The 72,089-nt window shown below is 43.3% G+C and overlaps 3 protein-coding genes across 3 annotated transcripts; 2 read left to right on the top strand and 1 right to left on the bottom strand.

The window, feature by feature from the left end:
- Positions 1-12,236: 12,236 nt before the first annotated feature.
- LOC311005708 (SLIT and NTRK-like protein 3) lies at positions 12,237-23,999 on the bottom strand (the record flags this gene model as incomplete). Its single annotated transcript, XM_083998237.1, has 6 exons — positions 23,760-23,999; positions 23,325-23,576; positions 22,984-23,099; positions 21,776-22,705; positions 20,084-20,303; positions 12,237-13,457 (listed from the first exon to the last, which is right to left on the bottom strand). The coding sequence occupies exons 1-6, from the start codon at positions 23,973-23,975 to the stop codon at positions 12,237-12,239; spliced, it is 2,955 nt and encodes a 984-aa protein (XP_083854363.1). The 5' UTR covers positions 23,976-23,999.
- Positions 24,000-32,826: 8,827 nt separating this feature from the next.
- Positions 32,827-55,219, top strand: nrd1a (nardilysin a (N-arginine dibasic convertase)). Its single transcript, XM_083997516.1, has 32 exons — positions 32,827-32,876; positions 33,584-33,866; positions 34,487-34,739; positions 35,047-35,128; positions 36,358-36,511; positions 37,225-37,298; positions 37,478-37,573; positions 37,767-37,889; positions 38,945-39,002; positions 39,719-39,792; positions 40,234-40,303; positions 41,414-41,491; positions 42,485-42,605; positions 45,209-45,267; positions 45,516-45,570; positions 45,663-45,767; positions 46,256-46,379; positions 46,720-46,806; positions 48,405-48,524; positions 48,684-48,735; positions 49,017-49,167; positions 49,875-50,002; positions 50,174-50,336; positions 50,500-50,531; positions 50,808-50,946; positions 51,078-51,125; positions 51,240-51,292; positions 52,310-52,393; positions 52,634-52,724; positions 52,988-53,104; positions 54,132-54,221; positions 54,330-55,219. Exons 2-32 carry the CDS (start codon positions 33,643-33,645, stop codon positions 54,552-54,554), a joined length of 3,330 nt encoding a protein of 1,109 aa, XP_083853642.1. The 5' UTR covers positions 32,827-32,876; positions 33,584-33,642; the 3' UTR covers positions 54,555-55,219.
- A 6,842-nt stretch (positions 55,220-62,061) lies between these two features.
- Positions 62,062-71,120, top strand: LOC311005399 (protein FAM163A-like). Its single transcript, XM_083997794.1, has 4 exons — positions 62,062-62,125; positions 68,097-68,200; positions 69,981-70,095; positions 70,729-71,120. Exons 3-4 carry the CDS (start codon positions 70,003-70,005, stop codon positions 71,107-71,109), a joined length of 474 nt encoding a protein of 157 aa, XP_083853920.1. The 5' UTR covers positions 62,062-62,125; positions 68,097-68,200; positions 69,981-70,002; the 3' UTR covers positions 71,110-71,120.
- The last annotated feature ends 969 nt before the right edge of the window (positions 71,121-72,089 follow it).

Below are 72,089 nucleotides of genomic sequence, written 5' to 3'. Positions count from 1 at the left end.
CTAACCACTCTACGAAGACGCAGGGTAATCTTACTTATAATTGCAAATTCCCTGTCATGAGAAGTTTTGTCAAGCAAGGAAAATGCAGAATAGCGACCGGTGCAGCATTTGGTGGAGATCTGGTCGACTTAATATATTTTGAAATGATTTACTGCAGCATCTTCAACTGCTTCAGCCAACATCAGCAATGCCCCGATCTCCCATCGTCTCTCATCATTGTGGGAATGAGTGAAATTCATTTTGCCATCAACTGTCCACATGTGGCTGAAGTATAGGAGTGCAGTCTCTATAGCGGAGCAAACAGCAGGGGGAGAGACACAAGAAGAATGTCCTGCAGAGTGACGAAATGAAAGAGGAAAATAAAAATGAGGACAATCACAGTTGACTCCAAAAGAGCATTTTCAAACAGTTTTTACACCTTCGGAAAACTCCCACGGTGTCAGTCTAATTTGTCTTTTTCTCATCAAAACAACTGGTAGATCCGTCATATCCCGAAGTGCTCTGGAGTGCTGAGACAATTAGTCAGTAAATCTGTTGGTTGAAAAGAATAGAAATTCCTACCAATTGTGATAATTAATTATTTAACTCATTTATTGTGCAAAAATACCAGATGCTTGCTGCTTTCAGCTTTTGTTTTTTGTTTCATTGTTAATGGAAGAAAATAGCAAAAAAAAGTTTTTGAGGCTTTTGATAAAGCAAGCAGGAAGTCTGTAGACATCACTTTGGGCTTTGGAAAACATATGAATAGTTTATAACCTTAAATTGTGGTTCTGAAACTGCAGGACACAGGGTGTAACTGGATGAATCTGTTAAAGCAGAGAGTTGTAAGTGTCGTTCAGACAGGAAGACAACATGTCAAGGACAAGGTGAACATATCTTTTGACTGGTAAGACAAGAACAACAGCTGGCTGACATGTAATGGAGTGAAGAGAAAGCTTTGAGGCAGCAGAGAATAAACTCCACTCCGAGGGGCAACACATAAGAGACGCCATACCTCAGTTATGTGATTAGGAGCCTCAAACATGCCCTTGTTCAAGTTCATGCTCTGGTTGAGTCGGTGAGATCTGTGATTACAGTGGAACAGTCAAGTGCAGTTTGATACTACAGAAATAGAGATACGTTATCTGTTCACAGCGCAGTCAAACAAACTCAAGTTAAACTCAGACAAATGTGACTTTCTCATGAGAGAAGTCACCTTGTGTTTCCCCGGTTACATGTTTCAAATGTGAAGCAGGCGCAGCAACAGCAGCAGCAGCAGCCGTGGGATGTTTGATTTAGATTAAGCAGGAACTTAATATAACTCTGACATAGTGTAAAGAAAGTGAACAGTAAAGAGTGAGTGAGTGGGTGAGTGATTACATGCCATGTTATTTCCCTGTGAATCCCTTTGCTCAGGTACTGTCGCTGATCTAAATGCAGCGCAGATGCCACTATATAGAGCTCGTTACTGGATGTAAACAAACACACTGAGTGGCGACAGTGGAGAAAATGCCAAATGGCTTCAAAATCTTAAGAATTACAACTTAATTGATACTAATTTCCACAATATGAACGGCTGATAAATTCTAAACCATTACAGTGGGTTGAGAGGCGTGAATGACAGAAAACATTTAACATTCACCAGACTGAACAACGGCTGCATTGATCGAAAATTAATTAACCAAATAATCAATGCTGAAAATAATCATTCTGTTTGCAGCGCCAGGCCCGTAAATCATTAAGAAACCGAGAGAAGGGAAGGTTCAATATCAACATTTCAATATTCAGGTTCAGGATTAAATCAAATCATCAAATTGAATCAGTCACATATTTGCAAGAGAATTGGCAGGAAAGAGTTAGTTAGTAGCCTGAGGAGGAAAATCTGCCCAGACAGCAGCAGCAGCAGCAGCAGCAGCAGCAGCAGCGAGTCGCATAGCACCCAGCTCATGAACTGTGAACACTCCCAGCTTCTGGGTTGTGCTTGCTATTGTGGCCCCCGATCTCATTGTCCCACTATTGTTAATGATAATGTCAGCAGTGATGGGTGTGTGAGGCGTTTGTGTATGTGTGTGTATACACGCCTTGCTGTGTGTTTGCAGAGCGTGTGTTAGCTCTTGTGTGTGCACTGTGTCGGTGTGTATCAGAGCAGACTGTATCAGAGCAGTATGTGAGTGTGTGTGTGTGTGTGTGTGTGTGTGTGTGTGTGTGTATGACCAGAGGTGACCCAGTGGTGTCCCTGCTGGTCCGGAGCAGGGATAACACCCTCTGGAGGCGATGCTCATTAATCATCCCATTCAAACGCACCCAACGCAATCCATCCTCCCATCCCTTCCTCCTCCTGCTCCTCCTTCCCTCTCCTCCTCTTCCTCCTCCACTCCCCAGCACCAACGCATCGTAATGGGGTCACTGCTCCCATTTAACAGAGACAGACAGAGGAGAGAGAGAAAGGAAAAAGGGGAAGGGAGGAAGTGGTGGTGGTGGTGGTGGTGGTGGTGGGAGTGAAGTGAGATTAAATAAGAAGTAACGGAGGGGGAAGGACAGTGAGGGAGACAGAAATAATAAAACGAGGGGGAGGAAGATGGGGGAGAGGGGAAGGAAATAATTACAGAGGGAGGTGTTTGAAAGTAGAAGCGATTAAGAGACAGAGGGAGGGGTAATAGTGAGGGAGAGTAAGTAAAGAGGGTGGACAGGGGGTTAAAATAATGTGCTGAAAACCAGTAAAAGTCTTTCCCCCTGATTAATGTCGCACAAGAGAGAAGCAAAAACATTGTGTTCTTTGGAAATGTGGAGAAGAATCTTTGGAATATGCCGCTGTGGGGACCCAGCACTAATTATGTGACTGTGTGTGTGTGTGTCTGTGTGTGTGAATCATCCCAGTGCTGGAGGACAAGCATGTGTACATAACCAGCACACACAGAGATGCTGGTAGGGAAGCACATGGGGGCGCACATGCACACACACACACACACACCACGCCACACACACAGCTAGCAAAGCAACGCCAGGGGACCTTGGTAGAAGTAGGTTCCTCCTCCTGCTGCATTATTCTCTTTGGAATGTTGTTTTTATTTCCTGGTTCGAAACTGCGGTGCATCGCCCCCGGTTATGCACCACCACCACACACACACACACACACACACACACACACACTGGAGCGTTTCACTCATCCTCGTCCCATAACCACTTTTGAGAAAACAGCCTCTGACAGATGCCCCAAACAGAAAGAGAATCTGGAGGCCAAAAAAACATCTGAGCCTGACAAAGAATTTAAAAAAAGAAGAAAAAGGCGTCACTTTCTCTCAGTTCCCTCTTCGTGCCCTCAAAATAACAAGTTCACCCCGTTTCCTGGTGGACACTGGCCCCTGGAGATGTCTTACCCCCCCCCCCCAGGCACTTGGAGCAAAACTTCGACATTTTGGGAAACAAACGATAACTCTGATAGCGCTCTCATATCTGGGTGGCAAGAGATTAAGACAGTGGGAGGCAAAGATACCGCAGGAGGTGAAAGACAGCTAGAAGTGCATGGCTGCTGCTCTAAAAACAAGTTAGTTATTGTCGCCCGGCCTGCTGATATGCCTCTGTAATCACCGAGCAGTCGGAGCTGCAGAAGTGGCTGTGACACATGTGCTTACGGAGGCAGTTAAGGTGCTTTAAAAACCGTGTTGCTTATAAGGTCTGATGATTGCCGGTGGAAAATACAGTAGCACACCAGCGCATAGTCATAAGTTAGCCACAGTACCTGAGATATTTGCATCACTGTGACTTATCCTTACGTGAGGATGCTATCTTCAGAGACAAAGACACCCATGAATGTAAAAAAGCAAAACTTATAACTCCATGTTTTTAAAAAAAAGTTGTCTTCAATAATCCATTGATGGCTGAACATGCACAGATACAAAGAAAAAACAGAAATGGCCAGCAGCTATTCTCCATCCTTTCAATGGGGCCTGTTTGCCCACAGGTAAACAAATATAGGCAAAAAAATGGATGAAAAGTTGTGTTAAAAATACATCATTTCAGATGTAATCAGAGTTTTGAAATCTCTGGTTGAATCTTGAAAGAAACATACGAAATACGAACTGAAAAAAACACCCTCAGTACATTTCTCATTTTTATTGAAGCTATGTGTCGGACGGTTTCTTGGCTCTGGGCGGTGAGCAGCCAAGATTTGGAGAAAGAAAGCTGCAGTGTCTGGCCAAGAAAAAGTCTGGCACATGAAACAGGTGAACTGACATTTCTGCACTGTTTCTGTACAGATCAAACGAATGAGACGCAACATGATAATTATAATCACTGAGCTTTAGAGGTGTATAGGTAGAAGAGTCCCATCTTGTTGACGTTGAAGAGAGCCAGCGGTTTTTCCCTGTCTGCTAGCTACTGTCTGTAGCCTTGCATTAAACAAAACAGATACTGTACGTGAGTGGCGTCAATGTTCCTGTCTAGTAAAAGCATTTCCTCGTGCACACTGCTTCTTGCAGGTTGCTTTGAATCCACCCAACTCCGAGCAAAGAGGTCTGGGCATTTGGTGTCGACTCAGAAAGCCCCGTCTGCCAGAGAGGAGGAAGCTAATTTATATAAGAATGGGATGGAGATTAAGACCTCTGTGGGTATTATGGATTTAGGGAATTAAGCATAATGGATTTCATGTTGGGCTTTCTTTTACGAGTACCCCATTGGAGAGAGGTATGCAGTCTTGAGAGTTGATCTGATTCATTCCACGGCTGAGAACTGGCACGTGCACGTATACTTCCCGTCTCTCATTCAGCAAAAACACACACACATAACACAGACACGCACGGCTTTTCCTTATGCCCGCATTGATATAAACACAAGCTCGGTGGGATGAGCCATGCCTCCTAAACTGTCTGAAGTGAAATGCCTTTTGTCATCCCCAAGTGTATATTTATGAAGATTACACTTCTATTTCACACTGCTCTAGTTTTTTGAAACAGGGATGGGTGGGAATCATCAAAACCGCAAACAAATCAAACGCAGAAAACAGCGAGCGCCGTGTTATGAGAGACAAAGTAGAACCACCAGGAATAAAATCAGGCGTTTCTTTTTTTGTAAACAGCCCTTAAAATGGTCTCCCCCCAGACACATTTTGAACACTGACTGTTGAGAGCACGAACGAACGCAACACGGATGCAACACCTGAGTTTCGTGCTATCCAGTGCGACAACATCACACAAACCCAAGAAGGCTTTGAAAAATTACCATAGAAATGAATTAGCTGCATACTGCGGGTTCAGGTCGAGGATGGGTGTAAAATATAAATATCACTATTAAACATAAAATGTTACTATTAATTATGACTATAAAATTGCATTAAAATTGCAATGATACAGCGTGCACAGGCATACTGATGGTTCCGTCCCTGTTTTGCTTCATCTCTCTCTCTCTCACACACACACTTCTCTGTAGAGTGCTATAGATAAGGGAGAACATGTTCTGGATATTCTGTTCTTCCTGAAATATCTGTTTGGATTTTGTTTTCTTACCTTGCTTTATATTCTCTCCACCAGATACTCTTACTCAAGGCTAACTCGTGAGTCAGTTTTGATTTATTAAGCAATTGATCGGCAGGTTCTTTTTCTGGTTGTTTTAAGGTGTGCTGCCAAGGATTAAAGCAGTATTAATTGGGATCTTTGCTGGCCACTTGGGTGCACCGGAACAAGCTGTCCAACCTCACAATGTGAGCAAGGATTTTTTCTGAATTCCGGCAGACACAAAGTAATTTGAAGTGTTTCTAGCCACCTGATGAAGTGCAAGTCCAATATTCAGTCTAGGTCTTTTTTTTTCTTTCTTTCTTTCTTTTTGCTGTTCTGATCTCTTTAACTCCTGAAGGAAATGAGTGTGTCCTTAGCTGCTAAATGTTTCACTGTGTTCACAACCAGCTAGTTGCTAACTCGCTGTTGTGTGTTGCTGGGCAGAAAGCATGCTGGGTTTTCTAAGCTGGAAACAGTGGTAAGGTCAAAACACTAAAGCGGCAGAGCGTGAAGCTGAAATTGATGCTAAACGCTGCACTTCACAGGTTGTGTCATAATCCTGTCACCTTTCATAATACACATAGTAATGTGATTCATTGTCAATAAAAATATTGATTAGAACAACTTAAAAGATGCACAGTGCAAGCTACTTAACCGTTGTTGATAATCAATATTTACAGCCAATTCCCCTGTTCCAACGTTATGATTGATCAGTTGATTAAGAGTCACCAGGCTGGTTCATATCCATATGGTGCTATTGCACAGATGCATTTTTACAGTAATTTGTTTGCAGAATATAGTTGATGCATCTAGTAAGAGAAAGACACTTTGACATTAAAGCAACATCATGTAGTTTTTTTTTACCTTAAAATAATGTTTCTAAAACCATTGCAATGGCAGCACGATTCATCCTATTCACCTTTTTTCTACCATTTCAATGAGTTTAGAAACATTATAAGACCGAAAAACTACATGGTGTTGCTTTAAATAACTGACTCTGGTCACAGCAGCCAACTGTAACCAGAACATCCCAGAATGATGCCATCTCCCTTCCTTTCCTCCTACATTTCCTGTCTGCCTGTTTTTTTTTTAGGGTACTGTCAGAATAAAAGGTTGGAAATGTAGGCTTCAGCCAAGTTAAAGTTTCATCTTTATTTATTACAGGGGTTCCTGAATTATTCAGTCCTCATGTGCTGCACACCACCTGTGTAATCTCAACAGACAAGTGTCATCACCGTTTGGCTCCCACCAAAAAACTTTTCTGTAACTGATCAGGAAATCAGAACGTGTGAACTCTGCGTCATGGCTGGCTGGCTTTAGATATGTGATGCAATAACTCTGCTGATGAAAAAGTAAAGATAGGTCCCAGCATTCCCCTTTGTGCACAGCACCCATAAATCACTGTTACGCCCCTGCATCCAGACACATAAACACAATCACGCTCCCAGTTCCAGCGCGGCACTTGGAAGGAGAGAAGATATTCTGGGTTATCTCTGTGAACGGGTGCCTTCCCCTGGCTCCCACTCCACTCGCCTTCGCCCGCCAGATAAACATGTTGTTCCAAACACTGGTTCAACACACGGCGACGGGCGGAGATTAAGGCCGACTTAAGTTTATCATAAATGAAGTGCAAAGTCGACAGTTGTGTGGCCCACTGCCTCTCAATACTGAAACCACCAGCTGGGGTATTTAGGAGGTGATGGGAGCTGTGCAATAGCAGCCACCAGGCATTCCAGTGCTGAGGTAGGCTTTAATCCTCTGCTCCTGGCTGGCTCCTGACAGGGGAGGAAACAAGTGGAAACAGCAAAGAGACACGTTCACAAATCAGAATTTATGGAGCGATCAACACCGTCTTATGTTTCAGTGAGACACTGATCCGCCGGCTTTGTACTTTTTTTTGTTGTAGCTCTCAATCCGGCGAATAATCAGTATATAGTGAACATTAAAAAAAGTGGAAAATGGGATTTGGGAAAAAAAAAGAAACAGTGATGCCAATCATCAAATCAGATATTAAAATACTGTAACTAGGATTAATCTCTTTAGTTTTACTCTTTCATTACTTCTAGGGATGCACAATCAGCAGGTCATCTCCATTTCCACACAGATTTTCTCCTCCTCTCCTTCCATTAGTGGGGGAATATTCTGAATCTTGCAAGAAACCTGAGGTACTGTAGGCTACGCGGTGTCTTCTTGCAGCAGGAAACTCGACACCTTTCGGATGTGCAGGGACTTAAACGTGGGTGAAAATCCGTTGAAAGTGATCTACTTCTATCAAAAGGGTTGTTTCCCCCCCCCCCCCTGTGCAAATCTGGGAATCCATATTCTCCTTACTGTCTGTTTGTGATCTCATACACAGACACACACACTTTGAGAACTGCAGCACAAGGGCTGTAACAACTCATGTGATGTTTTCAACGTCAGCTGGGCCCGGTCCCTGCCATCTTAGTGTCTCCACACCCGCTTACTGAAATGACAGAATGACACAGTAACAGACACATATCAGCTTACTATAATAGCACCTACCCAACATGCCGAGTAATCCGCCATTTTAGCTTCACCACACTGTAAATAAGTATTGTCATGTTACACTTGGAGGCACGGAAATCTTCATCTTCTGACCGTAACTGTTTGGCAGACACGTAAATTGAGCTCCGAGTCTTTACAGAGATCATGTGGGTGGCGTTGAGCGCCCGAGAGCAGACACAAATCAAAAGGCGGCCAGAAATGTGTGGATTCACCACGGCAAAATACAGTATCCGTGTCTGTTTCACACATCTACTGAGTACTTTTTTCTTCCCTCTGTCTCACTGCTGACTGTAACTCTCTGCTCGCGCACAAATTAACAAGTCCTCCAGCTGCCTTAAGCCTGGAAACACCCGCTCGCTGATCTTTCTCCCCTTCTTTTCATCTCCTCCCATCCTCCCTCAAATCTCCCCCTGTCCTCTTTAGTCCCTCTTTCCCTCCCTACCTTCTCATCATCATCATCTTCTTCCTTCCAGCATCCTCCTTACCCTCCCCTCTCCACCTCTCTCTCTCTCTCTGTCTCTTCCTCTCTATGACTCTCACTCTCTCTGTAGGTATTTCCCTTGCTGATGTTGTCCATTGAGAGCCGGTGATTGTCTGTGGGTGAGAGCAGAGGAGAAGAGTGGAGCCGATTACTGCAATGCAGAGCAACCAAACAACATCACGGTGCTGCTGCAGCAGCAGCAGACGCTGTGTGTGTGTGTTTGCATGTGCGCTTGTATGTACAGTTTGTGTACATATCTAAGTGGACTTTGTTTACTCGTGCACTTGGTATTTGTATGTAGGCGAGGGTGCACACATTTGCAGAACTGATACTATGATGTAAATGTTTATGTGCCTGTACCCGCGGCGCGTTATGTGTGCATCTGTGAGCGATGACCAGCTCAACCACAACTATTTGTCATGCCCAAACACCAAAGCTTCTGCAGCTATGCACCATGACTTTTAAATAGATCTCTTTTCACTGACATCAAGCCAGGCCCAACTGTGCATTTTTAATACCCCGCATGTTTATGCAGAGAAGAATATGGTTTCATGCCTACACACACACACACACACACACAGAAATCTGCCTATCTTAAGGCTCAGGCTAAATCTATTATGCAAAATGACAGTGTTTTAATCAGGCTAATTGTCCAGCTCCTCACCATGTCTCTGCCATCTCTACTTAACCGATGCCACAGCCGCACTGTTTTTTTTTTTTTTAAAGGAATAAATGACACGGCAGTGGAGGAAGAGCGAGAGGCAATCTAAGCAACAGAGGCCCACAGGCGTTTGAAGTCTAAAGACTCTTTCATCCTCGACTCTGGGAAATGAATGATTTTTTTCACACAGTGACAGGACAGCTCTGACAGGACCCAAACACATGAACCATGGCAAAGCTGTCAGATAGTCAAACACACATACACGGACGCATACGCATGCATACAGGGAAACACAAGTGTGAGACACACACACACACACAGCTGGAGCGAGTCCAGAGTGCCAAAGTGTTGCGAAAAAAAAATCAGGCACTCTGCGCTCATGGGCGAGGGAGTGAGAAGTGAGCGTCAAAAGTGAGACAGAGAGAGGAAGAATGGGACGGAGAGAAAACGATGCTATAATTAGTCGTTTGTTGCTTTAACTGGCATTTAGTTTTAACTGGGCTCCTTTGTCTGTGGACACAATGGGGCTGATGTGGCATGAGTGAACTACACAGCTTAGAGGATTAAGGCTGGACTGAGGCTGTGGCGCCGCACTCACGCTCTCCGTCACGCGCAACAGACAAACACTCAACTAGCTGCACAAACACACAGCTGCATGCTCTTTCTTCAGCACACACACACACACACACACACACACACACACACACAGCACACCCCTACAAACAAAAGCACACCCACTGACACACACACACACAGTCCAGCATGTGCACACACAAACGCACCCACAGGGGGATTATCTGTGCAACAGAGTTCTGAACACTGAGAGTGAGGAGGCGTCTGAAGAACTGCACTCATCACCGAAGGATGGAGAGAGCACAGAAAGACACAAAACACACACACGCGCACACACACACACACACACTTCAATGTGAGCTACCTGTGTGTTGAGCAGCATATAGAACAGCAGCTCTACGTGTTCGTCCTGTGAGGCTGAGCTGACAGTCAGAGCAATGAGAGGCAAAGAGAGGGACGGGGAAATGAAGGGGGGAAGCGGGGGGGGAGAAAGAACAAAAATGGAAGGTGAGAAGGAACGAGGAGCCGAGAAAAAGAGAGGTCGCGTCGGACGGAGAGATGAAAGCGGAGGAGAAAGAGAAAAAGCATATGGAGAAAATCATTAAGCCAAGAAACTGAGCTGGGAAGAGATGGAGCAATTCACGACCTTGGCCCCCGAGGGGCCACCAGCCTTACAAGTCCTCATTTCACAAATAGAATGTATTGATTTTGTACCATTAATGTGGGAGATTTCATACTATTAGCTTCTATCTCCAGCCTTTAGTGTGCGAGGAACCCTGCAGGCACTCAGCGTTGCTCAACTCTCATCTGATCTCTCCAACATGCTGCGTGGACAGGCTTACAGGCTTAGCACACCTCGAGCTGTTTCTTTCATGCACCATTAAAACTACTGAGACAGAGGGAGAGTGAGTGTGCATTTATGGGGGTCAGGGCATGTGTATGTGTGTGTGTGTGTGTCACATAGTAGCTGCCATTGCAAACAGTTTTTTTTTACGTAGCACCCTTTATTGTATTTCGTGGGTCGGCGGTAAGAAGGCTGAACCAGATGCAGAATCATCCTATACATTAATATAACATGATCCCTTACAGGAGAGCTTCAACACGCAAAAACTAAGAATAAATATATTCACAACTGCCTCTACTATTGGTAGGAGATGAAAGCATAAAAAGGTACCTCCGTAAAAGATAATAATTGATAGTTGATAGAAGTGTCTGTCTTTTCTCTTTTTTTGACCAGATAAAAACAAACCAAAAAACAAACAAACCAAAAAAAAAAAAAATTCCTTCATGTCCTGGATTTTTGTCCTTTCTTTTGCCATTCAATTTTCCTCTGAGAAATACTTAAAAATCAATACAATAACCTCAGTGCCTTTGTCCAATGAAAGAAAACATGGAGCAGAGGTCCTCGCGGCCCCATTAAGTCTAGCTGATTAAGAAATCCAAAATGCATCCAATCCATTGCCACAGTGTCCTTCTGTATGTCGGCCTTTCTTTGTTTTCCCTTGCAATCATAAAAATAGTAACTTCTCTATGTTTTCCGTTGGAAAACCACTTTATACTTTCACACAGCACACCGCAACAACCTAGTCATGATAAGTCCTGCATCTAGCCCTGTAAAAATTCAACTGGATAAGCAAATTAAGTTAACTGGATGAGATGAAAATGAACTGAACTGCATACAAACAACTCCGATATTGACTGGGTATATTATTATTATTTTTGGCTCATCCAGGGAATGCAATTATTCGGCGGCTTTGATTGGTTTTAGTCTCAGTCGTCCATCAGCGTCCCATCCGTTGGTAGTCAAACCTCTTTGTTTAGATAAATAGATCTGTATTCATAGAAAAATAAGCATTGACCACGCTGCTGGCTGTTCATTGCTAAGGCACTTGGCTGTTTTCAGTAATTTCTCTCCCTCTCGCTTTGTCTCTGTCGCTTCTCCATCTTTGCGTGTCCACCCAAGCTCGCTCCGCACCTTCCGCCTGTCACAGTTTGTGACTCTGTGTTGGATGTTGCAAAGAGCTGGTGTGTTTCACCTCCACGCAGGTCTTTTTGAGAGTGATAATATGAACATTAACGCCCACCACCACCACCACCACCACCATGCTGTCTCCCGCTCATTGTGCCGCTGAGTAGAAACAAACAAAAAAAAACACCAGGAAAGAGCCTTGGTTCGTTACGATTGTGAGGTGTAATGGAGGGAGAAAAAAAAAATTACTGTAGTAGCTGCAGCTGAAGTTTTTGCCTCCAGGCAGAGATCTGGGATCAGCTAATCCTTGCCAAACCTATATGCCAGTAGTGGGGAAAATACAAAAAACTGACCTCAGCTCGTTATCCAGGAATAAACATAGTGTGTAGTGTAGTCCCACTCCCCCACAGGCTCCTCTCAAAGCCACGCCAGCCTCTGTACAGGAGTCATTGTTACTGGATGATTCATCACCAGAGAGGGAGATGATGAGGAGACGAGAGAAGAGGGGTAGCAGGAGGAGGAAGAGGAGGTGGGCGACGCGGAGGAGGAGGAGGAGAGTTAGAACTGGTAGGAGCGGTCCAGCACCTCCATGTAGTCCGGTGTGGTCCTCAGTCTGGCTCTCTGCTCCCCTGCCTGCGCCTGCTCGCTCTGACCGCCGCCGCCGCCGCTCCCGCCCGCCAACGTGGAGCTGACGGTGGTGACCAGCAGCGTCTGGTCGGCTCTGCTGTCCTGTTTGGGGTCTTGTGGGTGGGGGTAGCGGGGCGGCGGCCTCGCGTACCGGTCCGGCAGGTCTCTGAACTCCGGCGCCGGGAGTCTGAAGAGGCAGTCCACCAGCTCCACTTTGGGCGTGGGGCCCTGGCTGTCGATCACCGTGGGGCAGAGGATGCCGTTCCCGTGGAGACCGGCGAGCGGCCCCATGGCCCCCGTGACGGTGTTGATGGGCGACGCCGACACCTCCAGAGTCCACTCCCTCTCCTTCTCTGCAGCCGAGCAGTATCCTCCCTCGCCGTCATTGGAGGCCATGAACGTCGTCGTCTGTTGCTGCTGCTGCTGCCGTGGCGGCCGCTGCTTCACCGCAGCATCCTGCTCCTCCTTGTAGATGGGGTTGCTACACATGTGCGAGGCCGCGACGACGGGGTCGGGGCCCTTCGTCGCGGTTCCTTCCGGGGGCAGGATGGTGTCGTAGACGTGGTTGTGTTCGGGCGGAGGGAGCGGCGGCGGCGTCTCGGGGAGGCCGTGCTGCTGCTGATGGTGATGATGTTGGTGATGTTGTTGTTGTTGTTGGTGGTGGTGGTGGTGGTGGTGCGACTGCTCGGTGAAGATCCCGCACTCCATCTGGATGCCGGCCAAGTCGACCTCTCCCTGGCGACGGAACGGCAGCTTGTCCCTCCTCCTCAGGGCGTAGGCGATTAGCGCCGCTGCGGCGAAGAACGCCGAGACGAACAACAGCAGCAGGCTGAGCACTAACACCGTCAGAGAGATGGAATCCTTCCCCGGGGGGATCAGCGGCCCCAGCCCGGGGTCGGGGTAGCCGGCCGACGCGCCTCCTCCGTCGTCCGCGGCCGTGGAGGTGGCCGTCTGCTCCTCGCGCTCCTCCTGGGGCTCCAGCTCGGGGCACAGCAGCTCCATGGAGAGGGAGCGCAGGTCCACGCCTTTGGTCTTCTCCGGGGTGTGACAGACCACCTCTCCCACCACCACCACCGCGCTCAGACCCTCCAGCCAACGCTTGAGCGGCGCCGCCTCGCAGTTGCATTCCCACGGGTTCTGCTGCAGGTCCACCTGGAGAAATACACAACACCACAGCGCGTTGTCATTGTGCAATAGTAGACTAATTACTGGTCTGCCATGCAATGCAAATCCATGAATCACAACAACAACGGGGGAAAAAAAAAAAAGATCCTTTTGCTGACAACCTTGTGATATATATTAGTTACTTGGTAAATGTCTTGTGTCTTGAAGAATAAGGCAATAGCCAACACTCTAATAAGATGACAACAAGAAAAATGATATTTTCTCTGCTACCTTTGCCTCTCACTAGTGGAATATGCGGGAAATGAGTTTTTCGGCATTTGCATAATAGAATACAGCTCTCCTCCATGGCAAGTGTCTCTAAATGATTTTTTTTTTTTTTTTTTTTGAAAGATGCGCGGGTTGGATAGCCCTGATTAATGTAAATAATGTCATTATAGGGTCATCATAACATTGAAATGCTTACATTTACTGAATGGCTGCGCACGAGCATGATATATTCTAAATAATAGAAAACGATCTGAGCAGGGACCAATTCAACTTGTTCCACCCACACAAGCTCTCTTAAAAAAAAAGCTGTTCACACATGTACTACAGCAGGTTATGGGACTATTTCAGTTTACAATAAAGACCACTCAGAGTTTACATAAGTGGTTATTCACAAAACTCATCGGCAGGTTTTGTTTTTTTTCCTGTGCGACGACGAGCATGTGAGAATATCACAGCACTTTGTTGTTAACAATAGACGGGATGTGATGCAACTCTCCCCTGCGCTATAATCCAATAGGTATTTGCGTAAATCCATTTCTCTCATTGCCAGCTATTGATTGCGTGTCCTAAAACAAACTCAAATATTCACTTTGCCACACTTTGAAATGCCTAAATCAGATTATGCACAAAGGGAATCATTTACATCACTGTCATTTCGTCTGCACAACTGATCTCCTCCGTATCTTTAGCAATGACTTTGGCAGCGAGGGCTGATATCCTCTCTGTCACACTTCCAAGGAGCTTCGCACAAATGTTGTCATGCTAATTTGGTTAGACCATCTCCCTGGCTTGCAGAAATAGATGGATGCTTTTTGAGATGATTCAGCATTGCTGTTATGGGAGCCATGGTATGGCCTCTTCCCCATGCCTCACGCCGTAGAACAGGATGCTCCTTCACTTTATTGAACTTAGCCCACTGTGGGGCCATTGTGTGGCTTTGATAATGACATAAGTGCGACTGGAGGCGGAGTAGAAACAACACTCATCCGCAGTTTTAAGTTAACACTTCCACTATATTAAAGGTCCACTGGAAAAAGTGCTGCTTCGCAAGTTTCTGTACTGTTGTCAACATCTGTGATGTAGCATGACTGAACATTAAAAAAACAACACCACATACTGGAATAAACACTGTTCATAACTTCCACAACTATAATCTCACATCTGCTTGAAATTCTTGAAGCGTTTTATTCCCAGGTTTGCCTTAGCTGTTTTCTTTTCTGTTTGCTTTCATGCAGATCCCAAGAGGTCTCCCCCCCCATCTCTTTTGCAAGCATCTGTCCAACATGTCCAACACAGTTTACAATTTACACGCCTGGTCACCTAGTGTGTGGTTTGCTGTCAGCTTGTCAGTCAAAGCCGCAGTGCGAGTTGAAATTACAGACCTTCCGTTACCCAGACAGGTGCTGGAGCTGTAGTGGCAATTCAACTGCACAAAATCGGTGTAGTTCTGTCATAATGAGGCTTTTAGTAAACTTAGTTCACTTACAAAGTCAAATATAGCAAGTTAACAGCAACATGAGGCAAAAGCAGCTACCAGCTCTCATTTAAATGTTATAGATTTGAATGCAACACTCACTGTTTTTGATGCTGCATATTCAGAAAAGCTTTTTTTTTGTCAGGAAATATATTTTCCTGACTTAAATAATGACTTCACTTTTGGATGAAGCTTCCACCCTTTAGCCACAGACGAGTAAATCTCCTCTTGTGGGTTTTTATTGTTATGACAGAGATCAAAGATCAGGCAATAATTGTCCAAAATTTTACTTGGGAGCTATAAAGAAAAATCTCATCAAGGGAGAAATTCAGGATGTTCTCAGCGAGCCATGTGTCTTATAATTGATCACTTTGCCCAAACAGCAATATCCTGTCAGTCATTAGGATTCCTCCAGTTAGTTCACGGAAATATAGTCAATATAAGCAGATTTTTTGGAGGTTCTGGTGCAGCAGGGCTTCTTTGCTGTAGTCTCTGGTGATGAGAAGCCCCTGAGTGACAGCTTGCCTAGCTTTCTACATACTGATGAACACGTTTCATTGTCTTTTGAATAATACACACAGAGCAGAAATGAAAAGGAGCGCATTTGAAGAAGAATCTGCAGTGTATGCAAAATGTTGTTTCTCTGGGAAATGTAGGAGAATAATACAGTGCATATACCACATCACATCACTTCCCTATAGTAGAGCGCCAATAGGATTGTGAAAGCCAGGCCACCCAAGATTTGAGCTGGGTCATTGTGACCTGTACTGGCGCCAAACAAGTCGAAAACAACAACGGGAAAGCCAAAGAAATATGGGAATAGGGAATTGCACCACACAGACACCCATAGTGATAATAACAGCCAAGTGCGTGACCATGGGTTAGGTTACGTCACCAAAATTCCAAGATAAATGAATGAATAATGAACTGAATGAATAAAGGAACTGTTCTCTCCTATTTCCCGTTTGGGGTAAAGTGCCAAAATATCTGGTAAACAGGATGAGCTCTGTAAGGCATGTCACTCTTTGTAATGTGGGAAGATATCTCGAGCCTACGCTGGTTACGGCGCCGTGTTGGAATAAAGAGACCCCCCATCTGACACCTGTGTCTCGACTCTCGACCATCTGATTCCTCTTTTGTTTCACCTCTTTCTGCCACAACAGAAACGTGTAGGGAAACGGTCTTTGCGGCCACAGTTTGAGAGACGTTATATACACACAAAGCCAGAGAAATGTGTCAAAGCAAATTCACTCCTGGATACTGTTACACTGTTGTGTAGTATATCACTGGTCTGTGATGCTGAGCGAACACCTGGAGGTTTTTCTTTCTTTCTTTCTTTTTTTTTTTTGAAGTGTTGTAATTTACTTTCATAGTGTACTCGTGCTCCTTTTGCCTGCCTCGTCAACTTCTCCCTCAGATAGCGATTTCCCATATTTCCTGGAGTGACTTCAACAACACCTTGAGAAGGGGCATGAACTTGTTCTGTCCTGCGGTTTGTGTTTCGTGTAGGTGGAGAGAGAGCGGTACTAGTAATAGCAAAGAGCAAAGAGCAAGAGTTTCTGGTCCACTGAGGCTACTGTCAGCGGAGAAATTGGCGTCTCTGCCTCTGATTGCTGAACATCAGTGCAACATGGTGAGTCCAGAAATGAGCCCTTGATCTCTTATTCGGAGGGAAAACAAACACCGACTTTAAAACGGTGCTGTATTAGATATCTGGATTTTCTGTGTTGGAAAGTATGTAGACATGACATAATCTGTGTTTGTGCCATGTTACCAACAGGGAAATCTAACACTACACAAAAACATGCACCCAGACATCGCGGTTTTGAATCATATTTTTACACAGTTGTGCTATTTTGGAAAATCACACATACATGCTGGAGGACATTTAAATGGAAACTATTTTTCATAGCTGCTATATAAAAGGCTGGTCAGTAATCCAATACCACAGTTCATTACCTCTCTGTATATGACTATAATGATGGTAAAATGCAATGCAACTTTCACATGTGTGAATGTGAATACTTTGCTGGATATTAGAACTGATATTGAATAAAATATTGCAGTAATAAGTCCAATACTAATTATGTCATATCATATCATCCACTCTCTATAGTTAATGAAGTAGTACTTCAATTCCTCTTCTCTTTCAGTGGAGAGAAAATCCTGCCTTTATTTTGAAAGAAAAAAGAGATAATCTAACAGTGCAGAGGCAGGAATTAAACTGGCTTCAGTATTTAATGCTTAATCACAAATACTGAAGATGGTCCACTTTCCATCCTGACATAAGACGTTGATTCATGTGTTTGCCAGAGGACTGGTCACAGTCCACACCAGCTCAAAGCTGAGCGCCATTACAGTTTTTCTTATCGAGCGATTTAGTTACAACCCCCCCTGTTTTTTGCAGCTCTGTGGAAATATCGAGTCAAATATTGGTCAATGTTGCATGAAAATGTAGCTTCTTCTCGCAGCATAAACACATCCTCCAGTTTATAATATGTTGAGATTGAAGAAAAAAAAGAAGATGATGATATCTATTAGGATGTAAAACAGCCAACTGAAAATAATGACCAGACTAGACCAGAGGTACGAGCTCTATTGCATTAGATTTGATTTGGGATGATGTTCAGATAATGACTGTGACAATGACAATGACAATTGACTGTCACTGTCTCCCATAAATCATTTTGTTTCAATTTTTATTGATTTGTTTTTTGCCTTGATTAAATAAACAAGATATCAGGTCAATAAATGAGCTTTACAGGTTCTGTAAGTTCATTCATTTTCAATCTTTACGCTATGCTACACTAACCAACTACTGACAAACGCAAAATAGTACAGTGTGGTACTGTGAACAGTACAGGAGTGTTGGTCCTCCTCGTATCCAACTGTCTGGAAGTGTGTGAGGGACCAGAGCTCTCACAAGGTGGATGAGATTTTTTCTTTTTTAATTCACACATGTATTGACAGCCCGATGGAATCAAACTACAGGGGTCGAAAGTCAAGAAAAACCTTAAAATCTGGTGGAGCTGTGCTGAGCATTAATGTAATGGTTTCCTGTCAAAACATTCCCTGGTGAACACTGTATTGTTTTCATCAATCTTTCCTGCGTGTGGATTTGTTTATCTACCTGACATCACTCGAGGTGAAATGTTCCTGTGGGCAAATCCTTCATTGCAGTTGGCAATAATATGCGAGTGCTGTGCATTTATTATTTTTTACTACATTTACAGAGAAAGACATATAGGATACTCGGCACCCACTCAGACGCTGATTCATCTAACTGAAGTTTATAATTATTTTACAGTTAATTCTCTAGTTAAGAAACTATAGACACTATATTTTAATTTCCTCTTAATGAGTCACCAATGTTAATGATTATTTTTAATTACAAAGACATCAAGGGCGGTAGTTTTTCAAAAATATCAGTTCATGTAAGTGGGCGAAACTGGATAATCCTGTCCTTGATGGCAACACCGAGTCTGAGCTATACATGCCGCTGCTTTATGATTATCAAAATGGAGTGCTTTTTGCAGCAGCTGTGAGCTTCATCCTGCTTCCATCTGTGTTACCCTTTGATTTTACTGCGTGAGCTTTGGCTCCAAAAACACATGCCAGCACCCAGAAAATCCCACTAACCAGGCTTCAAACAGGCCAGCAGTAAGTCAACAGGTGATATCATTGTCACATTATTTCCTGCAGTCCATGGGCAGCGCTAATGTGGCTTTGTCGGAGTAATAACAACCCGGTAAATGAATGAATTCAATTACTGTGCCACAGAATTTGAGCACTACAATGGCGATACCGCTGGGCTTTGTGAATATGGGCCTACAGTGCGCTTCCATTTGGTGAATGCTTTAATGCACTTGGACATCAGAGGCGTAGAATGGCACAAAAATATAATACACTTCTACATGGTTGCTACAGCTGCATAAACCAGCGTCGTCCTTCCCTTGAGCAAACATTTAGAAACAGCATGTGAACTGCAAGCCTCACCCACACTCCCTAAGATCAGGAATTTTTCATGGAGCAAAGTAAAAACGGTAACTCACAATGACATTCAGGGGTAATCCACACCCACCTTACCTCATTCTACTTTGGCTCTCCGAGAAAAGCCTGGTACACTAAATTTGCTGAAGTGAGTGGAGGCAGGATGAAAAAAAAAATTGTAATACCTTGGGCTCGGTCCTTATCGGCGCATTGTGTGCGGCCGCCAGCCACGCAGTGCTGCAGCCAAATGTGTGAGGCGAGGCCAAACAAAAAACAGTGAATTTAATACCTAACGTTTACACAGTCTATTTACTAAGAGGTGCGTTAATTATAAGCATACTCAAAAACTTGAGGGGTGCAGCTTTCTCCAGTTTAGCTGCTGATTTATTAAGACCACTTATGCAAATCAAGTCAATTGCAATTTTCCAATTAGAATACCTGAGGCACAGCCACGGTCCCACATGCCGCAGCGGAGCTCTCAGAACAACAGACGACGCAGATGATGGAGAAAACCGCAGCTGTGCCAGAGACCAGGAGATCAAGGGCTGCCCCAAGTTTTAAATGCAGGTTTGGCTCCATCCAAGATTTCTGCTCGTTTTTGTTTATTCCGTTAGGTGACAATATAATGTGTCCTGGTAATGACATTTGAAATAAATATACTCTGTATAATTACGCTCATTTTCGTTCCGTGAATCAACAGCAGTTATCCAATTCGGTAATCTCACATTTTTCACCCTGCCACTATTGCTCAACAAAATGCACGTTATGTGCCCTAAATTTGCTAAAAGCCTCATGCCAGGTATCTGACTCATTCACGCACACACACAGGTTAGGAGGAGCAGTCATTTTTTCGAGCATCCACCCGCACTGAAATCGCCTCGATTGTTCAGTAAAAACACAGCATTGGATTTTTTCCACCAACCTGCACCAGTCCCGTGAGATGCTCCAGCACCCCCTCCATAGGAAGGTGCAGAAGGTGGTTGTTTCTCAGGTTGAGTCGAGCCAGATTAACCCCCGAGAACACGCCGAGGGGGAGGCTCTGCAGGAGGTTGGCGTTGAGGAAGAGGAGCTGCAGGGATGGCATGGAGTCGAACGTCCCAGGATCTATCTCGCGGATCTCGTTGTATTCAAAATAAAGGTACCTATAAAACCAAGAAGAGCACGGTGTTACAGCGTTTATATGTCTGCAGACTGAAGACGGACTATTGATATGGGGATATAAATGGGGCATGGTTATGTTAGTGATGTCACCACTGTGTCTTCTAGTGCTTCTAGTGAAATGGGACAGTAAATACACATGAAACACAGCAGTGAGGTCCATCTTTGTCTCACCTTGCTGCAAAAACATCATTTTTATTCTTGATTAGGACACAGCATGAATCTTTAAATCAATTTATCTTGTAAGTATTCTGTAGGTAATTTACCTCTCCCACACCCCAGCATGATAATTACACCGCTGAATATTTATGTTAAAAAAAAAGTCATAACTGAAATTTGATTTAATCTGCACTTTCCCTGCTCACAGCTGATTAGCTGATCAGTATCAAATGGAATTGTGTAATTTCACACTGATGACTACTTCCACTTGCATTGGCTCTCCTGATCATCATGTTCAGTTTAAGGAACTTGGAATTTCTCTACTTTCCGTTTTCAATCACAGAAATCAGCACAGACTTTTCCTTGCATGCTAGTCGCCCAATCTACTTCCATTGCTGAATTAAGTAAGTAGTAGATGTGGCTTAAATGGACTTGCAGCGCTCACTCGCCCTATAACAAAGGCTAACGAGAGGTTAAGAGGAAAACTTCTCCAATGTCCAGAGAGGATCTTTATTATTGATTAATCGTCAAATTAATAGGTCTCTACATTTTCTCAACTTTACCTCGAAATACAGAGACAATGGAGCTGCAAATTAATGGCTGAATGATGCTGAATAGGAAAGCATTATGCCACAATCCCTTAGTCTTTATATAGCTTCACATCAAAACTGACCTGTTGTCTTAATCAAACTCCACCGTGTTTAATTCGCTGAATAAATACAATTGCTGACTTAAGATATTTGCTGTATGCATTATTTGCAGAGGAATTATATTTGTAAGCTTAATCTGACAATGATACATATGCATCATTCTGACGACTTTTTTTTTTTTTTTTTTCATAATAAGCCTTTCTCCAGGAAGCAAATTCCTGGCATCATCCAGACGTCTCGGTGCCTTATCAACACCTCTGTTTGTGAATACAAAAAAAAAAATGAACCAAACAAAAAAAAATCATTAATTTTCACATTGTCACTCATGCCAGACTCACACCTCAGCCGAAGAAAGCCATCAGGCAGCGTGACTAACAAATGACAACCCTGGAAGAGAATGGGCACCTTTCATTTCAATCAAACTCCGGCACAATAGTTGTCAGAATGTTCTGCTCTGTGCTACGCCAGTATTACAGTGAAATTAATTTTCACATACTTATAAACAAATGTCTAAATACCTAAGCTGACATGTGGGTTCAGTCTGTGGATTTGTTTGAAGTGCGGTGACAACAAAGTGCTTGAAATGCTGCGAGTGATCCAAAAGCTTCCAGCGAGAAAAAAGCAACAAAAAACAAAAAACATCCTACCTTAGATTCTGCAGCCCCAGGAACACATGTGGGCTGAGCCTCTCCAGGTTGTTCCCATTCAGGTAGAGACTCCTCAGGCTTGGCAGGCTGGAGAAGGCTCCCTCCTGCAGGTAGGAGATGCGGTTGTTCCCCAGGTGAAGCAGGTCGAGACTGGAGAAATTCCAGAAGTCTGTGCGGTAGATCCTCTGGATTAAATTTCCGCTCAGGTAGAGCTTGCGGCCGTTCAGGGGCCGAGGCGTGAGCTGGGACACGTTGACGAAGCCGCTCTCCTTGCAGTTGACGGTCAGGCCGAGGTCTGTGATGTGCAGGTTGCACGTGCAGCTCAGCGGACAGATGATGGGGATGGGGGGCCGCGTTTGGTAGCCGGCCACGGGGGGATTGGGGTTGGGCATCAGGCTGCGAGACGTGGGGGACGTTCTGGAGGGTCGGGGCCTTTTAGTCGGCCTCGGGTGCCTGTCTCTGTCTTTACGCTCCGCTGAGGAAGAGGACGATGACGTGGAGGACGTGTGAGTGTTCTGGCGGGAGCCGTGCACCATGGAGGAGGGCTTGGTCGGCCGGACTCGCCCGGGATGGGAGTTGGGTTTGGAGTTCGGGGGCAAATGCTGGGGCTGCGATCCCGCCGAAGGACCGCCCGCCTCTGCCTGCAGCTCTTTATCCGGCAGGTCAGCGCACAGCTCCTTCCGAGGGATTTCCCTCAGGTCTTTACCGTGAAGGTGGAAGGGATATTCACAGGTAACGTCCCCGACTACTGCTGTGTAAGGGATCTGACCCAGCCACTGCTGTAACTGCACTGCCTCGCAGCCACAGTTCCAGGGATTCTCCTCCAGCTGCAGCTCCATCAGGGAGCGACCGACGTACTCCAGGGTCCCAGCATATGCCAGGCTCTTCAGACGGTTTCCCCGCAGGTCCAGATGAGTCAGAGACACGGATCTGGTGCAGCAGGGAGGAGGAAAAGCAGGGGGATAGTGAGCTAGGTTAGATGAAAGGACAATGTGATAGTGAGAGAAAACATAGGTTCACACATTTCATTTCTGTGAAATCTGCTTTTTATCTGATGATTAATCCCCTCTTATGATATGAAATAATATGCCACAGAAACATTAATTCAACCTCAGTCCAGACCAGCTAATTGTGTCTGACGCTGATATTTCTACAGATCAGTCCCTGCATGATTCAAAAGCTTTGCAGTAAAATAATCTAAATGCAACCTGAATAGATGAGCAGGCAAGACAGGGATCAGGTTGTCATTGAGGATGAGAACCCGGAGCTTGTAGAGGAACCTCAGAGCACCGCTGTCTATTCGTTTGATCACGTTGTAGTCGGCCTGCAGGTAGGAAAAGAGAAAATGTGATGAACATATAATTGCTGCAGTTGAAAAACAGACTAAGCTGAAAGCTGTGGCGCACAGAGAGATTTCTTCCGCTCAGACCAGCTGCAAACCGCTACGACTAATTTTACAGCTAGTACCCGATGTAATATTGTGCAACAACCTTGTCAATGATCCCGTCAATCACGGGTAACCGACATGGATTATGGTCTGGAGCTCTACCTGGAGGTATTCCAGAGCCTCTAAGCCGGCGAAGGTGTCGTTTCTGAAGACCTCCAGCTTGTTCTCGTGGAGGTACAGGCGTCTCAGTTTGGCCAGCCCGTGGAAAGCTCCCACTCGGATGTCCTGGAGTGCATTGTTGCCAAGGTTTACCGACACCGCGTTGCCAAGGTGCTGGAACCCGTTACTATAGAGACGCCTCAGAGAGTTCCTCTGGAGGTTGAGTTTGAAAGGGCGGACCCACGACTGTGACACCTGGGTGATTAATTAGGGGTCTGATTAGTTATCATATTAATTACATGAATTAAACAGTAAGAAAAAAGCTGCGTTAGAGACAGGATATTAGCCGTGGAGATACGGTATGTTAATGAGCTAAATGACGGCGCAATAAAGCACTATGCAGTCCTACATATTAATGAGTGAGAGTGAGAGTGATACCTGGCTGACATTGGTGAAGCCCCGCCCATCGCAGTGCACGTGCAGCACGCCTTCTTTGACCTCGCACGTGCACGGCTCGAAGCACGGCTCGTCCACTTCCTCCTCGGAGTTGTCCACCAGAGGGGTGTGCGTGGAGGTGGGGGTGGGGGTGGGGGTGTGCGACGCCCAGGACAGACACACACACCCCAGGGCCACTGCCAGAGTGACCCACTGCATCCTCCTGCTTCTCCCTCTCAGCTCAGCAGCCTGGGGCTACAGCCCGACATCGGCCCTTCACCGCACTGCATGGCAAACGCCCGGCAACATTCATACAGTCACACACACACACACAGAAACACACACAGAAACACACACACACACACACAACCACGGTTAAAAGAGGGCAAACAGCCAGAACGGCAACAGCAAAAGTCAGTTCAGGATGAATCAGATTGATGATACATCACAAGCATACCAAAGCAGTCAGAATATAAAAGTTAAATCACACAGACCGGAGCGCCATGGGCAAAGAATTACATTACATTGGAATAATGATGTATAGGCCAACTGGGGGCCACTGTATCGCCGTGATATGATCTAAACTCTGGTAAACATACTAAAGCCGTACAGTATGTAGCATAGTAAAAAAAAACAAGGCCTTCGGATTTATGGTGGATCACAAAAACAGGAGATATTGATTGAAAAACGAAAAGCCAAACAATCTCTCTGCTGCGACAATGTTGTTTTTGAATTAAAAATTTAAATGGTGACATTGAAAATGCAAAACAAAGGCAAACACGTGGCTTAATTCACCTGTGAATCACGTTTTATCATTTCCTGAGTGGCTTTTTGGACAAGTGAGTGAGGTAGAGTGTGTGTGTGTGTGTGTGTTTGGGGGGGGGGGGGGGGGACTTGTGATGAATATATTCATCTGTATTCTCCAATGCCCGGTGAAGCTGAAATGTCACGCATGTGTTGTTTTAATGTATGCAATATGAATATGGGTAGATGCAAATCAGAGCCGTAATGCTTCTGGTCTAATGAACTGCTCCATTTAATAAGATGAATGGCAATCAGAGAACAGAAGGATGAGGCACAAAATACCCCCATATTATCAATCAGCAGAGTATGTTAGGTTATCAACAGCCATCAAGTCCTGTCATAGTCATTATTGTGATAATGACAGTGGAGTGAAAGCAACTCTGCAAATCAAAACTCTTCAAAAATGTTCAAAAGGGCTGATGTGATGCTGAGGCAGAGCAGCGACGAGCGGGAGCATGAACTGACGGTGGCAGGGATGATGATGACCATGAGGGTGGCACTGCAATAACAACAGAATTGAGAGTTGCAGCAGTCCGGGAAACAAAAACAAGAAAAGGAGAAGAACAGCTGAGATGTGAGTCTTGCATGGGGATATTTCCTCTCAAGACTTAATGAGATCTAAATTGGATAAAGCATCTCGATCTGCTCATACAGTGTTGAACACTGCCATGCGAAATGCAATAATGATCATGATGGTATGGTAGCTGTAATCATACAGCAATAATCTAGCATCAGCGAGTTAGACAAGGAGGCAGCAGTGAAAACATCACCGCCCGGGAAAGGAAGAGCAATCACAGAGATGATTATGACGAGAGGGGTGTGTGGGGGGGGTGAGATGAAGGGAGAGGTGCAAACGCGAGGAGGAGGAGGAAAGAGGGGAACGAGGCGAAAAGAAACAGAGTAAAGGAGAGACAGACAGATAAAGGAAGAGTAATGGGCAGAGAGTAGGTACAAAGGAAGAGGAAACGGGTGAGGTGGGAGAGAGAGAGGGAGAGAGAGGAGTGGGATTGCATAAGCAGTGAGAAGTCAGTCAAGGCTGCCACTCAGGATGAGAGCTCACAGTGAAACCGCTGAAATCTGATATTGATTACATCAAAGCCCTCCTCTCGCCCTGCACACAATGTACGCCTGCCTGAGAGAAACGGCGCTGGAGCCAACTTACATGCATCTGTGTCTGTGTGAGAGAGAAACAGAGGGAGAGAGTGCGTGTGCTGAAAACAATGTGAGAAAGGTCAAACCATATCCAAAAAGTAGGCTTTTATAGCCTGCCAAGTACAGAAACAGGTAGCTAGACACGTGTAGATGAGTGTGAGATTTCGTAACAAACCCGTGTTAACACTGCAATACTTGTTGGACAAGTCCTACTGTACTTAAAAAAAAAAGAAAACAGGAGCAGAGCATGTGTTACTGCCATGTGAGACGAGGAGGGAGAACTGTTTTGAACCATGTAGGCTTCACACGCAAGAACACAGGAGAATCTATGCCAAAGTGCTCGATAGTGTTTGACAAACTGGAATACAATATGAAACACGGCCCATTCGGGGTCCCAGCAGGTTTTCGTTTTTTCCATCCAAGAAATGCATTGTTTATTGCCGGGCCCCGACTCCCTTCCCTCCCTCCCCTCCCTCCCTCCCCGTATGGAGGGGGATCAATACCCAGTCCAGATAGACCACTGGGATCCCTCCTGTTAGATTCTGCTTTGGTGGACGGCCATCTCCCCCCCTTAAGAAGAAGAAACACAGTCAACACTCAAGCCTCTTTCTCCAATCAGCCAAGTGGACTAGTCAGCAGTCGGCATAGCTCTGCATCATTACGTTAACAAGAGAGGAAAGGACTTATGTGTTGAGTGGTGACAGCACAGCAGAATTTAAAACTCCATCCATCCATCTTTCCATCCGTCCATTTATCTATCCATCCATCTATCCATCTATCCACCCGTCTCTCTATCTTTTCCTGTCCATCTAAAAACAGGCCTGACACAGGTGTGGCTTCCCTCCCTGTCTTTCTTGAGTCTCTCTGACACTGAGTTTTTTTTTCTTCCTCCTCTCTCCTCTAGACCTGCACACTGACGCAAGCGGACCAAAGATGACGGTCACTGCTTTTTCTTCACCATATTATTCATGTCACATAATTCCTGTGTCTACCTCTCTGTCCTTTCTGTCCGTCAGAATACACACACACACACACATACACATATACATACACATTCACAAACACACACACACACACAGATACACATACACACACAAACACACACACACACACAGATACACATACACACACATACACACACATACACACACAGAGCCTCACCAAACCTCACACTGGCTTTTTACATGGGCCCCTGCTCCCCAGCACAGACCCGCACTATCAGGCAAGCAGCAGCATTACTGATCAAATGTATGGGGCTATCAGCCTGGATAGCCCACAGCCCTCCAAGAAAATCAATTAGCACCAAACATTACAGCTCACAAATTGCAATAGTTAGCAGAATTAAAGCATGACCAATTTAACAGCCTAGTCATTAACAGAACCTATTAAGACATTTACCAGGCTATGTATGAAAATCCTTGGCAGAGTAACGCAATCCAATTGCATTCCCCATTGTCTGTCTCTCCCCACCAGCCTCTCTGATCCACACAGCGACGCTTAGCAGAGCAGGGATGCGGGTAATACTCACTCAGTCCGCCGCCAAAGAATTGGGGAACGACCGAGAAAACACTTTAGAGGCTGACTGTCGACATGTCGTTCACATTCAGCCGCACTCCTCTCTCTCTCCCTCTCTCCCTCTCTCTCCGCTCCTGTAGCGGCTGAGGCGGATGGGGAGGGAGAGAGGGAAGGAGGGAGGGGGGAGGAGGACCAGAGCAAGAGGGGGGGACGTGATAAGACTGCAATGAGGTGGAGGATAAAAACCAGGAGAGAGAGGGAGAGAGGGAGAGCAGGAGAGGGAAAGAGAGAGGGAAAAACAAACCGATTGGCTTTAGGATGCAGGTCCGCTTCTCCACAGTGCAGCCCGTGGGAGCTGCGGCACTGGACCCCTGGACAGGCGGCCAACGCGCGGAGTTGTAGCCTGCGTAATGATGGAGAAGCCTCTCTTCATCTCCAACACAACTGGGTAATTCATAGAAGAGAAAGGGTGGCGAAGCAGGAGGAGGAGGAGGAGAAGGGGAGAGAGGGGGGGGGGGCACCGGAATTAATCATGCAATAAGGCGGCGCGCAACTGCTAGTTTGTATATGAGGCATAAAAAGCGCGCGGGGTGGGTTCCTCCTCATCAAAGCAGCCAGTTCAGTTGCTCATCATAAACAGATTACAGAAGACACAACAGAGTCACAGACAATGGGCCCCATAAACTTTCTCCTCACGTTGCCCTCGTGTGCAGTCTGGTAAAAAATGCCCCGACTGTTCAGCTATACCGACAATAATTTATAATCTCATTAGTTTATTCATCTCTCCTCTTGCCCTTAAGCACCGACGGATTTCGTGAAACCGGTGTGTGTTACCATGGCGACTCGTGCCAGCTGGCTTCGTCGCGCACACACACGCAAGCGCGCAGGCATGCACACGCGCGCGCGCAAGAGAGAGAAGGAGAGAGAGACAGCACGCACGCAGCATCAGTCGGGAAAACTGTGGTGACTTTCATGGGGTAGAAAGCGGAGATTAGAGGGAGGCCTGCAACTTTCCACGGTCCGCATCACAACACCTGTCTCACCAAATGGAGGTGGTGGGCGCAACAGATGCCGCGCGAGGACTGAGATCAATGACGCCCCCCCACCAACACTGAATTTAGCTTCCCACGCCGGCTAATCACAGCCTGCTAGGTGGCTGATGCTCCATCAATACTTCGCTTTAAGTGACAGGTATGAGCCCCTCGTGAAGGCCCAGGCTCTCTCTCAGTGGACCAATGGCAGGGTCTCTCTCCATCAAGGACACCAGTGGTGCCAATGGTGTTGGTTAAAAAACAAGCATTCAAAAGCGTTCAAATATCAGTCGGCCGGTTTCATGGCTATAGGAAAAGATTTAATAACAACATGTCTTCCACATTACTGAGCTGAAAGTTCAATTTTCAGTTCAATTTCACATTGATTTCAGCGTGCATTAAGGTGAATCACCTTGAGGAAATGGAGAGGTGCATCTCTCCCTAACACACACACACACACACACACACACACACACACACACACACACACACACACACACACACACACACACACACACACACACACACACACACACACACACACACACACTCTCTCTCACACAGACTTTCTCCATCCTCTCCCTACAGCAGTGGAGGGGAAAGCTCTCCCTGGAGATTTCTATCAGAAACAGGAACAGAGACGGTTCCAGTAATATCAGGAAGATGTAGATGATGGTTATAGATTTCAGGGCTCTCAGGTGCATTAGGCTGTATTACAGCCTCCCCACAAGCCTACTTAATGCTCACTCGCAATGGAAACAGGCTGGCAGCAGGCGCGAGGCATGTATGCACAGATCACACGCATTTGTGGAGATGGCATCCGTACATATAAGTCTCCTCTGATACGCTGGGCTGCAGCTCACACACGTAAAGAAGCTTCAACGATGCCCAGATACTTCCTGTTTGAGGATGTCAGATTTGTGTGTCGTCTCTACCTTCCAGTGCAACAACGGCCATGACGGAGAACATGGGGAGAAAAACGTGCTTTCCTCAGCGCGGTGCCGGCGTTGAACCGTGGAGCCTCCCTAAATTAAGAAAACAAACGGAGAGGAACTGAGAGAAGATGGTTATCAGGCAGCATCAGATACCTGCGTGTCTGTTCTCTAGGGGCAGGAGCCGCTCTGAGCACATAAAGCACTTTTTTGGAGCGTTGAAGGGGCCTCTAAAGTAGGGGATCTATTTATACTGGCCTAGTGCTGTCTGTGGAGCTGTCCGGTGCTGAAATGGATGAGGATTCATGCTGTTTCATTTCAGCCACTTCTCCTTTCTTCCTCCTCCGCTTTCTCCTTCTCCAAAGCCTTTTCCTTTCTCCCTTCTGAATTATTTCTCTCAGATCATACTTTTGATTCCTTCTTTTTCACTCCCCTTTCTTTCTTCCTTCCTGCTCTCCCTCTCTCTTCCCCCTCTATTTTCTTACTTTGATTCTCCTGTGGGCTCTTGTCAATTTAGATTGGTTTACATGCCATTCTGTCTTTGATTTCTTCCCCTTTTGTTTCCCTCTCCTCTCCGCTCACTCTTTCCTCTGCTCCACTGTAGACATACTGCAGGAAGTGGTCATCCTTTCCTTTTTTGCAGCTCTCTCCAATTATACTTTTGCTCACAAGATCTCCACTGGGACTAGCTTGCATGCATGAATGAACACACACTCCAGACTTGAGGACAAGCAGACACACTGACAGGAGTAAGAGTGTGGTTTACTCCCCTCCCCTGCCAGTCCACGGGTCAGGAAATCTCCTTAAAGCTACACGTTGTTCACATACTGTTGCACTGTCTCCTTACACGTGTTTTTGGTTTCTTTGGGGGTCCACACTGCCCCCAGTCTTTAGTTACTCAGTGGGAAGAGGCAATCAGAGAGGCAGGCAAGGGCACCCAGTGCACTGTGGGAAGGGGTGGAAAGAGAGGGAGAGGAGGGGAGGAGCAGAAAGGAAGGGGAAAGAAACAGGCTGATGGGAGATGCAGAGAAAGAGAGACAATGAGCAGAAGGGAAGTTGAGGGGCTTGCTGAGACATGTGGTGAAGGGAGAGGACGAAGGGAGAGGGGAGCAAACAGATAGAGGGAGTAGATAGATATAGGTGGAGAGTGGGGGGAGGATGGCCAGGAGGGCAGGTGGTTTCTGTCATTAGCTCCAGATTAAAGCAGAGGGCAACTCCAGAGGACTCACCTCTGATTCACACAGTGGTACTGCAGGCAAGGACAAGCCTCCAGGGAGACATGAAACACACACACACAGTCACACACATATACAGGAGCACACGTGCTGAAAACACAGTAGTGATTCACAGGATTACCCACAGGCTCATGAACACACATAGAAATGCACGCACATTGGCATATAACACCCCCTCCTCATTTAGCATAACTAAACACAAGATACACTGTGACTCACGAGAACATGACTCCCACACACATGGCACATTACAAGGAGCCATGCGACACACTCACACACACACACTCGTAGTCTCTCTTACACACACATACACCGTTGAACTAATTAATCAAATCTCCTGTTTTAATTAGGATTCAGATCAGTTGCTATGGGAACCTTGCCCCCTTGAAATCTTAAGGTAAAGACTGTCTTTGCTGCGGCGGCCGCTGCTTCTGCCTCCAATGACTCTACAGGAAGCTGACCGAGGGGGACAAATTCATAATACCTACAATGATTCAGCTGGCTGCATTCTACATTGCGTTTTCTCCATCACAGACACATTTTTCTGGGGAGGCCCGAGGTGCCCGAACTGAGCTTCAATTTGGGCTCAGTCATAGAGAGGGGCACAAAAGTGGAAAAAATAAGGGGGAGGAATTATGACGGCTCGCACTAATACAATATACCTTACCATGAAAAGGCCATATGTGTTGGCATTCAAGGGGAGCTTCATGGTTTGCAGAAGCCTATCCAATCGATCACTAACATTTGCCATTTGCGCTCTGAAAGTTTTCCCGTGGCGAGTCACGTAAAAAAACACTTTCACACAGTTCTAATAGGCTGCTTATCCTCGCTATTACCACAGCACAGCAATTTCGGCCAAGCACTGGGTCTGCACTTGCTACAGTATGCCTGCCTGCCTGGTGGTGCCAGAAGTTTTGCTCTGAAAACATCATTCATGATGTTTTCACAAGGGCTCCATTAGAGATCAATAGGATATGTTTGGGAGTAGCAGCTCCAGTACTTTCACTCTCTGTCTCAGAGCTCTCAAGCAGGTTGGGGAGAATCAATGTGTCAACATTTCTGTTAATTTCAATGGGACTGAGGAAATATTTAAACAGTGACTATCATCGTAGCTCTGTTTTGAGGGTTGTGTAATTTTTTATAGTGTTCATACAGTACAGTTTCATCTTGCATACTGACAGACATACTTATCTCAAGAAGATGAAGACGGAGCTCAGACTGTAGTGGAACCACAGCACCTTCTTCGCCTGTGCTGCCGAGTGTATTAATATCAGCTCAGGTGAAGGATGGAGTTGATGAATTAAAGGAGGAGAGGATGCCAAGTTAAGCCATTAGGATACAGGAACTCCGGGCATGTGTCTGGCTCGCCGGTTGTCATGGTTGCGGTGTTTATCACCTCTTTTCTGCCGACAGAGGCCCAGGGGCAAATCAGATTGGCTTTAGACAGAGAGAGAGAGAGAGAGAAGAGTTTGTGAGTGAGGGGGAGGACATATTGGCACAGCGGAGGGGTGAAATGCCAACACTCTGCAGAGGGGAGGCTGAGGAAGGGCACTGGACAAATGTCAATGTGGCTTATTCATGATAAGGTTTGCGTTTTTAACTATTGGAGGTTTGAGTTAGTGTATATTACTGATGTAAATCAGCTGAATCATTTTTTTCCACCATTTTTGCTCTGCCTTTTACTCATTTTTATTCATCTATTCTATAGGCCCTACATTTCAAATAAACCCCTTTTTTCACGTTTTACCCAAGTCTGATTCACATATGAATGAGGGAGGGAGGGGGAAATACAGAGTGGTAGCCCTTTAATAAGAGCCTAACAAGCGTGTAAATCCTGGGCCATCTTCAAAAGTCAGGTGTAAAATTAACCCTCCATCCCTCGTGGCCTATGCCTGCCACCTAGCGGCCCCCCTGAACCAATCATCCCGGTTCACAGCCGTGTACAGGTGCATTTAAAGATGCACGATTACAATTTTTCACGGAGCACAGAGGCTGTCACGGCGGCTGCAGCTGACAAGACAGTGCAGTGCACACCCTGTTAAACTCTAAGGAGGTTTAAAAATAAATATATAAATAAATAAAAAACGACCAATTATGACATTTACCGGTTGTGACATGTGGTCGGTTGAACACTCTGTAGCTATAGCAGCCAATAATAATAAACAGATGGCGAACAGCTGCCGGTTGCATCCAGGTGGCCAGTTGTCGCTGCCTCTGTCTCGTCCCTGCAGTTTCCTACAATGAAACCACTCCTGACTAGTCACTGCACCGCGCACACACACGTGTGAAAGGCTCCAAACCAATGAAACCACGCCTCTTTGCCGCACAAGCCAATCAGGAGTCAGCATAAGGAAGAGTCCACTTCCTCTCAGCCAATCACAGCGCTCCTTGTTCGGACACACTCTCGTTCACATCTGCTGAGGCCCTTCTGCTGTGTGAGCCGGGAGGAAGGTATGGATATGTTGTTGTTGCACCGGTCTCTGAACTAGAACTACCCCTAAAAGTTATTCTTCTTTTTTTCTTGTTTTCTGTCGGGTTGAAACACCACACTCCCACCCGAGGCAGTTACAGCTTGTGTCAAAGAATATTTGTAATATGTTGACAATATTAAATTCTACTACTAGCTTGTAGCACTCATATAGTATTTACTTTCTCTCTTTTGTAAAGGTTAGAGAGTGAGAGTGAGAGAGTGGTGTTTTGTGTTGTGTTTTGTAGTTTGTGTTTCTGTTGCTTCGTGGATGACAGGCTTAGTTTTTGGTGGAGGTGGTCGTCGGTCTGGGTCGTGTTTTAGCTGACATCCAGCTGAATAGAGCGAAACCACCAGACAGCCTGTGTGAATAGCTGTATTGTGGGCGCTGGCTGGTCTGTGTGTGTATGTGTGTGTGTGTCTCTCTCTGTGTGTGTGGCAGCTCAGTTTCAAACCTATAGGCCTCTGCCATAGAGAGAGAGAGAGAGAGAGAGAGAGATAGTCTTGGTTAATGTGTGTTGTTTTGGTCCTACTGGGTCTGTGGGCTTTCATTCTCCCCTCACTCGTGTGTCAGAGAGGGTCTTCATCATAGCTCTGTTCAGGCTGACACGGTGTGTTGCCGGCCTGAGGAGTAAATTACCACCGGTGACAGCGAGCTGTCCTCTTGTTTATGGTTGTGCCTCACTGTCAGCCCGCAGTGCCAAAGCCTCATCACCACCACCACCACCATCATCATCTGTGCCGACGAGGATGCCGCAGACAAACAAGGCCACAAACGCCGCGGCGTCTGACTCCAAGGGCTCGGTCCAAGTAGTCGGAGCCTCAGCAGAAGATCCGGAAGAGTCGGTGGCCCGTGAGGTTAGCCCGGCTGTGGAGGATGCAGGAGGTGAAGGAGGGGGAGGAGGAGGAGGAGGAGAGGACAATGTTGGAGACGGCGAGATCATCAAGTCCCCCAGTGACCCCAAGCAGTACAGGTAGCTAAAGGACTCATCTCCTGCACTCCTCAGCGACTATAACATCCATACTAATGCTCTCATACTGGATGCACATCATTTCAATTAGCACTGCACTCTAGTTCTGCTGATGACTTATCTCCTCTATTTAGTTTGTTCTCAGTCATTGTTATTAATATGATTTCATGTGCTCTGATATTCATCAGGGGATAGATACACTTCTCTGTACTCATGAATGTGAAAGTGCTGAGAAAATGACCCAGATCCACTAACCCAGATCCTAAAAAAAAAAATGATATTGAGCCTCTCTTCCTGCAGGATCAGTGCAGTATTATTGTAGTTTGATGGGATGATTTCATGCTATAAGCACACACCAGTGCCTCTGGCCTCCGTGGGGCACACACACTCAAAAATTTTTGCAGGGAAAGAGCAGAGAGAGCAAGAGAGAGTCTCGAAGGGTCGCGGATGGAGTCTGCAAAAGACACATTTGATGTAACAGCCTGTTTTTGAAATAATAATAATAATATTATATATATAATAAACAATATAAGAACAAAACAATGAAAGCTGTAAAACATCATGGTACAACAGTGTTTTCTCTCCACGCCGTTTCACCTTTGACTTTACTTTACTCCCCTCAGGTATGTCGTGTTGGAGAACGGACTGCGGGCTCTGCTAATCTCAGACTATAGTGGGCCGGCAGCATCAGACGACGAGGACTCTGATGGAGAAGATGACGAGGAAGAAGGAGAGGAAGAAGAAGAAGGAGAAGATGAGGAAGGTGAAGAAGGTGAAGATGATGAATCTGGAGATGAGTCTGAGGGTGACGACCACGACGATGATGAGGATGATGACAACGAGGGGAAGAAGAAGAAAGCAAATGCAGAGAAACAGGTACCAGTTTTAGAGCTTGTGGCATTAAAAAACAAAACAAACATGTTTGTTGTAATTGGGGAGCGTGTGGACCAGTTCAACAGTGTGACTCAGTCGTGTGTGTTTTAACAACAATAGATCTCTTTGGCGTACTTCAATCAGGTTCCAGCTACAAAGGAAATACATGTTATTATAATCAACTCATTTGTCAGCTTTGGTCTTTTTTTAGAGGGTTTTGTTGACAGTGTTTGTTCTTTCAAGTGCACAGCCAGACTCCCAAAAAACAAAAAAATAAAAAAAACGGCTCCGTATCCTGTGTGTGTTTCAGTCTGCAGCGGCGCTCTGTGTTGGAGTTGGCAGCTTCAGTGACCCCGGTGACCTCCCCGGTCTCGCCCACTTTCTGGAGCACAGTGAGTAATTAACCTGAGATATTCTAGTCATTTCTTCAGAGAAGTGCTTCACGTTGTTTGTTTGACTGGATTTGCTTATTCATCCTCGTATGCATTGTTTCCTATCACTGATCACAGTTTTTTTGAATGCGTACCAGATGCAGTTTATTGCCCTCTTTGTCTGTTTTGTCTAGTTTTACTTCACTTAATAATAACTGACATCTCCCAGAATACCCTCCTCCTAGGGCCAGATTAACTCAGGCTGCGGGGCAAAAAAGAGCTGTTGGGCTTCTTTTGACCCACTTTTCCCTCTGCTCCTCTGTGTATTGTGTATCCACCCAATCACCTCCAAATACCCATTTAGTTCACACAAAAGACTACACAAGAAGCGATACATGCAAAGGATTTTCTGCATGACTGTTTTGGTCATTTATAAACCAGCTTTTTTGTTTCTTTTTGTTGTGAATAACAATATTGCTTCAAAATAATTTTCTTACCAGATTTAAACTCTGGCTCTCTGTGTGCGGGAGAGCCGTAGGATTACTAAGTTTCTAATGGCCCTCATCATTTTAGTTAGTATTGGGCTTTAGAGGCACATTTTACAGAATTTGGAGAACAAACGAATAATTAATTGACTACCCACCAAATTGCGCACATAAAGCATGGGGCTTTTAGAGCCCCTCAGAGTGTCCACTCTGCCTGGTTGGTCCTCCACTCCCAACTCCACTAATAGAGAACAGGAAAGAGCTTGTTGCAGTAAGTGTGGGCACGACGGCAAGAGATTTTTCCGGTCAAGAGAAGGCAAGACTCAGTCACGTCCAGTGAATTCTGAATTGCATTGCACTCTATTGATGCTGCTGTCAGTGGAGAAATTGTTAGATCTGTCTCCTTCCACTGATGTGATTGTTGAACAATGTCCCTAAATGGCCAGTCTGTAAAGAAGTCCTTTTTCATTCTTACCGAGTGTCATCAAAACTGTCACCGAATGCTCGCAGCAGTATCTAGAGCTATGTGTGCAGCCATATCTGAAAAAAAGAAGAGCTATCAAATTGTGTTGTGGCTCAGCTAGAAGTATAACACAACACTGTGTTTGGCCGGCTCCTCACATAAATAACACCATCGCAAATGCGAGGCACATCACCAAGAAGCTTTGGTGGATTTTTCTTTTAAATTCCTTACATGTTTGATTTATAATGTCTACTCTCCTCCTCTTCTCCCCCTCCTCTTCTCTCCCTCCCCTCCTCCACTAGTGGTGTTCATGGGCAGTGAGAAGTACCCCTCCGAAAACGGCTTTGATGCTTTCCTGAAGAAGCATGGAGGGAGCGACAATGCCTCCACCGACTGCGAGAGGACCATCTTTCAGTTTGACGTCCAGAGGAAAAACTTCAAAGAGGCTCTTGACAGGTGAGGAAGCATCACAAGGTTGTTGCTGTTTTTTGGAGCTGTTGCTCTGAAGAAGTGGACTTCACAGGAGAACCATCAGATGATTTACACATAAACAAGAAAGGGAGAAATAAAACATGTTAAACAGTTGCATCCCAACCACAAAATAATCTCTTTTTAAACACCCAGTGACACAAAAAGCCATTTCTTGATACTGTAATGCACACTGAGAAAACGCACCATCGCAACCTTAAATGTTAATCTGTTGGACAAAGATGGTTTGTGAGATGGTTCCGGCTTGTGTTACATCGTCCTCTGTGACTCATCTTATCCTGTCGCCCGATTCACATTTTCAGCTGTATTCCCACTGCAAATGTCTTCATCGTACATTATTGCATGATTTATTTTGATGGATGGCACCCAAACGCATTGCCCCAGCAGTATTTAGATACATCACTTTCACTAATACCTATCAAAACAAGGGGATGTGATGAATCATGATTAAAATGTTAACAATAGGAAAACAACAGTTTTATATTCAGGTCTTTGATGGGTAAAAGAAAAATATGGTGTAACACTGTCTTGCCGTGTGTACGAACAGACTGGCACGACATTGACTGGCTGAATCAGCGTGTGTCGTTGTCCAACTGATTGTCCCCGTCTCACCTGTGTCCTGTCCATCTGCCTGGCATGTTGCCCCTGATTATGGCCTCTCTGTCCTATCACCCGCTTAGGTGGGCTCAGTTCTTCATCTGCCCCCTGATGATCCGGGACGCCATCGATAGGGAGGTGGAGGCCGTTGACAGCGGTGAGTCTCTTGTCCGACTGAGAGGTTAACTCCCAGCTGTGTGCGCTAGGTGTTAAACTTTCCGTCCGTCAGCCCGCGTCGCTGTGCTCTCCACACGCAGCCCCTCTCGCACGCCATCGATCGGCGTCTTCCTCCTGTCGTCTTGAGTTTTTCTGTCTCTCCGTCTGTCTGTCTGTCAGAGTACCAGCTGGCCAAGCCATCAGACTCCCACAGGAAGGAGATGCTGTTTGGCAGTCTGGCCAAACCTGGACACCCTATGGGCAAGTTCTGCTGGGGTGAGTTGGCAAACACAACCACTGGGACACATAATACACGCAAGGGCCTCCTTGGGGTATGTTCAGCAATAACAAACAGGAGGACTGAGACCAACGCCAAGTTTCCTTTCTTGTTGATATCCCTACATTTGTAAATTGTTTTTTTTTTTTCCCTCTCTACGCTGAATTGATTGCTTACTTGTGACGACACCAGGGAATGCCCAGACTCTGAAACAGGAGCCAAAGAAGAAGAAGATCAATGTGTATAAGCGGCTGCGGGCCTTCTGGAAGAAACACTACTCTGCCCACTACATGACTCTGGCTGTGCAGTCAAAAGGTTAGAAAAATCAGTCCCTGTCATTACGTCTCAGCATCTAGACAGTTGGTAATCGATTTCATTAATGTCAAGTCGCAAATTAATTTAAAAAAATGAAAAAGCAATTTGCAGACTAATCAACAATTAAAACAATCATTACTCACAGCTCTAATAATGATTCACTTCATCCGTGTGAAGCCAAGTGTAGATAATCATTCCTTGGAATTGCTTTATTTCTCAAAATAAAGTGCAATTATATGTATATAGATTTTTTTCATGGTTTCACCAAAAATATCACATCTATTTAAATTCTGTGTACAAATGATGTTTTGTGAGAAAAATCATTGTCATGAAACTGCTGAATCTGCCATTCGTTGAAGTCGGATTTCTCATGTTGCAACGTCTTGTGTTTGATTACCGTGTCACATAACCAGCATTAGGTGCTATTGTAGAATGGTATGTTTTTCTGTTGCCATTGATACAGGGGTATTAATAGTTGCAGATTTCTGCAACGGCTTTTATCTGTGTAATTTGACACTGACTCTGTCAGTTACAATCAAACTACTGTATAAAGTTACAGAATATAAATATTTTGAGTAACAGATATGTACAGTATACACAGAAGACGTTGCACTGGTAATGTAGAAAACGGCATAAACATAAATACTCTAGCAGCATAAATTTAAATCTAAATGTCAAATGTGTAAACAAAAAGGCAGAAGTCTGGAGTCTCCATCTCTCCTGCATCAAGTAGCTGCTTTGCAGTTATAATGGGTGTTGATGCTGTTTCATGGTTTGTTTACATTACTTAGAAACACTGAATGTGCTGACATTTAATCAATATTTAACATCTTTATAATACATGTGGATATACATCTGTAATCTATAGGGTAGAACAGGTTATTGACTGCGCCTTGTTAATGGCCAGATGCAATCACAGCTACTACAGCTGCATGGAAATAAACCTCTGCATCGTACAAAACTCTCTTAAGAACCCAGAATTATTAGTTTGCAGCTGAATAATTGAGACACAGTAAAGCTGTAATCTATCCTCCTTCACTCTGTGTGTCCTTTAGAGAAGCTGGACACTCTGGAGGAGTGGGTGAGAGAGATCTTCAGCAAGGTTCCCAACAAGTAAGTATTGAAGGAGAGGCTCTCAGTCACAGCAATGAGCTGCTGCTGTGATATAGATTGAGTCTGAATATCCTTTGAGACTTTGCTCAAATGTAAATGTCAAGCGATCCTCCAGCTCTTTCTCAGCTCTTTTTTTAGTCAGATCTCAGATGTTGTCTCTCAGCAACATACACCTGAAAGGGATCATTCTCTCTACAGTCTAGCTGAATTGTATTTTCCTGCAGAGCCTCTCTTCTGTTTGCTTTGTGAGTCACTGCAGTAGTTTTTTTTTTTCTTGGAGAATCAACATGCATACTTATGTGGAAAACATGTAGGACTCAGTTTTGGGGGCTTTCATTTCAATTAAAGGATTACATGCTCCCGTATGAGTTGATGAAATTCCTCTCATGTATGAGCTCATAAAATCTTCTCAAACAAGTTCCGCTCCTGTAGTTGAACCAGACTAATTTCCATCAAGCTAACACAACATATGAAAAGTTGACATTTTGAAGTCACGTCTTGCAGAAACAAGCTGCTATTTTTGTGCTGTTTAAATAATTGTTGAAAACAGCGTCTTCAAAATGTTCTAAACGTTTTCTTGTTGAAAAAATATCCAGAGCAATTACATTATAACAAATGTTGACTGTTTTTTCTCCCTTATGACATCAGAAATTGGCTTTATATGAAAGTATGTGTTTATTGTGGCATTAATGAAGTCATCATTGTTGCTTCTACAGTGGTCTGCCCCAGCCAGATTTCTCCGATCTGCTGGATCCCTTTGATACGCCAGCCTTTAACAAGCTCTACAGAGGTACTGATCCATTTTACTGCGCACATCCGATCACAAAATGCACTCTGGTTGTGAGAAGCAGTGGTTCCCAACCTCTATAAAAGTCTGAGTCAGCCGGGAGATGATTTAAAAGAGATAGTATAAACAACATAATGTTTCTGCCTCTCAAAATGAGGATTATCTTTTCAGGCATTCTTCTAATCTTCGTTTTTTCTTATCAATTACTGGATGATTTTACCATTTCCCGGCCTCCAATAAGAGAATCTGTGGAGGGAAAAATTGCTGTTTGGCTCAGACGACCTGTGAACATTTGCAAACAGATAAGATTTGGCAAGGTCGCATAGCTTTGTTTTAATGGATCACAAGCCAGAGAGGTTGAGGACCAGCGCTGTGGAGGAAATGTAATCTTGCAGTCGGATATCTCTCTATCATGGTGTTTTTTCGGTGTTTGTGTGTATGCAGTCATCCCTGTTCGGAAAGTTCATGCTTTGAACATCACCTGGGCTCTTCCTCCTCAGGAAGAACACTACAGGTGAGGCACACACTAGACAGGTTAACATCCGACCTAATCTAGTGTTGCATGTTGCTGAGACTTTGATTTGTTCATTTGTATTTTCCAGACTTGATTACTGCCCTTCTGTTTGTTGTGCTACTAGTTGTTCTGAAATATCGCTGCTATAATTGATCATTAAAGAACTGATCACAGTGCAAACTAGAGCTGATTTTTTTGGACTTGGCCTTGCATGACTTTACTTATCTCAGCTAATTATACCACATAGAATAACACGCACACTTTGCTCCCTTGGTTCTGGTCTTATCATTACTTAAGTTCACAAAAAAATCAGTTGGCTTGGAGCGTGTGCTCACTGCACCAGGCCCTGCATTGCTTTTTAGATAGATGGATAGATGGATGGATGGATAGATAGATAGATAGATAGATAGATAGATAGATAGATAGATATACTTTATTGATCCCAAGCTGGGAAATTACAGTGCAGCAGCATTACAAACAGTGACAATAACAACACAGAATAAAAAGAACAACCTATACATAATAAAATAGCAATATAAAATGTAATACAAATTTATATGCAACAAATAGGCAGTGCAAAATAAAATGTAAAGTGCAGTGAACAGAGTGCGTAAAAACATAAGAAGTGCGTAGTGAAGCCGAAGCATGTTCGGTGTAAATCTTTAAATCAAGGCAGAAAACCAATCTTAATTCACTTCATTACAGCTTTGCCTACAACTTAGAACCTCCATCACCTTTCCAAACACTCCTTTAACCTTGGTTCATTTTTCTGATTTGATTAACTAACTTATTAACTAACTAATTTGCTTCTTTTTAATTGAAGAGAAAAGGAAATTGGTAGATGTGCAGCACATGGTGCAGGGTATGTAAGTGCATAGTCAGACAACAACTGTAACAGACTGTGCTTTCTCCTCACTTGAGAGAAATTGCATCAAAAGTGTTTGTTTTTCTTTTTTACCATGTCGCGTCTTCTTTCTGCAGAGCAGTGCTTCTTCATATAAACATAGAATTAGACCAGCCAGAAGATACTATGCTTTTTGCCCTGATTGTGGAGAGATTGCATCAATGTTTTTTGTTTCTCCTTTTCATGTGTTTCCCTCCTCTTTTCAGAGTGAAGCCTCTCCACTACATCTCTTGGCTGATTGGCCACGAAGGCACAGGAAGCATCCTCTCAGTGCTCAGGAGGAAGTGAGTGTTATTGCCTCTGTCTGTTTTGTTTTTTTCTGATTTGAGGGCACTCCAAAAAACACCAGTTAAAAGGTATTCAATTTGCTGGGTATACATGAGCTTTTTCATGCTGTGAACGAGCTGCGAGTCCAACCTTCAAACCATACACATCGCTGGCCCACTCGATGTGATTCATACATTCTCATCGCTGGATGTTGTTTTACAAGAGGATTTCAGCCTCTTGTTGCTAAGTGGCAAAGCGATTCGCCGAAGTCTGTGCAGTCCCACAATACCACAAGCTCCATCCAGTAGCCCCCTTCACCATCAGCACCACTCTGACTGTCTGAATGAATATTCCTATTTATTGTTTGTGCTGTTTTCACTTGTTGATAAATGACAACAGTGATATTTGAGTGTACTCGGTCTCGGCTCCCAGTCGAAACAAACCTGCCGAGGCAGCGGAGTGGCCGTTTTTATTGAGTTCAGACGATCGTGTCAGGGGCTGAGAGGCTGGTTTGACAACGTGGCCATTTTTGCCCCCTCCCTCCTTTACAGAAAGTAGGGAATGGCCTGTTTTATCTGAGATGCTGGTCAGACGTTTAAAGGGTAACATGAGTGTTTTTGCAGTTTTATTGCATTTACTGAAAAGCAGACAAATAGAAGAAGTATATTCTCAACATTACTCTGTGAGAAGTCAAACTTGTTGGGTGTGATTCAACATATTGAACATATTTTCCACTTGGTGTAGTAATGCAGTGCAGACTTAAGTGGAAAAAGTCGAGCTTTGTATGTGTGTCATCACACAACATGTTTTGGAACAGATAAATGTAGACATAATGTTCACGGTCAAACTCAAGTAAGTTTCACATTGTTGTCATGTTAAAATTCAAGAAAAACAAATTGTGATGCATGAAATGTTTGTTATTTGGCCGCTCGCATGAAGTGACATATTTGGTACTCACTGTCCCTAATGATGTTGTGTGTGTGTGTGTGTGTGTGTGTGTGTGTCTGTAGGTGCTGGGCTCTGGCTTTGTTTGGAGGAAACAGTGAAACTGGCTTTGACCAAAACACCACCTACTCCATCTTCTCCATCTCCATCACTCTCACTGATGAAGGTTTCCAAAACTCTTACGAGGTAAAGGAAACTCTCTGTTATATTTGTCTGTCCTTCCCATTTTTTTTTTATTTATTCTGAGCTCATTGAGACACAAGACTCGAACAATGAGACTCAGCCCTGAGCAGATGGAAAAAAAAGCAGCAGTTTCCTCATTCATCACCGCCTCAACATTCATCATGTCGATCACTTGACGTGAGATAATACAGAATCAGTGTTGCACTTGTTTTTGTTGGTGTGTAAGTTAGATGTACTCAACATGCACCCAGCCAGCCCATTTGTCTTATTTTCATTAATACAACAACTTCAGAGAGGCAATCCGTGTTATCCGTTGCCATGACAACTGTTGGGTTAAACAGAGAGGCAGGCAGTTTATAGCGATTATTCAGCAGGAGCACTGTTTTCTAATCTTAATGGGGGAAAAAAAAAAAGTTTCAGTCAACAAAAACACATTGAGAACAGATAAATACATGCAGCAGCCTTGAGGACGTTGTTTACTGCGATGAAGAGCGCTTCATTCTCCACTCTTTCATTCAGAGAGGACGGACTTGGAGTTGTTTGGATCAGAGGATGCTACTGTAGCTTTCTGAATCATAGTGCAAAGTGCAAATGCAGGCAAGAGTTGTTGTTGTTTTGTTCCCTGGAGGTGCACGGCACACCCGAGGCTCCATGGCAACGATGTGAAGTCAGGACTATGCATCGGCGCATTGGCATCAGCAGCTGTGTCAAGGACAGCTAACAGTTAGCGTCAGTGTTGTCAGGATTAATTGGACAAATGTGTTGTTTTTAATTGTGCTTTTGAAATAAATGTACTCAATTTGGTTTGAGTAGATTGTGTGCGTGCGTGAAAAGTCAACTAAATTATAATCAGTTGTTATGACGACTGTTGGCTTAAACCTTGCTAGTCCGCACCAGAAACACTTGTTCCTGTTTTATTGCTACATAATCAATGTCAGCATTAAGAGCGTTTTAATTGCCACTTTTGTCATCTTACAAAGAGCTTCTATAACGTAATTATTAATGTTTTCTTCATGTAGAACAACCATTAACTAGAAGAGAAGACTTACCCTAACACATCTGCCTCCTTCTATCCACATCTGGGCAAGGTCATCCCCAGAAGTGAACAAGCAAAGTGGAAAAGAAGAAACCAATGTGGTTATATGATGTTTTTATCATCATATGTTATAACCTTTATTTAAACTATATTGAGGAGCAACCTCATTTTGCAATATAGCTGAGACAAAACACAAAACATTTGAAGCATACAAGCATATCATTGTACATAGGCTCTGTCAGAATGAATACTCACATCACCAAATTCAGTGCAAGCACCAAACCAATCAGACCAATAATTCAACTGTGCTCAAATTCGACTCATTATTTTCTTACTTGTATAGCCTACCGGTCGGGCTGTTTCTGTTTAATCAATTAGGAAATTAGTTGCTGGAAACATCCCTTCTGTAGACGGCACTTAACTCCGTCAGCCTTGACACCCTTGAAGTTGCAGTTTGCTGCTGGATTATCAGTGTCGTTCTGATCTCATTAGGCAGCGAGTCATCAGCATATTAAACTAGTACAAGCAAGAAAAACTCACTTCACCTTGGAAAAATGCTACAAAGGCTCCGGTTGTTCAAAGAACTGGTTTCATTTAATCAGTAGCTCATTGTGCAGACAGAACAACTTTCAACATGTTGTACATCTGAATTCACAGTATAATTAAAATATGTTTTAAAACAAAAAATATGAAAGTATAAAACTAGAATTAGAAGTGGACTTTTTTTTTTTTGAGAGGACGCTATTTGCATGGTGAGCAGACTTGGACATAAGATGGAGACCACTAACCTTTCTGTAGTCTGGTCTGGTTGCCTGGAAACTGGTCTTGGCAAAGAAAAAGCATACTTCCCAAAATGTCAAACTATTCCTTTTTTAACGGCTAAGTGTATGCAGTTCAAAAGTTAAATATAACCTTAAAATACCTAAAATACTACAAAAATAATTACAAAGAGAATCATTAGCAGAAAACAAAATGTGCTTTTAAGTGCCGAAGGTTCACCATTTCAGTCAGCGCAGCCTCAGGGAATCGGCTTCTTTTCTGAATTGCTCATATTTAAAATCCAGTCGCTTCTACTCTGTTGCACGCACCCCCTGCCTGCACCCACCGAAATGATGAAAGTCACACTCTCCTGCATCCTCCTCTTACAAACACGTTGGTCAGGACTGTGAATTCTTCTGTTTGTCGTTAAAAATTATTACTCCTAAGGCGGAGCTGACATTTTCATCTCCATGTTTGAATCTCTAAAAGGGGGCAGAATAAATACACACATTACTTCCTGTTTAGTATTTAAATGTAGTCGTCTTTTCGCAAAGGATTGTCATTGCTTGTTCTAATGACTATAATCACATAACCGTAGCTGGCGTGATTGGCAGCCTCTCTCTTGCGTCAGTGTGACAGTTATCGTTCATCAGCATTAACACTGCATTTCCCTCAAGCCCCGTCATTAATGGTGACTAAAAGGGGGGGATTTTTACAGTAATTGTAGCAACCAATGGATGTTGGTAATTGTTTCATAACGCTCAAACACTTCAAGTTATGACGTCTCACTCCTGTCAATGGGCTTTCACAGGTGACACACCTGGTGTTCCAGTACCTGAAGATGCTGCAGACACTCGGACCACAGCAAAGGTAATGGCTCTCTCTCTCTCAAACAGTCATAAAAAAAACAGCAGCATTGAAATGTACCAAAACTGCCCTTTATGCTTGAACACAGTTTTATTATGTTCAGCTTCTAGGTACACTTTAAGGCATGAGGTGGTAAATACTGCTTTATATCACATAGCGTGACAGGTTAATGTATTATGCTGGCTTTTTGTCTATGTATTTATGCCACTTATTATAATTCTGTCCCTGTATCTGTTTGTTCACGCTTTCAGAATATACGAAGAGATACAGAAGATTGAAGCGAATGAGTTTCACTATCAGGAGCAGGTTGGAGTCCAAGCAAATGTTGAATGTTGAATGTTAAACGGCAAAGTTCATGTTGTGCCACGTCCACTGAGACTGATTTTCCTTTGTGTCAGATTGACCCCATCGAGTATGTGGAGGACATTTGTGAGAACATGCAGCTGTTCCCTAAAGAGGATTTCCTAACAGGAGATCAGCTGATGTTTGAGTTCAACCCAGAAGTAAGTAGTCCAGTAGTTAGGGGAGTGTTTTTTTTTCTTCTGAAATCCAATATTTCCTTTTTTAGATAAAGACGTTAATGAAACAGGTCATTCAGATGTGGGAATATAAAGACGTTTTTCCTGTCTGATATGATAATGAGTTTGCAGCCCACACCTATTCATATTATGACAGAAATATATTTGCGGGACTTATTGGTCGCTATCTTTGATTGTTGGATATTATTTTGCATCAAAAGTTACAGTCTAATTGTGGCTTTGCATATTTTCTGTGATGGCAGCAACGTCTTTTAAGTTTTTCTGCTTCTTATTGTGATTGACAGCTGAAATAGTTCTCACATAAACAAGCAATCTAGAAACGGAGGGGAGGGGGGAAACAGTTTACTCAACTCTCTTTTGCTGAAAACTTGACTTTTTTTCCTCTCTTTTTTTTGTCCCTGTGTCTTTTTCTGTGTGTATTTGTCTGTGTCTGTGTGTCTGTATGTGTGTAGGTGATCAGTGCAGCTCTATCCCTCCTCACCCCAGAGAAAGCCAACCTGATGCTGTTGTCACCAGAACATGAGGGCCAGTGTCCCCTCAGGGAGAAGTGGTTTGGCACGCAATACAGCATGGAGGGTGTGTGGTTTTTTCTGTCTTTTTTTCTCTCTCTCTGTATGTGTGTGCGTGCTTGTTTACTGTCAGCGCTACAGCTCCTGCCCACAATGTTGGGATTCACTGAATACATTGTCTTTCTTCCCCTTGTGCGGTGATATAATGCAGAGAGCCTGCAGTAGAAATGCCAGCATTTATCTCTGTCTTGAAGATGGGGAACAATGGTGTTGGAACAGCATTTAAATAAGACATTGTGCAAAACCAGTGTTTCACTTGTGTTGCAATAAAGGCTTTAGATTATTTGATTCAAAACACAAATCTAAGCCACAAATATCATGTGTTTAAATGTTTTCCCCTCCCACAGACATGCAGCAGGAGTGGATGGAGCGGTGGACACAACGTCTCGACCTTAACGATGACCTCCACCTTCCTGTTGAGAACAAGTTCATCGGTGGGCGAATACATTTCTTTGTGCACTAATGTATCTTTCTTTAACCAGAAAACGCTGCAGGTATCTGAAAAGTGTCCAACAAGGTGCAATTTGTACTTTTCTCTCCATTCAGCTGTCTGACGAATAATTACATGTATTGACCAAGCTGAGAGGAATAGGGTGTTTTGGTAAATGGATCCTTCCATTTGTAAAACTGCCTTTTGAGAGACACAAGGCACACGCAGGAAATTCTGTCTTAGATGGTCGAACTTTGTGCAGCCAAACTCATCTCATGTGTAGTAGGTTACATTTGTATGGCACAATCAGATTCTCTGTAATTGACCTTCAGAGAGAGACACTTAAGTAGTTAAAGGGATATCTTTTAATAATTATTAAATGATGCTAATATTAGTTATTCACTACTGTAGTATTGTGCTAAAGTAAGGGCTAACATGGTTCAAAAGTAAAAGCGACTTTTGACAGAAATAATATTATTCCTCAATTCAGGAGGCTACAGGCTTTAATAAGTGCACTGAAGATGAAGGTCACTTAGTTTTTCAACAGAACCAGCTACGACTATTAAACCAGTGGTTAATGGCAGCACTCAAACAGGCAGCTGTTATTATATAAGGTGCTTTTAGATGCCATTTAGTGCAATTGTGTTGGGTACGTTTATTTACTGACCCAGTGGTGGCGCTAGAGCAGACGAGGTTAATGATTTCCAAAGTTCACCTTCAAGCTCACAGACTAGAGATGTCACGATTACAGATTTTCTTGGTACGATTATTGTTAGAAATATAATCACGATATTACGATTATCGTGATTATTATGCATTAATTAATTTCACAACACTATGAATGTGTAAAATCAAATATAGTCAAAATATGATTAGATGACTAATTGTATACTACACAAATATTTGAAGTATCTATTAATATATGGCCAATTATTAATCCCCCAGGGGAAATTTTTGAAATATTCAAGTCATTAATTGTCATCTATACCAAATGTTTAAGTTTATAATTTATATCTTTATATATTATATCTTTAAATTCCCACCAATTCAGTGTGACATTAGGTAAATTGACATCAAACGCAATTTAACGAATAACAAACATTTTTGGAAAGTGCCGATATTTAGGAATCTTTGCGATTAATTAATTGTGGCATTTAATACCACGGTTAATTGTGAAAACAAGTAATCGTGACATCCACACATACTGACATCCAGTAAGTGGAGTGCATTAAATGAAGGTCAAGGTTTTGTAACTCTAACACGGCTCAACATTCAGCTCCTGTACTGTTCTGGCTAAACGTTGCGGCTGATACATTTTGACATTGTGTTTATATTTACTCATTTTGGACGGCCACTGCACCACACGCCAATCCTGATGAAATGAGACGCTGCGTCTTCACTTCCCAGCCCAAGGGTTGCTGAATCATTTATTGTGGGGAGGGCGGGGTGGAGGAGGGGGTCAACATCTTACTCTTACTGTGCTGACAAGTTGCTGCATGTTTATCCCCAAACTGTATATAGTGTTGTTGAAACTCACGCATTATTTATGAGATTGTACCAAGTGAAATAATGCTGATGTGCTGTTTATGTCCGTTTGCTCAGCCACTGACTTCACCCTGAAGCCGTCTGACTGCCCAGACACAGAGTTCCCTGTCCATATAGCCGACAGCGACAGGGGCTGCCTGTGGTACAGGAAGGACAACAAGTTCAAAATCCCAAAAGGTAAGATGCTTAGAAGTGATTGTGGTGTGTATGTGTGTGTGTGTGTGTGTGTATGTGTTATTGTACTGTGTGCATAATTTAGCACACAAGATGTTTCTGTAAGACATTTAATATCGTTAGAGAGGTGTTGACACCTGTTTGTCCTCTCTCCTGCTGCAGCCTACATCAGATTCCACTTAATCTCTCCTGTAATCCAGCAATCTGCTAAGAAGTAAGTTCACACTCAGATGTAACCTTGTTAAAATGGTATTTGTTTTCTTCACCCAACACACATTAACATTTGCTACAGTCCTTTTCTGCCACCTCTAACTCTCTCTTTTTTAATTTGTTCCTCTGCCTCTCCTTTCCTTATTACTTTATTATAACTTTTACTTTCTCTTTTCTCTACCCCCCTCCCTACCCTCCAACTCTTCTTTTCTCCCTCTCACCTTTCTCCTTCCTGCTCCCCTTCTTCCCTTCTTCACCTTCCCTCCGTCGCTCTTATCCTGGCAGTGTGGTGTTGTTTGACCTGCTGGTCAACATCCTCGGCCACAACCTGGCAGAGCCGGCCTACGAGGCTGAAGTGGCCCAGCTGGAGTATAAGCTGGTGGCCGGCGAACACGGCCTGGTCATCAAGGTCAAAGGATTCAACCACAAACTATCAGTGAGTGAAACAATGAATTGAAACTGCACATACACAAACAGACACTTGTAATTAAATGCATGAAATCATATTGACCTTGAAATAAATGTACTGTTTCACAGTGGCACAACCAGTACTGTGCATGTATAAAATGTAATTTGTCCCAATATGTACAGTATATATTATGATTTTAGATATGTAGATACTAAGGGAACTGTTTGATGCCGTTTTCTAGAAAGAGTCAGGTATCATAAATCTTTCATTACAACTTTATTGATCAATAACAATAGAAACAGAAAAACATAATTTGACCTTAACAAGGAATATTGGACATTTCTGGTGGACAATATTTATCATCTAATATTTTTCAAAACCTGGCAACTTAACAGTTTGCCGTTTACAGTTTATTTTTGGCTTTACAGTAATCAATAAAGCATTACAGGAGTGTTTTTGACATTTTGGGGAACACACTCATTAACTGTCTTGCTTAGAGTTCGATAAGAAGATCAATACCACTTTTAACTGCTTAGATTTATCTACACATATTCACAGTTGTGCATAATCTGTTGCTACTTCATTCTGAAATTGTATTGTTCATTGTAAAAACTCCAATGAGACATAATGTGATACCTGCATAGCTGTATATTAATTCCAGTCACAAACACAAATGTGTTGTCACATTCTTGGTAATGACCGTCGCTCTGTCTTTCTGTCATTTCCGTGTGCAGTTGCTGTTCCACCTCATCATTGACCACCTGGCTGATTTCTCTGCCTCCCCTGGCGTCTTCAGCATGTTCTCAGAGCAGCTCAAAAAAACTTACTTCAACATCCTCATTAAGCCCGAGAAACTCAGCAAGTGAGTTGTCTGTCTCCCGTCTCGTTTTCCTTTGCTCTGGCATTTCCATCTCGCTGTCCGATTCATCACCAAGTCTATGATGCCTTCTAGTGGTGAAATGTGCGGGAACCTTAAACAGATGAGTCTCCTCCTTTTGCTGTCCTCATCATCCCTCCCCCCCCTCTTTCTCAGGGACGTGCGTTTGTTGATCTTAGAGCACTCTCGCTGGTCCATGGTTGAGAAGTATCAGGCTCTGTCGGCCGGTCTGACCAGCGACGACCTGATGGCGTTCAGCCGGAGCCTCAAGGCCGAGCTGTACGCTGAGGGGCTGGTGCAGGGGAACTTCAGCAGCACTGTGAGTAGACATCAGTCAGTACGCACATAAGTGGATTGATTAACAATACTATTCGAAGCTGCATCTCAGTGTGCTTGACGTTGCTCTGTGTGTGTTTTGCCGTCTCCCTCTCCCTCTTATCTCTACCTGTTCATTATCCCTACTCTGTGTTTCCTCTCCACAGGAGTCGGTGCAGTTCCTGCAGTATGTCACAGAGTAAGTCAGCTACAGCACTGAGTGTGCTCCCTGTGCTCCCTAATGAGAACACTAATGCAATACAATCAAATAGATTAGTTTGCTGCCATACACAGTAATTTACATTAGCTTTAGTTGTTCAATCCATGATTCCCTTCCTACCCTCTTCTCTTATGCCTTCTCCTTTATTTGCGCCTTTAAAACTGTCTCTCTGCTCTGTTTTCCTCTACTACCATTCCTAATTCAACCCCCTCCTTCTTCTCATCCTCCCATCCTCCCCCCTCCTCCTCTTGGCAGTAAGTTGCAGTTCTCCAAGTTGCCAGCAGAGGTGCCGGTGATGTTCAGAGTGGTGGAGCTCCCTCTGAAGCACCACATCTGTAAAGTCAAATCACTCAATAAAGGAGACGCCAACTCTGAAGTCACCGTGTACTACCAGGTACACACACACACACATCTGCAGTCCATCAGGCCTTTCATATCTCTGACATCTTGAATTTAATACCCACCAGGTTTAGCATCTTGATTTATGCTCACTATGTTTACCTCCCCATTGTACCTTTCATCTAGTCTGGCCCTAAGGCCTTACGGGAGCACACGCTGATGGAGCTGTTAGTGGTGAGTTCTGATGTGTTTTTATTTCCTTTTCTCCACCTCATTTCTCCATTTGTTCCATCAAGTCATCCCACAGTGCATCTTAACTCTGTTTTTTTTTTTTTTTTTTTTCCCCAGATGCACATGGAGGAACCCTGCTTTGACTTCCTCAGGACCAAAGAGACTCTGGGGTGAGTTATTCTACTTATGGCTCCATTCACATTTGTGGCATATTGGAAAATTAAAACACTTTCTCCTATTTAGCATTTATAAGTATTTTACAAATATGGGGGATAAAATGGCGTATAACAATACAATAAATGCAGCAATGAGGAAAGTTTTAATGTACAGTTGTCCACAATTATAATGATGAATATTTTATATTAACACAACTTTATTTTACAATGCTCATTCAATATCTAATCATACACAGGCCACAGAAGGGGTTTAATGCTAATGCATTAATGAACACTTGTATCTGCATTATAGTATGTCAATACATCATTTATTAAGTATGTTAATACATCATTTATTAAGTGTTTACTTAGTTCATTAATTTCTAAATATGACATTAGTCATATTTTCAAATTTAATTAGTTTTTCTACCAAGATTGGCAAACAGTTGATTTTATTTAAAATTTAACATTTTAAATGTTCACAATTCTTGTGTCATTTTTTTGTAATTATTCCTCAGCTTTAGGGATATTGTTTTGCATATTTTTTAATGTGCAAAATGATCACAATTTTATATAATACTACCTACTTGAATATATTCACAACTACTGTATTTAAGATGAGTGTGAATAATTCATGTAGCAGCAGTTAACTTTTATTGTTGTGGACTTTTTTGTTTCATTTTTATTAAGTCCTGTCCAAAGGAACAAGTGTGAGTCGAACTTGTTAAGAGACTGGAGACTGGATTTTTATTGAGCATGTCTAAAATGTGTGAGAAAGCCTAAAGCTGTTCACATTTACCCACACTTCAGTCTGTCTCTTCAGTCAGCTACTACATGATTAAATTCCTCCTTGCTTTCCACACTGGTTACATTTTAGATTACAAAGTAGACCAAGTCAGGACAGGTGGGACACTAACTTTTGGAAAATGTAATATACTTTCTTGTCTAGTTATTTTTCATCTGTCTCAGTGCATCTGCTTCTCCTTCACCTTCTCTAATCCGAGCTGTCTGTCCTCACGTCTCCCGCTGCAGGTACCATGTCTACCCCACCTGCAGGAACACCTCAGGTGTACTGGGCTTCTCTGTCACCGTGGAAACACAGGCCACCAAGTTCAAGTTAGTCTACAACACAATCGTAACCTTTCATTCGCCCAAAAGCAAGATGCGATTTATCTTGACCGCCTTTCCAAAACCACGGTGTAATCTATCTTACTGTTCATCCAAACCTGAGCTACAATTTATCTTTGTGGCCCTGGAAAGAGAGAAGCCAGTGGAACTGATGAATGACTAAAGGAATCAAATACACCCCATAGCCTATAATATGTCTCTTTCCCCTCATGAACTTTTTTCTCTCAGTACCGAGCTGGTGGAGTTCAAGATTGAAGAGTTCTTGGCTTCATTCGGGGATAAGCTCAATGCTCTGACCGAGGAGGCCTTTAATACCCAGGTGTGTGTCTCTCCGTGTGTGTGTGTATTACTTTGTGTTTGTGAGTTTCCTGTGGTTATGGAAAAGGTAGAAAAGTTACAGCAAATGATACACATCCAGAAACTTTTAGAAATGTCAAAAGTTCTTTTTCAAGTTACTTTTGAATTAATAAAACATTTTCTAACTGTGTAAAACCTGGTTGTATAAGTAGAAGGGGAGTGTGTAGAAATCCTTCTGCTAACCTTGTGTGTACGTGTGTGTGCGTGCGTGTGTGTGATGTATAGGTGACTGCTTTGGTGAAGCTGAAAGAGTGTGAGGACACTCACCTCGGGGAGGAGGTTGACAGGAACTGGGCTGAGGTGGTTACACAGCAGTATGTGTTTAACAGGCTCAACAGAGAGGTAAGGACATCACACACATATACACACACAAACACACAAACACACAAGCACACACACACTCACCTTCAGCCAAACAGACAAACGGCCGCAAACATCCACACACACAACCACACACACACACAAGCACACACACCAAACAGACAACAGACAAACAGACAACAGACAAACAGGCGCAAACATCCTATTTATGCTTAAGGGGACCATGTATTGATTTTATTCATGACCCTGCTACTAAAATTACCATAAACTTTTGCATGGCAGTAATGTATGGGGAGATATTTTACTGCTGTTAAAAAATATTCCCGCATTCTCTAACAACACCGTCCGCTGTTAACTGACCGTATGCACCTTGTTCTTTGCATTTGGCCCAAACCTCCGTGCATGTTTATGTGTTTTTCAGCTTATTTGGAAAAGATGAGCACCACACAAAAACAAACCTGAACCCTGGCTCCATGTGCTTCACCTTCGTGACAACAGTTTATGTCAAATCACTAAGCTGCTTTTGAAGCTGCATGAATGATTCATTCCTCTAGAGGCAAGAAGAACATGAAAGCAAAGACAAACAGCCACAACATATAACCTCTACAAATAACCAAACAATTGTCATTTTATAAACCTAGCAGAAGCATAGCAGCGACTTTATCAGACTGAGATTTGACAGGTGATCAGACATGTGACTCCAGTGGGACAGTAACTCTGCGTTTAGCTTTGACTTGGTCTATCCACCAACCCCTGAGGGAAAATATCTGGCTGTTTGGTGCTGAGAAGTCTCTTAACAGTTATTTAATGAACTTATGTAATGACAGTGAGACTGAAGCAAACACTAAATGAGGTGTTAAAAAATTGAGATAAAAGAGGCTTTAACTGTGGGTGATAATTCTGCGATTTGGCACCGCTTTCACATAGTACGCGCTCATTTGAATAAGTGTTTAAAAATACAGACAAGGTTAAAACTGTCTGTGAAAGTCACGCGTCCTTCTGCTCCACCTGTTTTTCTTCTCACCATCAGTGTTTTCTTTTTGTTTAGATCGAGGCTCTGAAGCAGATGACCAGGGCCGAGATGGTCTCCTGGTACCATGAACACCGAGGACAGAACAGCCGCAAGCTCAGTGTGCATGTAAGCATTGCCTTCTTCTATGTATGTGTGTGTGTGTGTGTGTTTGGCAGAGAAAAAGAAGGCTATTGTGCATTAAAACACCATACATACTGTATCTGTTTCCTCTAGGTGGTGGGATTTGGTGCTGAAGAGAATGACGAAGAAGGCGGGGGTAAAAAACAAGAAGGAGAGGAAAACAAAGAGGAAGATTTAAGCGGCTCTATGTATGGCGAGGTGTCTAAGCTCACCTTCCTCCCCGCCTCAGCCAAGATGTCAGGTGCCACCGCTATCATGGACATTCCTGCTTTCACTGAAGGCCTGCCCCTCTTCCCTTACCACAAGATACTCAAATGAACTCTTTCTCAGACTATATGAGACAGACCGGCGGAGCTTTGCCTCGTTTCGGGGACGCTGCCTCATTAGAGATGCAGGCACTTAATATGTGGAGGTGAAGGAAGGTTGAAACAGCTTGGCTCCTTTTCTGGTCCTGGATTCTGTCTCTAGGGGTCTCGGCTGTAGATTTTACTTACATTGTGTGCATAAGAAAAAGCCTGGAAGTGATGATAGAGTTTTCTTTTAGCTAAGTGATAATCTATTCTGTTTTCTCACACTCAATTATTTTATATCCTCAGACACCAGGAGTGTGGGAGCGCTCCATTTTCTTTCCCAGTCTCACACTGACTGAAAATCTTTGAATCAAATTCTCATTTATTTGGTTCTCTGAGCTCTGCTGCTCTTACAACACTGAATCTTTTGTCTTTGCCGCTGTTTTTGTGTTGGAGCCCAAACTGAGTTCAATACAGTCAAAAAAACACAAAAACAACAATAGACACATAAATACAAATCAACTGTGAAAACTGCGGAAATGATAAGTCCTGTGAAATCCAGATGTATTTGTTTGATTGGCTGTGTGCTGGATTTTAAGCTCTGCTGTGCACTATTGTTGTTAGCTGCCCTGGAGGGTACCATGGTATGAAACTGTGCAAAGAAAATAAATCAATGAGTGATGAATGAATTAACTGAGCCTAGAGAAAACACACTGGTATCTTTGAAGTTGTCTTTACAAGAGAATGTGAAGCGTGGCTCGTACTGAAGCTGGAAGGAATTTACATTTACGCATATTATTATTATTAAGGAGTTTTGAACATTTTCCTCTTCTGAAAATTGCAACTAAACTGACTGGCATTTGCTTCATCAGGCTAAACAACACAAATGGCTCAGATGACCGAGTATTGCTTGAATCCACTTTTCTTTTAGGTCTTTTTGAAGTGTTTGCATGCTGATGGCTCAATATGGCGTCAGCTGCTCAATTTACGCAGCTTTGATGTATGTTTAAATTGTACATTACTCAGGCTCTCTACATTTTCCCCGAGGAAACGGTTCCTGCACGCTACGATATTGTGTGGGCTTGTGTCTGGTGACGCTCTGCACTGTGGAATGTGATTAAAAACTAATCCGGAGCCCAGTGCAGCGGAGCGTGTTAACACAATTGACTAATATGCCCACAGGAAGGTCTCAGGCCACTGCAAAGTCTTCACCTGCAGTAGCCTGACACACTGAAGAAAGGTGTCGGTGTTACCTGAATGATGGATGATGGCAAACCAGCTCGGCTACATAGAAATGATGAGTTTGTTTGCTCCTGTCCAGCATCTCACTCCAAAATTAGGAGAAAATACTGCTGCAACAAAACCCAAAGAATTTCAGATCCTGACACCAAGGGTTTGCTCCTCTTAAGAGCGGTAGTGAGGTAAGAATTGAAAAGTAACTATTGACAATAACTACGAGTATTTGGTGATTTGAAAGGCTAGCGGTCATCAGCTCTGTTTTTGTCTCCATCAACCCCTGATGGCTTGTTAACTAAATGCTACATGACAACAGTGAGAAATTTACAGTCATTAACTTGTTTCTCTGATTTTATTTTGAAAAACAGAGAATCAACAATCAGGTCTACGTGAGCTTAAATGCAATTATGATTAAACATTTTATTACCTCTATAGGTGGAAAGCAAGGAAAATGTTTACTCTTGTCCCTCTCAATTCTTTACCTCTAGTTGGCATGCTAACCATCCAGCCCCCGGTACTGTCTCATCATTTTTCCCTGACACAAAGGATGAACAATGTTGCATTTAACCTTGTGTAAACTTATTTCTTTAACCTTGTGTTTACTTTAGAAAATTAAATGATTTGAAGAGTAAACTCATAACAATTTTTCCTGTCATTTTGAAGTAGGTTTATAGACGCTGATCTGTGAAGGACATTGGAGATGATGCTATCACTGAAAAGTGTAAGTAAAAAGCAATCCAAACATACTGTGTGTGTGTGTGTATGAGCAGCTGGTGGTTTTTAAAGTAATCCACCCGCCTCGCTGCATCGTGCATCACAGCCACTGTTATTGTTACTGATACTGCAAAGGTTCACTATAGAGGCTGTCATGGACGCATACTGAAATAATGGCATCGTTTGTAGTTAAACCTGTGTTTTTACTGTTTGAAGCAGACTTCTTTAGTAAGACTTCATTCTGACTTCAGAGTGTGAAACTGTAAATAATGTTGTTGGCGAACTGTAGGAAAGAAGCAGCAGGGAAGTGGACTTATAATGTGCTCTGCTGCGTTAACATAGTGCAGAATTAATGGAAACATAAAAGAAAGCCCAGCCAAGAAGAAGTAAACCTGCACCTGTGGGACAGATTGTGTTATTAGACTCATTTTTAATGATACAATGTGGAATTCACTTGACAAGTTCAGGGGTAGAGACGTATAGTACCGAATAATCCCACAGAGCGCTCGTGGTGATGACAAACACATGTAATTAGCTTCAGTTTATTGTGTCTCCCTGGTTGATCAGCTGCTATAATCTCTTCTGTGGGGGGCACAGGATATTAAACATAGGCCCACTCGTCCTATATTACGCCAAATCGAAGACACTGTGGCTTTTGATGGACAAAACTGACTGTGAAAATGAGCTACTAGCACTGGATGGAGCCTGCATTTTCATCTTTAGAGGGCCTGGAACGGCTCCTGAACCGGGTGCATCCTTAGACAAAGAAAGACTGCAGTTCTTCAAAGGTGGAGGAACGTCCATTTTTACATTTTACACACCAGAATCTCACAGAAACCTTTTCAGATGTCTCACAGTGGTGAGCTTAGAGGTCGTACGAGGCACTTGACTCGCTTTTAGTGTTCATGAAAACACCTTGAAAGAGTATTTGGCCTTAGAGGTGACTGCTGCAGCTCTTTTCCACCTGGTGCAGTGCTACCAGACATTCAGCCTAATACCTTCACCGTTTTACCTCGGAGTTTGAGCTTTCAGTTTTCATGTAATATTTCCATTAGTTTCTCTCTCCTAATGTAGAAGCAGGCGCTGTATATAAGAAAGGCTTTATTGAGATATAAATCAGTTGTTGTTTTTACTAGTACAACAAGATTTACTGTAGCTATATACTCCTTGTCATCATACCTCACTATAGTGCAGCAGACCATTTTTGCCTGTCGCTGGTAATAAAAGATTTCATACTTCATGTTGAGGTTGCACTGACTCCACCTTCTCTTTTCATGAAAGGTTCAATTTCAGATTTCTAGTAAAAAGGTATCCTTAGGAATAATTTGTAACTTACCGATGACATTTTACTGACCTTACAGAAGCAAGTCTGGGTCTCGACACCCGTGCCAGCAGCTCCCTGAGGCTAGACTTAGCCACGGTGGTATTATACTGTCATAGTGATAATCAAACCATGCAGCAATTTAGTGGGTATAACATGCCCATTATCTCAGATTGATGTATTAGCATGCTTAAAAGTGTATATATAGCCGAGGCTGATGGGTATGTCATTAGCTTGCAAGTGTTTAGTAAAAAACAAATCTGATATTATGGTGGTGCCTTGTGACCACTTTTAAAGCATTATCTCTAAATATTAGAAGGAGAACTTTCCAGGAATTTATAAAAAACAAAAAAAAACTATCAAAGTGTGGAAAACATTGTACAGTTTAAAAATAGAAAGAAGCTGGACATCCATACATCCTCTGCTCTTATCTGTGCTTTTGAGGAAAAAATGAGAATTTGCCTGCCCCTGCCGTCTTGCCTGTGCAACAGAGAGCAGCAGTGTCTCAGCACTTCTTTGGATCGGGAAGTCATAATTCAGCCTTTAGGGTATGTAACTGTGTCACAAGTAGTATTGCCAGTAAATGAACTCAGCCCGCACTGTCAACAGTAACTGGTGGTCCCGCTAAGAAAGGCTTTGTGACTTTGTCCCAGGGAGTTGTGTTCATGCTGTGTTCTTCTGTCAGAAGCCATTCTGTCTCGTTCGCTCTCGCTCTCCATCCCTTAGACTGAGTACATACGCAAAAGAGGAAGCGTACCACAAATGCATGCAGACAAGCTTGCCTCTGAATCAGAAAAGATTAGATTTGTTCAGCGTGCACGCACACACACACACACATGCTCTCGACTTCACCCTTTGTAAACTTTGCACGGCTACTACTCTGTGTCATTCCTGTTGTCATTATAATTTCATCTAAGGAACCCTGCCAAGGCAATAATGAACTCAAGTCATGAAGCAGGGGCCCACGCTGAGTGGTTGTGGGTCATTCTGTGTGGGTGTGTGTTTGTGTCTGTGTGTGGCAAGGAGAAAATGAGAGGGAAGGTAAATGGAGAAAAAGACAGTGTTAAAGAGGGCGGCCGGCCAGATTTACACAAGTTGTTTGTGTGCTTTGTGTGTGTACGTGTGTCTCTGTGAGCCGTGTGTAACACTGTGCTGGTTTTAAATTAATCAGTGCAGTGGGGTGTATCATCTAAGCCGCTGTAATGTGTCGACTCCTTTATTCAATTTGAGCAGTAATCTTAGAACTCCCCGCTGGCCCTCCTTCATCAGCCCCCTGCTACACAGCTAGCTTAACTTAGCCACAGAGACACACAGAGGCAAAGCACTGCTAAAGAGGTGAGATCCAGATAATACTAGTAGGTACAAGTGGAGCCAGACACTAAATCTCCTCATCATATGGATATCATGGTCGAGATGGAGTGCGTTTGTTGCAGCAGTTGCGGCAAAAATGGGGTAATACGTCTCTGAGGTGAAGAGGTGACTGTCCTTGTGTTTGACCTTTTTCTCTCAGTGAACTTCAGCACCACGGACAGCAGCCCGCAGTCACCATACGCATGTTTTCCTCTGAGACTTTCCTGTGTTTGTCCTGATCGACTGGAGGTTCTGCACCTTTCTCTGAGGTCAGTGACCCCTCAGTTATCACAAAGAGCCTCACCAGCATGAGGCCCCAAGTAATCTCAAAAGAGAGTTTGGTGTGTTTGGTCCTAAAAGCAGTTAAAAGGGGCATGAAACATCTTTTCATTGTTGTTATTCTAACAGTGTTCTGCTCAAATCAGTCTCTCTCCTCAGAGTACACATTTATTAAATAATTCTATGTTTTTTTTCCTTTTAAGAAAATTACTTTATGAATAATAAGTAAATCAATTATTTTATTGATCATACTTGATGGGATCAGGTTTCTCAGGTGCAGGATGGTCATCAATAAACATTAACAGATCATTAATAATAGCTCAGGAGTTTTTTGTTGCATAAGTCATCAAGTGTGCAGTTATACATCTTAGTAAAGGCTATTAATCTTACATCTGAAATCTATTAAAGACGGTGAAGTCACATCTTTTAACAAATTTAGTAAGTCACTGACCATTTTTAAGCCTTTATGCACTAGTAAATATTAAAAAATCCCAGCAGCCCTCTTACAGAGGGTTTGCAGATCAGGGAACAATGAATAAATTACTTATTAATTAAGTCTTTGTTACAACTTGTAACTTGTCAACTATTTATAAAGTGTGCGTATAGTTAGAAAGTTTTACAGAACAAATTTGTCAGTAGATTAGTTGAGACTGCAGTAATCATGCTGCGTTTAGGGACATTTAGGACAAAGGTTTTCAGACCAATACTCAAAGTGGAACTAAGCACATGCACTTCTGATGCTGTTGTTGTTTTGTGCTGTTTATGTCGACTTTCTGGTGGGGCATTTTATGGTCAGTAACTCCACTATGTTTGTCCTGAGGTGGTTTTCTCACTACAGTTCTGGACTCACTGTGGTAAACAATGAATCACAGCCTTCAGGCGGATAGAGAGAGTCTGAAACTAGAGGGTCAGAGGTTCAATCCCTGACCCAACAGGTTGATCGTTGCAAGTGAAAGAGGCAGAGACCCATTGAGCAAGGCACTTAATGATCAGACTGCAGATATGCTGAATGTTGATGTATTCTCTCTTTAACTTTTTGATAGTGTTCTTCTATCTAAATTTAACTCAGGGGATGAAATTGGTTTCAAATAACTTTGAATTTAGCCTGAATTTGATAGGCTGTTTAGGAGCAGGTTGCATTGTTTAATTGTTTTCCTTCATACCTCGATTTAAGGTTATAGTGTTTGTCCTATATCTGATGTGTGCAAATGTGTAGGTTGTGAGATTTCTACACTCATTCTGTACACCATGATGAAACGTGTGGAGTTGAGGAGCAGAGTGAACCTCTCAGCATATTTCCTACTACAGAGCGTATCACTCCACCAGCTTTACGCTTTCATCTCAGCATGGTGACGACCCCCTGTTCACCACCACCACCCCATCCTCCCGGTAAAGTGATATCACACGGTGCACAGCTGACTCTGCCGCTCCCCCCTGCTGCTCTACCCACCCACCCCGCCCTCCGGGACCGGCGGCAGCGGGTGCCAAACCGCCCCCCGGGACCCGCGCTGCGGACGCAGCCATGCCGAGCGATGACACTCAGCAGCTGGACTGCCGCCTCGTCTCATCCGTCTCCAGCGCTTCACGCAGGATGAAGATGCCTTAGAAATTTCCCACAGGCCCCTCAACGGCACCTGGCTGTGAGTGAACCGGTGGGGGAGAAAGAAAGAGGGGGGATAACCGACTGGCGGATACCGACGCGATGGTTCTGGTTGTAGCGCGAGCAAAGGAGGGCACCTGGTGTCTTTAATGACCGGCGCTGGAGAGGAAATCACCGGACTTCATTGTGTGTGTGGAGCCACGTACCGAACTGGACCGACCGCAGTTCAAAAAAAGAAAGAAGGAAAGAAAGAAAGAGACGCTCTCTCAAACAGGTTGCTGAGGTTCGCCTCCATCTGAAAGGTAAAGCACCGTGGATTTACAACCGTCCGTGCGCCACTTCTGGGCTCTGCGCATCAATTTATCCGCTTAATTGAGTCAAAATGAGTCCAATCAGTGATGTAACAGCTGGTAAATTGACCTCCAGACACCACTTCACTAAAACATGGGCTGTGTTTGGTTCAGGAAAGTATTGATTTACGTTTTCATCCTTCAGTGAGGTCGCATATAGTGTAGTTTGATATTACTTGCACTGGTGTGGCTCTTGAATTAATGACAATAGCCTAGTAGTGGACAGTGAGGTGGGTGAAATCGATTTTCACCCTTCATCCAATTGCTCCTTATTACACTTCAATATACAGCATCTGATTTATGGACTTGAATGAAAACACATCTATATTTGCTTTTCTGTGATTGTGACAACTTAGTTGCAGAATTCATGTGGTTTATATCTTCTTATTTTTTATTTTTAGATTTAACACGTAGTATTAAAACACTGGCACAGCATGAGCAGTGACAGTAAATGTGTGAGCAAGACACTATGGGTGAATGCAGGAGTGATGAATGACTGGATTTATGAGGTGAATAAAGACACATCCATCTGACTGACTTTCTTGCCCCTTGCAAACAAACAGGCTCATTTACTGTAGCTGCAGTGCTGACCACATCACTGCTGGGGCCCGAGGCGTCTCTCCACATCATGGTTATTACTGATGTCATGTCTTTTTTTTCTCTCTTTCTCTCCCCCTTTTTTGTGTGCTTTCCCAGGAGGCTTTGCAGCACTGTTGAGGATGCTGTCCTCCAGATGGTGACTTGCACAGGTAAGGTGTGTGATTGTGCATCCTTGTGAACACTACATCTCTGACATGCACTGTTTTTTAGGGAGCCAGCTATAATCCTTTTGCTACACGGTTGTTAATGTGGTATCTCTGATCTCTGCTCTGCACCTCAGGGATCTTGCTCTGGGCGAACTGTGCTCACTTGTGTTTCAGCTCTTTTCTTGTTTTTCTTTTCTTTCTTTTTTGTGCCATTTTCTGCACAGAATTTAACCCCTGCTCAGTCTACCAATCCACTTCGTACACATTCAACCGTAAGTGACCCAAAATAAATAACACAGAGCCAATTATGACTCCTGTTGGCCACTCCGAAAGACAGAAAAAGACCAGAGCGAGTGTACGCATTGTCAGTCATATGGAGAAAAAGAAACAAAAAAACGGATGACTGAATTCCGTTTAGACTATTTGAAAATGAAATCATCCACTTTTCCTCCCCCTCCCCTTGTTTTTCCACTCCTTCGCTGCCTTTGTTCCCTCCTGCTCTGGGTGTCTCTGTCCTAGATGTGGATGTGTTCCTCTCCTCACACGCTGAGATGAGTGCTTTCAGAGGCGGACAAGGCAGAAAAGTCCCGATTTTACTACCTGGCTAAATTGCCCTGTGATGGAAAAATATTGTTAAAGGAACGATACTTGAATAATTGAAACCCCAGGGCTTTAAAATTGCAGGGACTCGCTGTGATTTCCAGCGCAAAGTCGGAGGCCACCTCAACGAAATATTCATATCATTATTTAAGAATGGATATATCAAGGAGCCACTCAGGTACTGCCATCCCCTCGCTCTGTGTAAGGTTTCTGCCCCCCCCTCCTATCTTCTAGCCTCTCTATCTCCTATATAACTCATCCTCCAAATGACTTTATTTTAACAATATCTTCCATTTCATGAGAGCTTTAAATGAAACACCTTAAAAGTTTTGTTTTATTCTATTTGTCTGCAATAATTTGCAGGTTGTAAGTTTTATATATATATATATATATATATATATATATATATATATATATATATATATATATATATATATATATATATATATATATATATATATATATATATATATATATATATATATATATATATATATATATATATATATATATTTTTAACATATTTTTTGGGGGCTTTTTCACCTTTAATGGACAGGAGAGTTCAGAGAGAGACAGGAAATGGGAGGCAGAGAGGGGGGGAATGACACGCAGGATAGGGCCGCTCAACATGGGCTTCGAACCGGTAGTGAGGACTATAGCCTCAACACATGGGGTGGGTGTTCTACCAACTGAGCTAAACTGTTGGGCAGACAAAACGAGTTCCCTGAAGATGTCACTTTGGGCCTGGGAAACTTTCATTATTGTCAGACTTCTTTTTTAAAGTTTAAGTCGGGAGAGAATTGAAAAACTTTGATGGTGGAAACAGTGAGAAACAGCTCATTGGCTCTTTTCAAAGTTAAGTTAAGAAAATCTGGGGTTTACCGGGATCCATGCAGTGACTCATACGGTTTTCTGGCGATAGGCAGAGACTCCGGAAAGCAAAGAAATAGTCGAAACCACAACCTGATGATTTCTAAACTCACATTTTGTTGTGTGCATTAGAAACAAGATGTAATGAGTTGATTGAAGAGCTGCTAAGCTAAGCTGATTGGCTGCTGGTTCCAGCTTCATGTGTTCTTATCAGTAGGAAAGCAAATAGGTCCCAAAATGACAAATTAGTCTTTTGACATGCAGATGACTTGCAACTAATTACATTTTCCTTTGAAAATACTGTAATTCTTCGTGGTCTAGTCATCGCAGCATCACGAGGGAGAAAAAAGCTTCAAATTTCAAAAACACAAATCATCACCACATCCCACTTGAAACTTCTGTGGGAGGCAGAGTTTTTATCAGCAGGTTTCGATCAGGGATGAAGGGTGGGATATTTGGTGGTAGATGTGTGTGTCTTTGTGCTGGATGAATGTGTATATGTGTGTGTGTGTGTGTGTGTGCGGCTGTGCGCCAGTTGATAGTTTCATTTCCCACAGAGAAAACAAATTAAAATGTGACACCTCCCTCAGCTGCCTCTCTCCTGCTTTTCACTGTGTCAAGAGACGACAAAACTGCTAAATATAGTTCTGCAAGTGGAGTGTGAAACCTCTCCACCTCACTCAAAATTTCCAACACTACGAAGGCCGTAACTAGATGAGGCTCTAATAGCACGAACAAAGGTTTTAATCATCTCACTGGGCGTGTTTATGAGTATCATCGTGTGTTGCAGAAAGAAATGGAGCGAAGGAAGGAGGAAAAGAAATATTGATTTGTATATCAGCAAGGTGAAACAATATCTTTATTAATCATAATACAAATATTCTGTCACAGCATTGAAATACAAGCAAAATCAAATCAAACCATCAAACTGAGTTTTATTTTTAAACTGTACACAACGGTTTTGTTATGTTGAATAGGATTTAATATGATACCAATGAGTTTCAGCTGCCAGCAGCATCCAGATAGAGGCCTGAATAAGAGCTGTACCATATCCAAAATTAATTGTTGATTAAATTGGGAACAAAACACCACATTTTAGTTGTTGAAATGATCTAATATTGGTTTGATTCCAGCTACGAAATCCAGTTTAAGCAAAGTAAACTCTTAAGTTTTAGCTTGCTGTCGCTGGCTAAGACAACAAATTTTCCCAAGAAGCTCTGTTCTAAATAAATCCTACTTGGAAGATGAAGTCGATTCCTTTTCTCATGTTTTTATGAACATGAGCTGCATCATTAACTTAAAACAAACACCACAAAGAACTCGATATTTCCTATTGGAAGAGTCCATTTTGTTTGTGTTGATAATTCAATTCAACAAACTGAGGCTGGATTCATTTCCTTCCCGGCCTTGGGAAACGGTCCAGCCGTAAGCCTCCTCACATTAGCAGTGCAGAAAATTAACCAAGTCCCATCAGGAGCCAGAGGACGTTGCAGTAAGATGGTGTGATCCTTCAACCGCTCGGACGTGACCCACACGGCTCAGTCAGCTCAGTCAGCTCTTTGCTGTGTCGACTCTGAGACTACAGAGCTACTCTAACATCCTAACACAATAAGCTGATACCATCATCATGCAGTTCAAGTCAATACATCATCATTTGGGTGGAAGTGTCGCTGACTTTCTCTCTCACACACACACACTTCTCAATTCAAAATCCCTTCAAATCTCAGGGACACACATTTTCCTCTTGTACAGTGAGGAAGATGAGCCTTCATTTACTGTCGCTGAAGCCCATCTGATAGATACTCGCAGTATAACTGGAGCCTGCTGGTCACCTGGGACATGTACACTTAATGACTTCGAGGAGGGGTTTTTGTGTGTTTGTGTGTGTATGTGTGTGTGTTGTGGAAATCAGATGCCTGTTGGCTCCTCTGAGTCTTCCTCATCCCTCCCCTCTCCTCCTTCATCCCTGTCACTTCTCCAAGTCAGCAACTGACAGGATTTCTGGCAGATCCTCTAACTCCTTTCAGGGCACAGTTAAATCTGAGGATGTTATGTGTGCGCGCGCGGGCGTGTGTGTGTGTTTGCTCGGCTTTGTGTTGTGTGCGTGTGTCTCCCGGTTGAATCAGACAGCTCTGAACCCACCGAGAGTCATACATGAACTGCTTTGGTTAAGATACTCTGACAGCGTTAGAGTTGAGTCTCCCAACCTCTGTCACTTGGCGTCTTTGTCTCTCCAGTCTTTTGGAAACTCTCTAATCTGAGGCTTTACCTCAACACTCCCTTTTCTAGCATAATTTGCTTGCATGTTAGTCAAAATCACTTATTTTTGCTTCTCGGAAGACTCCGTTGCTTTGTCTACGTTGATATACATCAGAGAAGAAGTCGTGATTTTTTTTTTTGCATAAATGTGCTACAGTGAGCAGAACACGGGTTTTACATTGAATTGATTCTGAGGGACCAGGAGGGGAATGATGCGGTAGTGTGTGATGTGGTGTGGTGAGATGGAAGGGATGGGGATGGGGATGGGGAGAGAGGGGGGGGGGGGGGGTTAAGAGTGAATGGGGCGAAAAAGAGTGTAAAGAAGAGACAAGAGACATGAGGGGGACTGAGGAGACGGTGATAGTGAGCTAGGGAGGGAGGAGATGGAGAAATGTGGAGCAAGAGAGACTTCACATCGCTTTTAACGACATTAACGTGGCCCGTGGTGTATATAATTTAGTACGGTGACGCAATGGAAGATACTGCACCGAGTGAGCTCACGAGGGAGGCTCACATGCTCTTTTCAACACACACACAGACAGACACACGCACACACACATTTCTCTTTGTGACTGTGTTGAATTGGTCAGAGATTCATTTGCATTCATTGGTAAACGATATGCTTTATCATCCTAACTCCACCTACTCACTGCCACCTTGCATTTCTGTCTCCATTCAGACACTTAGAGAGCAGAGAGAGGGAGAAAGAGAAAGAGAAAGAGACGTCTGGCTGGATTTGACTTTGAGTGGCTCCAGACCAAAAGCCACCCAGCCCTAAACTTAACTAATCTTCTGGCAGAGGTTCTTCAGTTATAACAACACAACAAGTGCCAGAACATTTAAAACCATTTCATTAGGATTGAAGACAAAAAGATTCACTGCAAATTACAGCCTTGAGAGGCTCGTAGCTTTTAGAAAATCACGTTAATACACTGGTAACGAGAAAAGAAACTTCAGTTTTTCTATCAATTTAATTTGGATAATTAAATGTTGTTCATCCGCTGAGACATATCTGGATGTTTCAGTTAATCAGCTTGCACAGTAGATAAATAAAGACGACTGGTGTTATAATTACTTTAATGGCAGTGCTTAAAATGAATCATTACGCCAGAGCTTAAACGTATAAATTAGTTTAAATTAATGTCAAAATCGTGCATTTTACATACTGCTGTGAAAGGCCATTCTGTCAGAGTGCAATAATATTTAGATTGTGTGTTTATTTGGTGTTTAATGTGACATAATTCTATATCTATTCTGCACAATTAACTCTCTGCTTTCTGTCAGATTGACCTGTTTATGAGAAACAGTTTCAGTATATCTGCTGTGTGCAGCATGTATGATTATGAGTGCATGCGTCTTGATTTTTTTTTTTGTCATTTGCAGCATTTTTGCTCCCGTGTGAATCATATGCCAAAGCTTATGTGCCTGCAATGCAGAGTAAAACACTGTAGAAATATAGGAATTGCACAGCTTCACTGATGGCACGTGTCTAATGAGTCTCAAATGTTCTCAGCAACACTCTCTTGTTTTTTTTTTATGGTGAAGTAAATAGATCTGTGCTCTTGTGTCTTAATGACCTAATCAGTATGCTGCAAACAGTCTCCCCTACACCATGACAATTAAACCTGCAAGTTGAGGGGCACTTTGGAATCGGTCACATGCTGCTGAAGTGACAGGAAGTGCACGTACGCATCCATTTTAGTATGCTGCAACTATAGCGCACTATGCATATAACACACTGGCCATATGTCCTGCGTGCACAGTCGGTGCAGCCGCTGCATTCGGCATGCTAATACATAGACATCCTGAGAGGCATCTCCTCATCCAAAGTAGTCCTGTTGCCATCTAATGGAAGTCTAATGATGCACAGTCTGTGTCTATATGGTGGCCTTATGTTGGAGGATTTTATTGCGACAACAGATTCCAAGCCATATCAATATCAGTTAATAGTTTCAAGTCGTAACTGGGTCAAAATATCATTTGTTTATTGGTTCATTATAGCAAACTGAATATTTATGTTTTTTTTTTATTGTTTATTAAACGAACTAATCACTTTGAAGCTCATCACGTAATGCCCTGGTGTCTTGTAACAGTCACCAGTGATTATTTTCAACATTAAATGGGCCAAAAACAATTATTTGATTTGATCAAAAGCAAAAAATGAATCAAGACTTGTTGGATAAATGGCCAATGACAACAACCATTAGCTGCAGCTCTGACAAAAGCCTTTTCTTTCTTCTTGCAGGATTTCCAGTGAGAGGAGGTTTAGAAAGCGATACTCCACAGACCTGTCATGGTTTCCTACCTTCTCACACTCTTCCATCTCTGCATCTCCAGCTGTCTTCTAATGTGAGTGTCCATATAGCTTCAATTAGAGCTCAGACGTTTCTGTGTTTAGTCATTCAGTTTTCCAAGAGTTAAATGAGTCAAGGTCAAAGTTTAAAAATACACCAAATATTTAAATAAGGCAACTATCTCACCAAACAACACTTTCTGCACCTCCGCTGTATTAAATCAGCATTTGCTTGGCTCAAGTCATGGTCAGATGGTTCATATTGGATTTTCTTTAATGTAGATGTAACCACGGTTGGTGGCTCTGCAGACATTTCATTTTGAAAAAAAAAAAAAAAACAGTTTGCCAACTCCTTTAACCAAGAGTTAGACATCCTAGCTGTCAAGAATTCCCAATATCTCTTGCTGACTCGGCTTGAACAATGTGGTTTGTTATTAGCGCGCTGACAAAGGAGTGGTATCAGCCATCTCCCGTTGAGCGAAAGTGAATATGTGGAGAAAGAGAACGCGTCCATGGGGCGTGACGGCTCAATGGTTGGATGAGGATGAAAATAATGTGAACCCAAACACAGGAGCTCTGGGAGATATTTTGGGGGGAAGTGTGTTGAACAGCTCTCTTCCCCATTTCTTATTTAATTTGTGGTGCTGCAATTTTTGGATGTCAGGATTTTTTATGAATTTATTGTGCACGTCTTGTAATTATTTTTTGTCTTGACAAAGGGTATTATCCTTTGGAACCTTTATGGTATGTAATTTATAAGTGAATCGCATCCCATTGTATATCAAGTTGTACTGTGTTGTATCTAGGGATGCACATTATCGCCCTGATATCAGGAAATTATGACGTCATTTCAATAAATCCGATTATCATAACTTATCGGCCCGATAAGATTTAGTATATATTTTTGTCAGCCCTGCATTGTGGGTCGTTTTTTTAATCAAGCGCTCTAGCTCCTACATGAGACCTGAACGGCCTGCAGTGAATGCTGCGTTCAAGTGGCCTCAGTATAATCGGAAAAACAACATTCTGACTGAAAAATCATCAGAATAGTCCATCATTTCGGAAAGCAACTCGTCAACTCGGTCATAATTTTGATAGTTGCCGACTTGACTTGATATCAAGTATCCACAGTATTTTACCCATTACCCAGCGTGTTGCACATAAACCATAGAAATATGAAAGAAAAAGGTCGGAAGAACGACTCGCAAACCGGGAAGTAGAGAGTTATCAGTATTGGTTGCAAAAAAAGTTATTGTGCATCCCTAATTGTATCGTATTACTGTATTATACAGTATATTGCACTGTGTCCTATTGTAACAGATTGTATCAAATAGTATCGCTTTCTATCATATCATATCGTATCGATACAGGTCTAATTGAGTGATGATTGGTGTTCATGCCTCCTTTGAGGTTGTTCTGCAGGTTCGTACTCTAGGGGCCCAGCCAGCATCTTACTCAAACACTTAATGTGTAAATGTTTTTTTCCTTTTCACTTATCACCCATCTCTATCTCCGAGGCCTGGAACAACCCCAGCTGTCTGAGAACAGCTGCCTGATAACCAGATAGTTACAACATGTTTCATCAGTTGCAGTTACATCATGATGGTACATGAATATACTTATTTAGCCTACACTGATTATCATTGCAGACATTATAGAAACCTTTTGTTGAGCCTAAGTATGCAGAATATTCTGCAGCAGTGCTGAAAAGCCAGATGTCTAATAGGCTCATTCAGACTCTTATTCCTCTGTCTTTAAATGTCCATTTCCTTTTGCTCTCCCTCTTTTACCCCCTCTCTCTCTCTTGCTTTTATCTCCTTCTGTCTCACTCTGAAGGGTTTGATGGAGAGCTGGTCGAATGTCAGCGGGAACTATTGTTATATCCGGAGGAATTCTCGCCGGAGTGATACTGCTGTGCATTGTAGCAGTGCTCTGTTACTGTAGACTCCAGGTATCATTGTGCGGCTGTGTGTGCATGACAGGAGGATTTTCGGTAACACTTTACAATAAGGGTCCCTTAATTAATGTTAGTTAGTACATTATTAAGCATTAATTAACTGTTTACAGATATATTAACGATCATTATTATGTTTTACTTAGGCTACATTAATTAATGTGTTTCCTAATCCTATTAGTAAGCAATTAATTAATTTTTACTACTCAAAGTTAGTTAATAAATTATTAAGTAATAATAAAAGTTGAATAATGTAATTAGTTATCATGAGTAATGCATCACAGTATGCATTACTCAGCATTAATTAACACATTAGTTTATATATTTATGCTTAATAATGTGCTAACTAACGTTAATTAAGGGACCCTTATTGTAAAGTGTTACCGGATTTTCTTTTTTAACCAAAGCCTTGTAAACTTTTGCATGATAAAGATTCAGACAGATGATCTATAAAAAACAATAACTGAGCTCAGTGATCTGTGAATATCATGAGTTTAGAAAAAAAACAACAAGAACTGGTACTAATTCTGTTTTGTATACACAGTTCTGTTTCAAAAGCTTCTTGTCTAGTGTTGGTGTACAACATACAGTATGTAACTGTAACCCTCTCCCCCTTGTCCACCGCTGCAGTATTACTGCTGTAAGAAGAATGATTCTGAGGTGGACATGGGCTCCGTGGTGGGAGCGGACCCTCTCTCTCACTTTCCCTGCAACGCCTGCAACGCCCTCGCCATGGACGGCGCGCCTATCACCCCCGTCTCCCTGGACCAGCTGGACGCGGGCTCTCACCTCAACCACTGCCCCAGCTGTTCGCCCTACCCGGTTCGTTCTGGACTCACAGACGACATGCGTAACGGAGGGGAGCGGCTCGGCTTCCACACCTACTACGAGAACCCGTCCGTCTCTCTGCCGCTGTCCGCCAACCCGCAGCAGGGCTCCACCCCTCTGAGTTTCTACGGTCCCTCGGACCTGTTCCCTCCCCCGCCGCGCCCCTATAGCACCCAGGTCTGACCTCTGCTGCACCGTGACGAGTCGACACACACAAACAAGTAAAAGACTTTATACTTTCACACACCTGACACGTCGTACACACCGAGCACATGCCCTTTTGGTTGGGACTAACATTCAGGTGATGGATTACAAAACAGCACAATTACACTCTCCACCCACATCACTGCACATGCTCATTTCATTTCAGCCACACGTTTTATCCGAGGGGCTGACCCATGAACTGAACAAAAGCCTCCGTGTGGGCAACAAATCCACTGAGCGGCCCTCGTAGAGCTGCAGATGGTAACGCAACATGTGTGTGATCAGCAGGGATGGCGTACATCGCTCTAGTACTCGGTTTGTTTCATGCAGGGCCAAATCACACACATCATGCTACTGAAATGAAATGTGTCCTTTGGAAATTGGATGATTACAGGTGTGAACTTACCTGCACTAGCTACTGCTGTCAATCAAGACATCATTTGAAGGTTGTCAGTGACAGGTGCAGCCGTGCATGTACCATAGTGTCAAAACAAAAGCTGCTCCATCGCCCTCCACACACACACACACACACACACACACACACACACACACACACACACACACTGCAAAACTGCTGTCATTTTTCATGTGTAGGTGCTAAGGATGCAAATTTGAAGCAGCCACCTATCGCCCATGTTAATGATCAATTACAGATTCATTATAACATTTTTCTTTTTTTTAAAGAAAAAAACTAAAACAAACGGTTTGTGTGATGAATAAAATGAAACAAAAATAACTTGGATTTTATTATCTATCTAGCTTTTTTTGGTTACACTTAATGTTTGATTCATTGGTTCACCTTAACTGAATCATTTACATCATGACATTTTCTGGATGTAACAGTGTATTTTGATAGTTACCATGTGGAAGGTAGGAATGGAGGTACAAAGACGCTCTGAAATCTGAGTATTTGATTTAACTTAATTCTCTAATTCAGAATTGGACTTAACATAGAAAGT

This window comes from Trachurus trachurus (assembly GCF_905171665.1).
Source record: "Trachurus trachurus genome assembly, chromosome: 22".
Classification (NCBI taxonomy): domain Eukaryota; kingdom Metazoa; phylum Chordata; class Actinopteri; order Carangiformes; family Carangidae; genus Trachurus; species Trachurus trachurus.
Note: the sequence above shows the minus strand (reverse complement) of the source record. Positions and strands in the feature narration are given on the sequence as shown.

What these genes read in the sequence shown, in the direction of transcription:
- nrd1a (XM_083997516.1), top strand. Translation starts at nt 33,643, where the DNA reads ATGCCGCAGACAAACAAGGCCACAAACGCCGCGGCGTCTGACTCCAAG. An exon ending in AAGTCACCGTGTACTACCAG is followed by an intron (nt 50,947 to 51,077) that starts GTACACACACAC and finishes CCTTTCATCTAG; the next exon opens with TCTGGCCCTAAGGCCTTACG. An exon ending in CGCTGATGGAGCTGTTAGTG is followed by an intron (nt 51,126 to 51,239) that starts GTGAGTTCTGAT and finishes TTTTTTCCCCAG; the next exon opens with ATGCACATGGAGGAACCCTG.
- LOC311005399 (XM_083997794.1), top strand. Translation starts at nt 70,003, where the DNA reads ATGTCAGCGGGAACTATTGTTATATCCGGAGGAATTCTCGCCGGAGTG. An exon ending in TCTGTTACTGTAGACTCCAG is followed by an intron (nt 70,096 to 70,728) that starts GTATCATTGTGC and finishes CCACCGCTGCAG; the next exon opens with TATTACTGCTGTAAGAAGAA.